This window comes from Ahaetulla prasina, chromosome 3, assembly GCF_028640845.1.
Source record: "Ahaetulla prasina isolate Xishuangbanna chromosome 3, ASM2864084v1, whole genome shotgun sequence".
Taxonomy (NCBI): domain Eukaryota; kingdom Metazoa; phylum Chordata; class Lepidosauria; order Squamata; family Colubridae; genus Ahaetulla; species Ahaetulla prasina.
Window position 1 is genome coordinate 201,672,702 of NC_080541.1, and position 72,089 is coordinate 201,744,790.

Consider the following 72,089-nt stretch of genomic DNA (forward strand, 5'->3'; position numbering starts at 1 on the left):
TTTGCTAGCAGGGGTGGGATTTAACAACTGGTTCACCTGAGCCGTTGCAAACCGGCTGAATCCCATCACTGGGGTGAACTTTAAATTAGAAATAACTTATTCTGCTGAATTTGAACAGAATGTAAATGCTAATACAGGCAGTCCTTGACTTACAAGCATTTGTTTAGTGATCATGTGAAGTTACAAAGGCACTGAAAAAAGTGATTTATGATCATTTTTCACACTTACAACCATTGCAGCATCCCCGTGACCATGTGATCAAAATTCAGATGCTTGGCAACTGGTTCATATTCATGGCTGTTGCAGTCTCCCGGGGTTACGTGATCATCTTTTGTAAACATCTGAGAGGTAAAGTCAATGAGGAAGCCAGGTTCCCTTAACAACCATGTTACTAAAGTGATCCACTTACCAACTGTGGACCAACTGTGGAAAGAAAAGTCATAAAATGGGGCAAAATTCACTTAACAACTGTCTTGCTTAGCCACAGAAATTTTGGGCTCAGTTGTGGGTTGTATGTTGAGGGTTACCTGTAATTTAGTGGCTGTAGCTCAGTTTGAAGCAATTAGCCCTGTACATTTTTATTTATTTATTTATTTACTTTATATGCTGTTTAACTCCCTGTCCAAATCACTCTGGGCAGCGTACAATGTAATAAAAATAAAAATAGAAAAACAATAAATTTGAAAAATCAAGTACAGACTAAAAACCGAAGTTTCAAACAGAGCAGTTGTCTTCTCTGTCACTGTACCAACCACCTCCATCCTAAAGCATTTCCACTGGGCCCAGTGATGGGATTCAGCCAGTTCGCACCACTTCGGGAAAACCGGTTGTTAACTTTTGAGTAGTTTGGTGAACTGGTTGTTGGAAGAAATCATTAGGGCAGAGAACCGGTTGTTAAATTACTTGAATCCCACCACTGACTGGGCCCCATGCTAACTGGCAAAGTGAGGCTTAAAGGCCCTTTTAGAAGACCAGAAAGGTGGGTGAGGATCTCACCTCTGGCAGCAAGATTTCCACAGGGCAAGGCCACAGCAGAAAAGGCTCTTCTAGAACTTGCCAGCTGAAATTCCTTCGCTGATGGCGTCTGCAGTAGACCCCCTCTGCCAGAACAAGTAAGATAAGCCACTCCAATTAGGGCAAGACAGTTTCTTAGATATCCTGGACCCATGCCATAAAGGGCTTTAAAGGTGATAACCAACAGCTTGAATTAGATTTGAAAGCAGATTGGCAACCAGTGCAGCTCATGTAACAGTGGGGTTACATGAGCTACCCTAGGGGCCTCCAGAATTATATGTGCTGCATTTTGAACCAAATGTAGCTTCTGGATACTTTTCAAGGATAGCCCCAAGTAGCATGCATTGCAGTAATCCAGATCAGAGATTATGGGGCATGAGTGACTGAGTGCACAATCCACTTGTAGACTATTAGAAATCTTAGATCTCAGATTTCCACATATGACTTTTAATTGACTGAGAGTGAGACTATATAAATCTGCCCATGAGAAAACCATTTGAAGGGTGCTTGAAGCGGTAAATCTTGAGACAGGTTTATGCAGTGGTGGGTTGCCCCCAGTTCAGACTGGTTCTATAGAACTGGTAGTAAAACTGGTGGGAGGCTCTGCCCACTGACCCGAACATCATCAAAAGTGAGTTGCACACGTGCAGAAGCTTCTGTGTATGTGCAGAAGAGCACACGCGAGCTGAGCGAGCATGCGCACATGGGCACGATGCGAACCAGTAGTAAAGGTAAGTAGAACCCACCCCTGGGTCTATGTTACAATAAGCACTTAAATCTAGTTCTCCATCGCAGCAAATGTGTGATGAATCTTCAGCATTAGTTTTAAAAAACATCTTTAAGAGCATGCAAAATCTGTTACTTGATTATTTGGAGCATTGGTGACATTTTTATTATAAACTAGAATTCTCCTTCGAGACTTTTAACCTATAGCCTTTGAATGCATAGATGACACATTTCAAATGTTACAGCCTTGAATAACATATGTATACATGCAAATTACAGATGATCTTTATAAGTTTATGCTTTGTTTTATACTAAGCTATATATTTAGTATATGCTAAGCCACCCACTTTGTTATCCCATAAAATGTTTTTGATTTGACCATGGATGACTCTACCCGAGTGTGGTTTGTTGGAACACCATGGCTAAATTAAATACTCTTGATATGTGTGAATCCAGCCCATTTCTGCATAATTCCACTACACTACACTGACCAACAGTAAAGAAATATAAAGGAACTAAAATCCTTGTATTTGACATTAATTGACTTGCTTTCATCTTAGAAATAACATCTGTTTGTGAATGGTTAGAAAAGATTTTTGTATTTATTTTTTTTAAAACACGAATAAAGAAATACAGCTGTTTCCATTGGAAGGCAGTAGTCAACAAAAATTAATATACTGTCCTAGAAGATGGCATGTAGTAAATCTACATCAAAAATAACTTCCTCCAACCTTGATACATAAAACAATGCTGCAGTTGGAGAAGCAGTCTTGTAATTTACATTGTTCATATAAAATGTTATGATTTCATGGAATCAATATTATTTACACAATAATTTAAAGAAAAATTATTCAGCCCATCATTATAATAAATTACATAGCACAACAGGTTTGTATTTGGCAAATATTACAATACTTAGACAATGACTAGGGGCTGGCAGGGTGTTTATTTTTGTATCTGTCATAAAAGGACTAGATCTTAAGCATCAGCCTATAAATGATGGTAGCTTAGCAGTAAATTGGCTTATTTCCAGTAAGAATCTGACTTGAGCCCTTTTTAGCAGGGATTACTTTGGCTATCCTTTACATGCTGACAAAGGGATGACTCTACAAAATGTATTTGTGTTCATCATAAATAAGTGTTTCTCCAAACTATCCTACTTTTTTTTTAAAGCAAGAACTGCAGTTACTACTACTGCATGCCCTCTACCAATGTCTTCCCAACAATTCTGAGGAGTTATATAATTCTTTAAAAAAACATATTGGAATTGTAAGCAAATTTCCATAATACATAATACACTGTATTCCATAATACAGTTGAACTAAAGTAGGGATCTACCCTTAGCTGACCTTAGCTGATCTTGAAAAGCTAAGCAGAGTGGGCTTGATCCATGTTTGAATGGAGCACATCAAGCAGTATTGAGCTGTAAGCCACACTGGAGAGCAAAAAATGTTTTTATTTGTAGATGAATATGTTTATGAAGTCACCAGTTCCAAGAAGATGTTTACCTTTGGCAACACCTTATACCTGAGCATGTGCTGTACTTTACACAGAGAAGGATCTGGGCCTAGCTGATTTAAGGACAGCAGGGCTGGGAAATACTGTTCAAACTCAAGATAGCTGACACTAGTTGGAAGGGAAAGTTGATAGTTATGATAGTTACACCATTAGTTACACCAATACACCATTAGTTTGATGCTTTATAAAACAACACACTACTGAACATCAATAGAGCATGAAATGACTTCTCAACTCACATGGGATGACACGACACCGGGGGGGGGGGAAATCCAGCAGGTTCTGACAGATTCCGGAGAACCAGTAGCGGAAATTTTGAGCAGTTCAGAGAACCGGTAGTGGAAATTTTGAGTGGTTTAAAGAACTGGCAAGTACCACCTCTGGCTGGTCCCAGAGTGAGGTAGGAATGGAGATTTTGCAGTATCCTTCCCCCTGCTGCACCCACCAAGCCACACCCCTCAAGCCACACAATGCCCGCCCAACCACGCCCACAGAACTGGTTGTAAAAAAAATTGGATTTTACCACTGCAGGACACCAATGAGGTTGTGGTCAGGATCTGCTTAATCCCAGTGTAGTATTCAGCATAAGGGAATATGTAATATTTTGGAACTTGAAACATAGAACAATGGTAATTTCCAAAGCCAGTTTGGTGTAGTGCAGGGGTGTCAAACTCACATCATCACGGCAGCATCACGTGATGTATCAGGAATTTTTTCTCCTTCGCTTAACCAGGTATGGGCAGGGGCATGGCCAGCACATGATGCATTCGGCCCATGGCCCAGGAGTTTGACAGCCCTGGTGTAGTGGTTAAGGCACATGCTGGAAACCAGGAGATCGTATTTCTAGTCCCACCTTAGTGACCTTGGACCAATCACTCTCTCTCAGCCCTACAAAGAAGGCAATGGCAAACCACTTCCAAAAACTCTTGCCAAGAAAACTGCAGGAATTTGTCCAGGGAGTTGCCAGGTGTCAAAAGTGTCTTGAAGGCACAAAACAAAATCTTTCAAACAACCCCCTCCTGTTACATTACTAAGATGATGAAAACATTGGAGTGCCTTCCTCAACTTGGAGCCCTCCAGACATGTTGGATGGCAAGTCCCAGAAGACTGATTAGGAATTCTGGGATTTGCTGTCTCAATAAATCTGGAGGGAATCAAGTTAGTAAACTGGAGTAAGTTTTGTATAAAAACAACCTGAACACAGTTTGACACTGGTACTCAAAACAACTTGAGAATTTAGGATTTTTTAAATCTAAGTATGTACATTTGTAATCAACCTTCAATTGGTGGATCTCAGGGTAAACTATACAAGGATATCCTGCAAGTCTGAATTCATCCCCAGTCCAGTTTTACCAGGTAAACACTGAGGAGGGTGGTGGAATTACCTTATGGCTTCTTTAGAATTGTCATGTGAATTAAGCCTACAATTTTCCAAGAATCTGAAATGGCTAAAGAATAATTTGATTACTGGTCTCTTAAGATAAACTGAAGCAAATCGTGGGGCTCTTAAGATCTGAGTGGCTTTAGTTCTTTTTCAACTTCTTTAACTCCCAAATGTCATATCCTGATTTGTTAAATGATGATAATTGAAGAAGGAATCATTCCAGGGTCTATTTCTGTCTGCCCCCTGTGGAAGCTGTCAGCTATAAGAAAACTTTGGGTGAATGTCATAACAATCCAAGTATGTCCTTAGGACTTGATACAGAACCATTTCTGTAAACTGCAAATTCTGGCAAAGAAGTGCAGTCGGTCGATCTAGAGTCCAACTTGTTTGGCAGTGCTGAGATCAGGTGCAGGTTCATTGTTGCCCCTTCACTGTAAATAGGAAGAAACAAAACACCCTTTGCTCATTTGATAGGACATTTCCTGAAGCTTTCTGACCAATCCTTGCCAATCCCTTTAGTGATTTCCATCATCACTAAATTCCATTTGGATCCATTTTTTTCTTGAATAGAACTGAATGGGATTATCTCAGGCAGAAAAAGGGGAGCCTCAGGTCCAACAGAGCATTTTCACAGAGGCATGCTCTCCCTCTTTTTCCTGCTAGCAAGTGGTACAAACCTTGTGCTCTCAAAAACCATTAGATCAAGGATCTCCAACCCCTGGGCTGAGGCCCTTTTGGAACTGGGCCATGCCAGCGGTGGGTAAGTGTGCAGCTCTACTCGCACGAACAGCGGGCTCTGGGGTTCGCAGCCCCATTTGCCTGAGCGATGGGCACTGGCACTTGCAGCCCCACTCCCGTGAACGCACCTACCACTCACACAGATGAGCACACTTGCCCCTCATGTAAAACCATCCCTTCTCTCTCCTCCCCCCGCATGCTGAGCCGTCAACCTGGAAAGGTTGGGGAACGCTGCATTAGACAAAGGCATAAAAGAATGATCTGTCAATGTCTGTTAGTCACAAAATTTTCATGAGCAGAGGCAGTGGTCTTGAGTGATAGATCCTGAAGACAACAAAGAAGCTAAGAGATACCATGCATTGTTGGATGAAAAGAATCTTAGCTAGATGCAGCAAGGCCATACTTTGTTCAGCATGAGGGTGCTTCCCCATAGAAGCTATTAATATACCAGATGGGCAAAATATCAGTAGCATATGCAACAATGGTCCTTGAAGAGAGCAAACATTCATCATTCAACATTATAGACTTCTAGAGCTAGTGGAAGCACATGAGTCTATATTTTACTTGTAGTATTTCCTCAATGCATTTGAGCAGGCAGTACAAATGGTAAGTATGCTTCAGCTTCAACAAGTTCAGAGTCTCCGAATCTTTGTCTTCTTCCTGTAAGGATCAAGACTCTGGAAATGTGTAACCCATAATGTCACAGAATGGGGCTTGGTTTCTTTCTATCTTTCCAGTCAGCTGCCTTTAAAAAAAAAAAAAAGGCAGATTTGTAGAGAAAGGGGGGGGGGAAAGTAGGCAGTGGCAAAACAGGCAAGTCAGTGCAATTTTTGAAACAGCCACCAACAGATCTAAACTTTGACATCTGGTTCTCTTTGCAAAAGGAGATGCGTCCATTGAGGCTAATCTGTAAGTTCTGCAGCATTCAGTCACAGCTGCATGTGAAGATCACTTTTCTTTTCACATGTAATTTCCAAATAAAAAAAAAAAATAGCACATTTTTGCCCTGGGAAAAGCTCCATGAACTGTTCGACCACCAGAGTGATTGAGATGAGAACAAGGGAGGTTGCCTCTCCACAAGGCGGTCTATGAGTCATCGATGTCTCATTCAGTTGCATGCTAGATGACCTCCTGCTTTGTGATGGTGGGCTGAGGGATCGAACTGGGCTGCTTGGCTACAGTTGCGATGGCCCCCGGAAGTAGTTTGTATTGTTCAGCTCCAGAGCCAGCTGGGGGGGAAGGTTGGGGAGTTTCAGGAGTGGCTGTGGGGGAAAAAAGTTTTGTTACAAAATACATTGTTACACTGAACAGACGTGATTACCAAGACAAATTCCTTGTGTGTCCAATCACGCTTGGCCAATAAAAATTCTATAAAATTCTATTAAGGCACAAGTATTTTTCATGTACAGGTAGTCCTCGACTTACAACCACAATTGAGCCCCAAAATTTCTGTTGCTAAGTGAAGTTTGCCTCATTTCCTGCCACAGCTGTTCAAGTGAATCATTGCAGTTGTTAAGTCAAGTAACACGGTTGTTAAGTGAATCGGACATCCTCATTAATTTTGTTTGTCAGAAGGTCAAAAAGGATCACATGACCCTGGGACACTGCAGCTATCATAAATATGACTCGGTTGCCAAGCAACTGAATTTTGATCTGATGGCCATGAGGATGCTGCAATGGTCATAAATATGAAAAATAGCCATAAGTCACTTTTTTCTGTGTATAACATTGAATGGTCACTAAATGAGCTGTTGTAAGTCATGGACTACCTGTATACATTTCCTATATATCTTAATTCAGAGGTACATTCTGCAATGTACCAATCATGGGGAAAAAAAATCTAACATTGTACATAATATGACAATATCTTTATTGAAATGAAAATTGCAGGAAAAAGTGTGCAGGCTTTCGGGTTCTAGAATAGAATAGAATGGAATAGAATGGAATGGAATGGAATAGATGGAAGGGACCTTGGAGGTCTTCTAGTCCAACCCCCTGTTTAGGCAGGAAACCCTACACCACTTCAGACAAATGGCTATCCAATCTCCAATTATTCATCATCCAAGATATTGCAAGAAGCAGAAAATCCAAAAAAATAAGCTGGGTGTTTCAGTCATGAGGTCTACAGTAGATGGAAACTGCAGATTAAATATATCAGGCAGAGGTAGCATTGTTGAAATTTCTATATTCCTAATATATTTGACAAAGAATAACAATAGATCAACTAAGCTTGGGTGTTTTAATTTTACCTCTGGCAAGGAAGAATTATGCCAGCCTCTGATTTAGATGAGGGCAGAATTAAAATATCCTCAGGGTCTTTTGATCAGCAAAGCATTAAAGAATGCTTCAGTCCTCTTAACAATTCTTGCATCTCCCTTAATATATACAGAAGCATAAACAGGTTACAGAGAGCAAATTGGTCAAAGAACTAGTTTGATCTGGTGGTTAAGGCACCAGACTAGAAACCAGGAGACTGTGAGTTCTAGTCCTGCCTTAGGCATGAAGGCTGGCTTGATTTGGGGCCAGTCACTCTTTTCCAGCCCAACTAATTTCTTAGGGACTCTTGTTGAGGGAAAACTAGGACAAGAAAGGATGTTTGCCATCTTGAGTTATTTATAAAAAATAATAAAAGTGGGATTTAAAAATCTGGAAAAAAGGGGCATGACTACCATGGCCTCCTTACATGATAAGGAAATGGGAGAAGGTCTGTGGGTACTTTTCTTATGGAAACAGCAATAGCATATAGCCCTCAAATAAATAATAAAACAATACATCTGATGCTCTTTAGTATTTATGAGGAGCTGCTACTACTGTAGATAGTGCAGTTTTCTTTCAGATGATGTCTTTCAGAAATGTTAGACTTTCTTTCCCACAATTACCATTCACATTGATCTATAAAATTAAACATGATTGGGAGATATCATTCTGCCAGAAGCTGGATTACTGTAGCTGAGAACAAATACAGCATTCTCGGACAGATGGATCTTTTATGTGTGAATACTTACACAACTGTCCATTATGGATCTGAGGAGGCATTGTGTTGGCCACAATGACATTTGTTCCCAAATTCTCCTGGATAAGGTGGGGGTGCAGAGGATGATGATGAGCATGAGGTGTGTCACTTGATGACCCTAAAACGATGAGTAGGTATTGGACAATGTTCAGTGAAGAAAATTATATCCCATTCTAATCTTTGAAATGATCTTGAAGTCACTAACCATTTGAACAGGAAACAGATCAGGTTTTACCTCCTAACTTTCCAGTCTAGACAAATTATTCTGTTGATTAATAGTAGAAGCACAAAGAGGTGAAGCCCAAATCACAGAGATGCATTTTGGAAGAATCAAAATTAATTAATCCAAACTAATCAAATACTATTGTTTCCCATTTTACTCAATTATATCTTTGTGGAAAAAATATTCAATAGTTTATGTTTACAACATGTGTAAACATAAGAATGTGTCCTAAGCAATTTAGAATTTGATGGAAAGCTGGGCTACAGCTTTTGTATATCTGGAAAGGAAAAAGAGATGTGCAAGTCTCTCTGATTGTGACCCACACTTTTTCTACTTCAAGTTATATCCTTCCTTCATCTGCTTTGTAGAGGCTGAAGACCAGAAGTGGTATTCAGAAGGTTCTGACCAGTTCTGGGGAACCGGTAGCAGAAATTTTGAGTAGTTCAGAGAATTAGTAAATACCACCTCATTTGGTCTGGGCTCTACCATGTCCTGGCTCAGCTAAAGACACAGATTTCTTGTTATTAATGAAACTGAGCAAGCCAAAATGTTCATTGTCTGATAGAAAATCTGAAGTCTGTTGAGTAAGTATTTTTCAATGTGTCATATTTTCAAATAGGCCACTGAAATTTTGGAAACATGAAAAAAGTATTCATTAAAAAAAATCCCTTTACTATAATTGAAGTGCAAAATATGACCACTAAATTAAAAAAAAAAGGATTAGCAGAAATCAGGAGGAAGATCAAACTCTCAGAGAAGGTGTCCCAAAGGTGCTTTTTCAAGAGGCAACTGAACTTTCTGGTTTGTTTTTTGAAGACATTTCACTTCTCATCCAAGAAACTTCTTCAGAGCTGAAGAATTCAGAGCTTTTTGGATGAGAAGTGAAATGTCTTAAAAGGAAAATCAGAAAGTCCAGTTGCCTTTTGAAAAAGCACCTTTGGGACAACCATGACCTGGATGACTGAGAATCTCCATAGACATCTCTCAAACAAGATGTATCATTGATTTTATCTTTCTTTCTTCTCTTAATTGAAGTGAGATTCATGGTACTGTATGTTCTGCACTTGTCTTTCATTCTAGGGGCAAAAGTCCTGATGCCTAATTTCAGGAAGGTTTTCTGCGGCAATATTCACCTCCAAGCAGCATCTCTTGCAACAGGTTGTCAATTTTGGCCATGCCAAAAAGTTTAACAAATTGGATTTGCTCAATCATCTGCCACGTGATGCTTTGGAGGGTGGGCAGGAGAAGTAACAGCTCCCCAAAGCGTCCTCGTGAATCATATTGCCGGTCATTGATGTAGTCCTCCAGGCTGACCTGGACTTGATACCGCATTCGTTTGATCTTGATAGGGTCACTTAGGCCTTTAGCATCTGGAATAAAAGGTGAGATGTTATACATTATGCCAATTTTCAAGGGCAGAAATATTGAAAATAGTGAGGAGCCCTGTTTCGAATAATCTGGGGTAGTTCCTTGTGGAATGTTGTTCTTTAAAAGGAAAATTATTAGTTAGTAACTTAAATGGTTTACTGTAGGTTACTTATCTATCTAGCCCAATATTGCTGACCCTGATTGGAAACAGCAATCCAATGTTTCTGGCAGGAATTTCCCTAGAACATTTGAAATTGAAGGAGTTTGAGTCTGGGACTTCTGTATGCATTCTGCCACTGAACTAGAGACTGAAAAGGCTGGGAGGGCATATTCTGCTTTTCAAATGATTTGCATTAGCCCCAATTATATAAAACAAATGCTGGGGAACTCTTGACCCTGTTACGGCCTTTGTCTCCAATGGCCATCAGCTCCAGTTGGGCATGGACAATTGTGAGGACTTAGTGAGTTAGATCCCAAAATGTTCGACTTCACAGGTACAGTATAAGTCTCGTAGAAATTAATACAGGGACACTATAGTTTATGAGACAACTTTCATACGCAACTCCAGTTTATGAAACAGCACCACCAAATACAACACTGAAGAAACCATTTTGGGGCCTTCTGTAACAGCCTGGTCATCTAACTGTGCTGGGGAAGGGATAAATGCTGCATCACTCATGAAACATTTTTCCTTTGCATGTGGACATTTCTATTTCATTTATTGGGGGCTGACAGAATAAAACCAATGCGACATAGATTAGATTTGGATTAAGATATGAAACAGGATTACTGTGTCAGTGGATTTTTATTTTTTTTTAGAATGGTGATCTTTATTTTCTCACACACAAAGCATTCTGTCATGAAAGCGCCAATTCAGTGTTCTTTATATTTCCTCCCACATTTTTCCAGACCTAATTGGTGGGAATTAAAATGAAATAGTATGACAGTGTTTAGTGTGATTGATATAAAGTGTTGCTGAGGCTTATTACTTGCTCTTGATCATAAACAAGGGAGTCAGCAATGAAATGCCTATTCATGGTCCTTTCAAACAGTCTTCTTGATCAGGGGTCTCCAACCTTGGCAATTTTAAGCCTTGGCGGACTTCAATACACAGAATTCCCCATTCTGGGAACTGAAGTCCGCCAAGGCTTAAAATTGCGAAGGTTGGAGACCCCTGTTCTTGATCATCTTTGAATTTCTATTTTGGTAGAAGTTGAGAGATTTTAATGCCACATGGTCCTCTTTTACTGACCACTTATTCAGTAGCCATTCAAAGCTACGATGATGCTAAAAAAGGAGACTTGTCACTAATCTTTGAATCTGTGGCCATTGTAGCATCCACATCATTACAATTTACAATGGTTACAACATCCTGTGGTCAACTTTCACAAATGGCTTCCAACGAGTAAAGTGGGGAAGCCGACAGGAAGTCACAAGTCATGGTCCTATGATATCATGGTTAATGACTTCCAATGATTTGCTTAATGAATGCAGCCAGAACTGACAAACTGATGGGCCCTGTCATATGACATTTCATTTACAACTGCGATGCTTAGTGACAAAGTTGCTGGTCCTAAACACTGGTTGGTAAATGAGGACTATCTGTACTGTAATGTTTGCTTCTCACTCTTACTGTTGCTGTTACTCATCATAGTGCAGCAGTGCTATGGCCATAATGAAAGGAAATACTGTATTTTTCAGAGTATAAGATGCACCTTTCCCCTCCAAAAAAGGGGGTGAAAATCTGGGTGCATTTTATACTTCAAATGTAGCCCCGCCCAGCTTCTCAAACAGAGATTTCAGAGGCTGAAAAAAGCATCAGAAATGAAGCTTCAGAAAAGAAGCCCCCAAACAGAGCTTCAGAGGCTTTTTTTTCTGAAGCTCTGTTTCGGAGGCTTTCAGAGGCAGAAAACGTTTTTTCTGAAACAGAATTTCAGAAGTTTCAGAGGCAAAAAAAAAAAAGCAAAAAAAAAAAAAAGCAAGGCACGGAGCTCACAACCAAGGAACCTGTTGCTAAAATTCACCTCTGGGAAATGCTGATTGGGGTTATTCTGGGAGGCCCATCCACCTGCCAATCAGCTTTTTTCTTATTTTCCTCCCCAAAAACTAAGGTGCATCTTATACTCTGAAAAATACGGTAACTTAAAGAAAAGCCATCTGTGAAGCCAGAAACTGAGGCTAGGACAATTAACATGCTTTATTCAAAGACCAAGCCATAAGATTTGTGTTGCTCATCTCCCAAGTTGCTGTTTGGGAAAATACTTCCTAAATTATCCCTGCTTGAGAATATTCATTGTAACAGTTTGACCAAAACTGTGTGTAAAAAGTTATAGGAACTCAAGTTCAACAAACCTGAAGGGTATCAGGGTAGACTGATCTAGAACAGCAGTTCTCAAACATTTTGGTCCCAACACCTTTATATTCTTAAAAATGATTAAGGATCTACTCCCCCAAGAGCTTTGGTTTATGTGGGCTATTCTCACCATTATTTATTGTATTAAAGATTAAAACTGTACATTTTTAAAATATCATTTAAAACATTTATTCCGTAGGTTATTTAAAACATTTAACAACTTTGGGCATCTCACCACAATAGTAAAGTCATTAACTTTTATTTGATTTTTCTAGAACCACTGAAAGGGTCTCGGGACTACATTTTGAGAACCTTTGGGAAGCTTTAACTATGGAAGAAGGGTATTGTTGACTGAAATAGCACAACCGTATTAAGGACTTGGTCTGGAGCAATAAATTCCTCAGTAATGCTGTGGGACTACAGTGTTAAAGGAAGTATCCTTATATTTCTTTTCTACTTGCTCGAAAACAGCATCTACCTGGATCAAAGAAGATAATGGCTTTCAGACAAGCATATTCATTATCATCAATCTGCAGCTCTTGAAACGTTAACACCAGCTCATCTAGAATTCGCACAGCTACACGGCTGATTTCCAGCAATTCTGGGCAGTTTCGGGGGATTATGTGGTCATTTCCTGCAGGAAAACGGGGTTATTTAAATTCTCATTCAATCAAATTGCTTCATTCTTTGCATACAGAACATTCTATAATTTGCTATCCATCAGTATAACAGCAGTTTATCTTGTTTTTTCTTTCCACCTAAAAATCTGTTTCAGTTCAATGTTTAAGCTGGTGGAAATGTTTTCTTTTCCTTATCTAGCTATTTTAAGTTTAAAATTGCCAATCACAGGGGATTAGTTCCACTCTACCAAAACCACAATAATTAATTAGATAGTTGTAGCACATCATTTTTTAATATTACTAATAAAGTCCTTGTAGAACTGTTCTTCTGACATGCACGTATCATTGTAAACTACAGGCAGTCCTTGACTTACAACCATTCATTTAGTGATCATTCAAAGTTACAACAGCAATGAAAAAAAAGTGACATGGCCGTTTTTCACACTTATGGCTGTTGCAGCATCCCCATAATCACAGGATCAAAATTTGGGCACTTGGCAACTGGTATGTATTTATGACAGTTGTCCTGGGGTCATATGATCACTATTTGTAACCTTCCCAGCTGGTTTCCGTGTAGCGAAGTCAGTGGGGAAAACCAGATTCGTTTAATAACTGCATGATTCACTTAACCACTGTAGTGATTGTCTTAACAATGTGGCAAAAAAGATTGTAAAATGGAGCAAAACTCAACAGCTGCCTTGCTGAGCAATGGAAATTTTGGGCTTGCTTGTGGTCATAAGTCGAGGACTACCTGTAGAGCTTAAGGATGCTTGTGTTATATTATTTGTTACACATCAACTTTTCTTGTCAATAAATGGCTTTCCCATACAAAATTGTTTCTCGGGTTCTTAATTCCACTACAAAACAATTTTTAAATGCTGGGCCTCTGAGTAAGATAGCCCCTAGTAGCACATTAGCAAGCTAGAGAAATGGTTCAATCAATCTACTTGTTCATTAGAAGAAATACAAAGAAAACTCAAAAACATCAAAAGTTAAAGACAACAACATCTGGATCTCCTCTTCCATTGAAGAAGACCAGTTTCAAACAATTAGATGTCAAGCTGGAAAGAGAGGCTAGACATTTGTTTTTAAACAGCACTTTTAAACACTTCTATAAACAAGCTGATATCTTGCTTCAGAAACTGTAAAGTCAGAGATGACAACAGGACAAAAGAAAAGAAAGTAATACTTCTCTCAGTGTACACGTTAGTCTTAAAATCATTGCCGGTCTCTAAACTCATTAAGACAGATAAGTGAAAACAAATAGATGATGAAAAGTACAATCCCGTAAACTCAGCAACGCCAAGAGATTGGACTTCAAGTCCCAGCTGGCTGAGGAATTCTGGGAGTTGAAGTCCACAAATCTTGGAAATTGCTGAGGTTGGAAACACTACTATGCATGCTTACTAGTTATATAATTCCCCTTTAGCAAATGGGACGTTGACAGGTAAACATACAAGATTTCACTACGAGAAGCCCAACAAATGCCAGCGCCTGTGTTGGTTTTTTAAAACCCTCCACATTGAAAAATCTACTGAACTTTTAAGGGGAGAAGCTCTTTACCTAGGAGAAGGATGTCTTTGAACACCATAGAGCGTTTGGCTGCCCCCAGTAAGAGATGTTCCCCAGCGTGGGCCCGTAGCAAAGCCACCTGCAGGAACAAAGGAACAAAAATCTACAGTTACTGGCTAATAGAGAAAGACATACAGAGCATGGCACAAAGCTAAGGGGTGCCCACCAAGGAGGAGCAGAGAAAAGCATCTTCCCATTGAGAGCCATATTATTGGAGAGAACACAGTATGAGCTGAGCCCTTGTAATCACAACCCCCAAAGCAGCTGTGTTTTATTTCGACTGGCACATTTTGGGGAAGAATAGGATTTTCTTTTTATTTACTCAGAGCACGCATCCTTTCCAGGCTTAGCTGGCTGGAGTGACTACACTTTAAACAAAATTAAGAAGATTTTCTTGAGATAATAACACATTCTGAAAAATAAAACTGAAAAATATACGAGGTAGCAAAAAGTTCAAACTGATACGATAAAAATCAGAAGCAGGAATACAAACAACAATACAATAACAACAAAGCATTAATGCTCTAAAAATTCAAAATGGTTCTTTAAATGTCTGGAGTCAAAGGTAACATCAAAGTACAATTGGGGCAGGATGGCTTTTCAGAGCTGGGGCACCACAGCCAGAAAGACCCTTTCTCTAATAGCTACTGGCTTTGCTTCATAGGATACAGTAGAAGTATCTGGTGGAAATTTAAGGTCCTGGCCAGTGAATATGTGTAGATATGCTTCTTTGAATACTTTATTCTTAAGGTGTTTAGAGCTTTATGGATTAATACCAGAACTTGAGTAGAAGTAGACCAACAATCAGTTCAGATGGCAAAGTAACCAGGCAATGTAGTCAGATATTCTAAAATGTAGAATCTTGGAAATAATTTAAGTCAACTTCCAGTCCATTGTAAATATCTACTGCATGCCAGCCTTTGTTTAAACACCTCCAATGAAGAAGAGCCCACTAACTCTTGATGCAGTTTGTTTCACTGTTGAACAGCTCTAACAGGAATTTATCCATGATATCTCAGGCAGCTCCAGTAGTATCTCTCACTATCTTTTTTGGGTCTATCTGAAGTTTCTTTATTAGTTTTAAAGGCAGACTCACTTATAATATATTGCAGTAGTCCATATTGGAAATTACCAAAAAGTAAATTACCAAAGAGTACATTGCAAAGCTACCCTGTTGTAAGTAACTAAGTACAGTAAATAAAAATGATTTGGTCAGCTATGATAATCAGTTTGGTATAATGGTTAAGGCATCACTCTAGAAACTCTGAGACTTGGGTTCTAGTCCTGTCTTAAGCAAAAGCCCGTTGGATAACTTTGGATCAGTCAGTCTCTCTCAGCCCTAGAAAGGAAACAATGGTAATTGTCTTCTAAAAATCTTTTGCCCAGAAAAACTACAGAGATTTATCCACGTGGTTGCCAGAAGTCAGCATTGACTCCAAGGATGATGATGATGATGATGATGATGATGATCATCATCATCATCATCATCATCATCATCATCGTCGTCCATCTTGGATTATAGCTGGAATATAAGACTAAATTGTTAAATGCTGTTCTGAATTAGAATAGAATAGAATAGAACAGAACAGAACAGAACAGAATAGGATAGAATAGAATAGAATTTTTTATTGGCCAAGCGTGATTGGACACACAAGGAATTTGTCTTGGTGCATACACTCTCAGTGTACATAAAAGAAAAGAATTACAGGAGTCACTTGGCCAGATCTAAGGCTGCTGAGTACAATATTTTCCAGAACAGTTAATTCTCCTATGACTATTGGCTAGGATATTAGGTGGATGCACTGTTCCAAGTTAAGGATGCATTCTGCTTAGTTAATAAACAAGTAAAAGCACATAATAACTATTCAAACTTTGCTTGAAAAGCTCCAGTGATGGGGCTTCATAATTTCAAGAGGTAGATGGGTCCACTGCTTAATAGATTTCACTGTCAGGAAATTCCTCTTTATTTAGATTTTTGGTCTCTCTTCATAAAGCTTACACCTGCTGGTTCTTGCCCTACCTTCAGGCACTATGAATAATAAATCCACAGCCTCTTCCTCGCGACAACTCTTCAAGTATTGGGTGATTAGTATCATGTTTAGCCTTGTTTAGGCTAAACTCAACTCTTTTAACCTTTATCGGATTTAGCCTTCAAACTCCCCACCATCTTTACTGCTCTTTCTACTCTTTCCAGCTTTTCAGCATTTTTCCACTGTGGTGACCAACACTGGAGTCAGAGTATTTCAGGTGGGGTCTGACCAGTGCAATATTGAACACTTACTCACATACAGATCTATTATGTATAGAGTTAGCATTCTTGCCCTGGTACAATTAATTTTTCTAATGCTTTTGATTTTTTTTTCTACAGTGAAGGACTGGCAGGTTTTTCTTTTTTAAAAAAAAAAATATCCTGCTTGTTAATGATTGCATTGTGTCACTTTATACCGTTCAATGATCCTCAAGAATGTTCTGAATCTTCCGTTTCACATCTTTTTTAAAAAAAAGTCTTTAGAAACAAAGGTTAACACCAAGACGCAGTATGACATGGATGCTTTTTAATGTCCGACTGGGACTTCAGCTTTTCAGCAAACAGTCTCTAAACATTAACTGGAGGATTTAGGAAAGATTGTCTTTATGGGGATGGGCCAACATGTAAGCACTGAACAAACATGGAGAAATATCATGTAACGAAAGAGCTGGAGAGAGTGCTATTTTCCAGAGGCATTGGTTTTAGGTTTGAGACAACATGGAGTAGGGTGGATTTGTCTGATAATAATATCCTAATGCTAAAAGAATCTTAGAAAAATGATGAACTGGGTAAGTGATTCTTACTCCATAATTTCCATAATTTTGTTACTCCATAACAAAAATAGTAGCAAAAAAACCATAATTAGGGTATAAATGTTCTATTATACATGAATTGGTCAAATATGTGTCTACATGGGAGGAATTTTTAGAATATTTGATATGATGAAGGGAACAATAGGTACTCTGGAATTCAGGTGTGTGACAATCACCCAACCATAAGCACAGAATCATGGAGTGAAGAGCCAGGAAAAAATGCACTGCACCCAAAAACTCCAGTTCAGTATAAAAAGCAGAAGGGTTAGAAGAAAATGAATCTCACTATTCACTCACGAAACACTAGCAAAATGCTTATTCTATTATTTTTTATTTTGTTTGGGAGGACAGCATTTTTTAAGACGAATATTTTTGCAATCGACTGAAGGTGGGATTTTAATGATTTTAAAAGAAGAAAACATGCCTGAGGATATAAACAAATATTTATTTCTACCCCTTTGGAATTACAAGAAGATTCCCTGGAAAATACTGTTAACATTTCTGGCCAAAGGGCAATGATTTGGGGGTAGGGAGGGGTGGGGGGAATGTAGGGACTGCATTTGGAAAAGGAAAAGAAAGGAAACGAAAGGATAAGATTATTCTGGTATTCAAAGCTTGCAGAAAGCTTATTTCTTATATAGTGATATCATCAAGTGGGCAGAACTGTTTTTGTTTTTTATAATTTTTTATATTGCAATAAGAGGTCAAAATATTGCACTACCAAAAATGATTCATTATAAAACATATGAAGAATGGTTGCAGGAACTGGATACATTTAGTTTAATGAAAAGAAGGACTAGGGGAGACATGATAGCAATGTTCCAATATCTCAGGGATTGCCACAAAAAAGGGGGAGTTAAATTATTCTCCAAAGCATCTGAGGGTAGAACAAGAAGCAATGGTTGAAATTAATCAAGGAGAGAAGCAACCTAGAATAAGGAGAAATTTCCTGACAGTTAGAACAATTAATCAGTGGAACAACTTGCCTCCAGATGTTATAAATGCTCCAACACTAGAAGTTTTAAAGAAGAGATTAGAGAACCATTTGTCTGAAGTGGTGTAGGGTTTCCTGCCTAAGCAGGGGATTGGACTAGAAGACCTCTAATGTCTCTTCCAACTCTGTTATTCTATTCTATTCTATTCTAAATCCAAGATGCTCTTAGGGCTGCAAATTAGGCACTAGGGATAACAAATAGTTTGTGGAACACAAATTGTCTACCTCTATGGTAAAGGAAGGGGAGCAGCTTGTTTTTGCTTTGCTCAGCTAGATTCACTGAGTCAATGTCCATTCATTGCACCAAGGCCTAAAGATACCGATGCCCTGTTATGAAAGCCCAAATCATGTCCAATAATAGATCCATTCTGAAAGTCAATAAACTCCTAGCTTAATCCGATAGATCTCTGACTCAAAGTATCACTAGAATCAAGGAAGCCTACACAATTAAGAATACAGAGGACAATAGCCATAAGAATGTAATTGTTTATTTAAATGTCATTAAATCCAAAGCTTTTACATATTGGGGAGGAATATATTATGATGTCACACAATTAGCCAGATGTTTAGACTGGTTTTGGCATTTTTATCTACCTATCAAGTCTTTCCCAAGGACTCCCCTGGGCAAATATTGTTTGATGGTATTAAAGATATCATTGTAGGATCTAAGTTATTCCTAGTAAAGTTGCCTTTTGCAACTGACTGATGATGATTTTGTCAATGCCAAATGTGGTGCTCCAGATGTTTTCAGATATTACTGTGGTTGCTTGCAAAGTCAGCCAGATGTTCAGCCAGGATTTGCCATTTTTATTCACCTGTTGAGCCTTTCCTAAGGATTATTATTATTCCTGTCAACCAATACTGTATATCAACAAACAAAAGTGGGTAGAAACTGCCTGATCATCAGATGGGTATCTCAAAAGGATTACAGAATAACAATTTGGAAAATGGAATAGGGAACCAAAGTTTAATTAGAATAAGAGTGCGAAAAAGGGGCTCACCTGATCATCCAGGGGAAGCTCACAGAAGGCTGGGATATATTTGGCCCATTCCACAAGCACTAATAACTGCTGCTTCATAGACTCACACACATCTGCAATATTTGCAATCTTTTTCCCTCTGATATCTCCGCTAATCCCTGACATTGGTGATGATATCTGCAAAACAAGGAGAGGAGTTCCATCTAATATTATTACTACAAAGATGAAAGGAAGCCATGCTTAATGTGAACACTCAAAATCATTTTGAAGGTGGTACAAATCTATTTCCCTCTAAACAATTAAATGAACATAAATATCAGTCCTGAGTAAGTGATTTAGATTGGTGAGAATTCAGTTTTTAACAGTAAAAAGGTAAAGGTTCCCCTTGCCCATATGTGCTAGTCGTTCCTGACTCTAAGGGGTGGTAATCATCTCTGTTTCAAAGCCAAAGAGCCAGCGCTGTCCGAAGACGTCTCCGTGGTCATATGGCCGGCATGACTCAATGCCAAAGGCACATGGAACGCTGTTACCTTCCCACCAAAGGTGGTCCCTATTTTTCTACTTGCATTTTTTACGTGCTTTCGAACTGCTAGGTTGGCAGAAGCTGGGACAAGTAACGGGAGCTCATCCTGTTACACGTTTTTAACAGTATCAGTTTTTAACAGTATGCACTCTTATTACCAAAACCTCTTTTAACATTTAATGCACTAAGTTCATAGCTGTAGCTTTTTTTGGTTACAACTATGTATAACCTAAGCATCTTCTTTTAAGGTTACAGTTCTAGTGCATTTTTTTCACTATGCAAAGGAACAATATTTTGCACCCAGAGAATTACGGATAACATTTATCATTGTTACGTAAAATGTGGCTGCAATGGCATTATGCATCCATTAACAATAGAGCTAGGGTTTTGCTCATAGCCACATTCACAAGCATTCCTCCAAAACTTGATCCTGTGGCATAAACTGCTCAGCCCTGGCTGCTGAGTTCTGAGTAATAAAGCCATTTAGAACAAGTTAAGGACAGCTATTACTGGAGGCTGCCGATTGAATTTGCTCTCCCACCCAATGTAATATGCTGGCAGGAAAGAAAACTGCCAATTGTTCTCCCTAATCAGATATTATGCAGTCAGATAACTCCATAGAACAAGGTTGTCTGGTGTCTCCTGCAGCTTAAAACAAAATGGCCATGGAAGGTAATACCCAGTTATCCAGTGACTGGAGAAAAGGAGACATACGATCTATAAAACAGCTAATAGGAGCTTGGCAGTTCCTTGCCCTGACTTTATCGTCACAATATCATCAATAAAACATCATAGATTGTGTTTTTAATAAATTTGTGTGGGAAAAGAGGAAAAACATTACTTTGAAACTAGAAGGGTTAAAGAAGAAATTAAGGTGCTTTTACAGTGGGCTGAGAATTTTAAAACCATACTGCCACCAACACTTGCAGGGAAAGCCACTGTACATAAACAAGGAGCAAACTCCACACTCGCTAGCATTGATAAGGTTACATAGTGCGATAATGAAACGTCTGCAAGCGAATAACCAAGCTCAGAGAGCACCATAGACTCCACAGTTCAACTCTGAGCTACATATATTCCTTCTGTTGAAACTTCTGTACGTTTGTTCCAAAATCAATCCTTCTATATATGTGTACTTGGAGAATCATCATTCAATATTTATAGACATGCTTTCCAGGTTAAGATGTGCAAATATCAGTGGGATATGGGAGCCTTCTAATCAGGGGTGAAATCCAGCAGGTTCTGGAGAACTGGTAGCGGAAATTTTGAGTATACCACCTCTGACTGGCCCCAGAGAGGGGTGGGAATGGAGATTTTGCAATATCCTTTCCCCAGGAGTGGAGAAGGAATGGGGATTTTGCAATATCCTTTCCCCAGGAGTGGAAAGGGAATGGGGATTTTGCAGTATCCTTTGCCTGCCACACCCACCAAGCCATACCACGCCCACCAAGCCACGCCCCCAGAACCGGTAGTTTAAAAAATTGGATTTCACCACTTCTAATCATGTTTATACTAATTCTTCCCGAAACAGAAACAAGTACCTGTTGTGAAAGGACTTCTGCTTGCAGTAAAACATTAATGGAGGGTAAGCTACTGTCTTCATAGCTAGATCGCCGAGTACTGATTCGATCACGTTCATTTTGTACAGCTGAAATAAAAACTCCAACATTAAAGAAATCTGAGCCATTTACATTATCAATAAGAACATGAATGACATTCTGTGCTTGCTTTTTATAGTATATTTTACATTTGAAAGATAAAACTTTGCATCCAAGCAAGTTCACTCCCATGGGAAAAAATAGAAAATGTATAAGAATGGGAAAAGAAGCTATTTTTTCTCTCCTTTGTGCATCTCATATTTTGACTGGAAGTTTGGAAGTTCTATCAGAGCAGGCATAGGGAAATGAGGATGGAAGGCAAACAACAAGCTTAATGGAAGTTTTATTCAAAATTGGATCTTACCTAATAAAAAAACAATGCCCATATATTGCTGCTGTTGCTGATGATAGTGATGCTGATCTGAACTATCACAACAATTTGAGCTGGGCTATTAAATGAAACAAGATAATGTCTAATTACCGTATATACTCGAGTATAAGCCGAGTTTTTCAGCACGTTTTTTGTGCTGAAAAACGTCCCCTCGGCTTATACTCGGGTCTATACGGCTTATACTCGAGTTTTTGTTTTTTTTTAAGCCCCTCGGCTTATACTCGAGTATATACGGCTTATACTAGAGTTTTTTTTTCTTTTCTTTTTTTCACATTTTACCGGACGGCGCGGGGAAGCCCTGCCGGTGCAGTGAGAGGGCGGGGCGGGGGAGCCGCCAGCCTTCTCAGCTGAGGGAGGGAGGGTTTCCCCAACCGGTAGGTGCCTCATTTCCCACCCTCGGCTTATACTCGAGTCCCCAGTTTACCCCAGTTTTTGGGGTAAAATTGGGGACCTCGGCTTATACTCGGATCGGCTTATATTCGAGTATATACGGTAAGTATATGTATAGAATATTCTCTACGCTATTGTGCCCTTTTAAGAAGGAAATTCAATTGTAATAAACTGGGATGGATTTTTTTCTTTTTACATTTTAACCTACTGACCTGTCACCCAAAGGAGAGAAAAAATCCTTCTCAGCTTCATTAATGTACCAATGTCATGATTTGGAAGTTTAATCTTTAGCAGTGATGAATTTAATTTTCTATAATAGAATATAATAGAATAACAGAGTTGGAAGGGACCTTGGAGGTCTTCAAGTCCAACTCCCTACTCAGGCAGGAAACCCTTTTATGTGTTTCCCAAGTTGTTACTGCACTGTGAAGCTAGGAAGAGTTTTTGTTCATATTTTATTTAAAAATGAACGATGTTTACATTCTACACAAAATATTTTTAAAAAACCTCTATTATTGCTCCTCTGAGTCTTCTTTTTGTTTGCAGTTTTGTTAACATTAACAGATGTTTAAACATATTAGGCTTCAATTATAGTGGGGAAGTATGTCAATGAAGGCTCAATCATCCAGGCCAAGGGTGTCTAAAGGTTGAATCATGACAGGTAGACCAAGCTTTGTTAATCTGAGGGGTTTTGTTGCTTATCCAAGCAATTTCATCAGACAGAGCAAAATTATAAATTAATTAGCAAAATTTGCAAAAAACATAGCGGGGAAGGTGCTTTGATATAGTAGTCGGACATTTGAGGTGTTCCTTTTCATACCCAGGGAAAATGTATTCTAATATTTTCTGATCAGGCTTGTGATTGACTGTGATTACTTGGCTAAGGCCCAGGAAGAAATTACCTTTAACAAGTCCAAGAAGTACCTAAGTTTATCAGCTCTAGTAATCAGATACTTTCACTCTCTCTCTGACTAATCACAAGAATATGTCTCTTAAGCGATATCTGATTATTACTGTTACAAGCAGTGCCTCTCAGATTTATTTTCCAATCAGCTCAATAATAGAGTTATAATGAGGCTATACTGAAATGAAAACTCTGCAGTCAGCAGCTATTAATAGGAGGACTCAAGGTTATGCTGTATGTTATCAGGAACTCAAGAGCTCAGTCACAGCATGATGTATCCTCAATGTTTACTCAGTATTTAGCTGGTCATGGACCCAATGTAACTTCTATTGAATATTAACAGGACAACACAAATTGAACAGGCACTCTGGACTGATATGAGGGTTTCACTATCCAAGCAAAATGGATCTATATTTTTAGGAACACTTGTTCTTTGGCTACTATTGTTAAGCATTGGCAGCATCTAAGCATTTGCTAGAGTGACAGGATGTACCAAAGCCAACCGGAGGTCTTATTGCCACTTCAAAGTGGAAAGTTTTATTGTAGCATAAGATGGACAGCTCCCTCATTATGGCTGGTTTCCATAGCCCTAAAGTGCAGTGAGGCACATTTGAAAAAGCACAGTTGCCCACTAAACTCAATTCTCATCCTGGAAAACATGTACCATAATAATTTATTTAAAGGATCACACATGCACTAGCACACAGGCTTTGCGGACAAGAATCCACTTCATCAGATGTGGTTGGGCACATCCATAGTAAGGAATATGGAGAACCAGTATCCTGTTTCACAGCAGTTAACTAGAGCAGGGGTCTCCAACCTTGTCAACTTTAAGACTTGTGGATTTCAACTCCCAGAGTTGAACTCTTGGAGTTGAAGTCCACAAGTCTTAAAGTTGACAAGGTTGGAGATCCCTGAAGTAGAGGCCTAAGGGATGCACTTAGTTAGAAAATGGGAGCCCCACTTCCACTCCTTTTCCTCCTTATAACTGTCAATTCAGAGGGAGACTGCTTTTAATCTTGGAGGGAACACAGAGTGGGCATTCATCCTGAGCCTGCCTTTAAAGCCAACTAAAATGGCAGCCATAAATCCATGGCCTGAGAGCAAATTTCATGTTAACTATGTATGCACTTTGTAGATTTGTGATGCAATAATAATGATCCATTTCATTTTGGAAATCTGAATGATTTCTTCTTATTCCTATTTTTCCCAGATCATAATTCAGATGGCAAACAAGAGCTATTGTGTTCTATCCAGGTAGTTCCTCCCAGTGTTATAATGGTCTCTGAAAGCAAAACTGGGGGGGAAATAATCTCTTATCTGATCTACATTCTCGGAGGCAGGGAAAAGGGGAAATTTGAATTTCCAGATGAAATGCAGAACAACCATTGTCATAATTGCTTTGATATCTTGGATTATATTTCTGCTGGTCATAGTTATAAATCCATCTACTTCACTTAAACAGATTACCTGTCTATGTCACCTGTGATACATCATTTAAGGCTCACTAAGGTATGCCCCCATAGTGTCTAGTTTGCCTTTCCTTTTGACCACATGATACTCATAGGAGACTTCCCTCTTTTTACCTTCTCAACGATCACAACTAATAGACTGCCTTGAGAAAGTTATCCAGTGAACCTATGATCAAGAAATGACTTAAATTTCGATCTTCCCAACTCAAGTCCAACACTTTGATTATTATTTCATATTCATTCTCAGATATTTCATCAAAATTCCTGTCAGATGTGGACAGGGGAAATGGCTACTTTCTATAGAATCTGATAATCTACACAGCAGTCTTCAAAACTATTTTTAGCATAATTACACAATAAAAAAGCAAACTCAGTTGATGATTCCTGAAAGGATCTTACCTTCTTTCTTCATTCCTGCTCGAAAACATTTCTTTAGTCTACAATATCGACACTGGTTCCTTTTGTCCTTGTCTACAACACACTGTCTATTAAACCTGCAAAGATGAGAGATACACGATTTGAAAATAAATCAATCTACAGTGTTAACACATAGTAAATTAAATTTGCTGTAATAATACATTATGAAATGTGGTGCAAATTGTAGACTTATTGTACATTGTATACCAAATATCAAAAAATATCTTTCTTTTTTCTTACGACTCTTCTATAGCTTGCCTTTTCCAGACAAATTTTGCCAGTTTCTTAACCAAGTTAAAAATGTATCTGAGATGCTATTGTAGACCTTCTTGACTAAGTGAAAATGCAGAGCACAGATAAATGACGGTTTAAAAAAAGAATGACATTTAGGAGTGTTGTTTTCATTTCATCAAATCCGGAATCAGAGTTGGGGCCTTGTATTTCAACCTCAAGCTTGATACAGGAAATCTATCCATGATAGGTGGATCTTCATCCTTTTCTATAACAGTCTAACAAGGGACTTCTTAATTGTTCTCAGAACTGCTCTTTATGACATTTATAAAATGTCTCTATATATCGAACCAATATCTACTCTCCTGAAGCCCAATAGATCTACTTCTACCCATCTCAAATAGCAGAAAACAATCTTTTGATCTGTTTTTATAGGATCGCACTTAATTCTCTTGAAGGATGACATCATGCTCTCAATTCCCTTTTCTTCTATTCTCCAAGCTAAATGTATTTACTTTCCCTTCTTACTCTTTGACATAGTCCTTGATTTAAGAAAGAATACCTCATATAACCGAGCCTTGTTACGCTTTAAATCTTATCATTTGATAAGATTTGATCTTATCATTTTAGTAAACTTTCTCTTCATTCTGCCTTCCTTACCTGCAAGAATACATATGGTTCTTCCTGACACTTCTTCTGAAGAACCCTTTGCAGCCATCACAACTGGATGCTCCATAATGCTTCCCTGTAGCACGATCTCCACAAATGGCACATAACACACTGGCTCCAATGTTGTTAGAAGCATTGAGATTTGTAACTTCAGATGGGGAAGTGTCTGTTTAAGAAGATGTGCAGAAATCAGTCATGAACCCACACTAAATCAAGAAAACACAAGTTCATAGAAAACCGGCAGTAGTAAAGCTTTAAAAAGCTCTTATCCATTCAATTTTCCAACACATTATCTTAATACATATTAAATCAAACCTGCATTTTCCACATTTTGTATTCACCATCTGCAAATCAAATATTGTATTCATTCAAACCAGCATTGTCTATATGTTTATAAACATGTGCTTTAGATTGAGGCTGAGTAGGCACTGGCTCAGGGCACCAATCAGTGGTGGGTTTCAAATTTTTTTACTACCAGTTCTGTGGGTGTGGCTTGGTGGGTGTGGCTTGGTGGGCGTGACAGGGGAAGGATATTGCAAAATCCCCATTTCCTCTTGACCAGCTGGGACTCAGGAGGCAGAGAATAGATGGGAGTGGGCCTAGTCAGAAGTGGAATTTATCCGTTCTCCTAACTACTCAAAATTTCCACTATCGGTTCTCCAGAACTGGTCAGAACCTGCTGAAACCCACCTCTGGCACGACTCTTCCTTCTGAATCATTCTACAAATGCAAACCTTCACATAATGGGAGGTTGCCCTATCAGTCAATGTGGCCTAGGGACAGCATATACCCCCACCCACTTTGTAAGTCTAAAGTCGACAAACAGCATCTTCAGCCAATCATTGTTTAACCCCAGGTAGTCAATAGCTGAACACAGAGAACACAAACCAATCAGCTTTCCCTTATTTCACTTCAAATGTAAGAACGAATCCAGCTTCTAAACTCTATATAAGTAATAGCCATCCCTCCTTTCTCAAGAAAGGATGAAGAGCAGGCATGAAGGGAAGAAAAGTTCCTAACAATTCTTGCCCCCAAAATATGGTGTAATAGGGAGTTTTTCCACCTGTATTCACGTTCATTTGGTGGTTCGCAGAAACATTTTTCCCGACCGGCTATATGAGATCATTTAATGTGATTACAAGGAGCCTTCCTTTCACCATGGCACCAGCCAGTAAGCCTGTGAAGTTTGTTAACTATTATCACAATAAAGAAGCTTCAAAGCCCTTCCTTTCTACATGACATCAAATAAGTAAATACTGTGCTATACAGCCAATCTTGAAAGTAATCAAAACTCTATTTTGGAGCTCCTCTCCAGTCCGCTATGTGTATGAAATTTAAGCTAGGAAGCAGAAGTATGAGAGGCATTTCTCTCTCTTTTTTTTTTTTATTCAAAAAGTTTTACAAAATTTTCCCCCCTTCCCCCCCCTCTCCCCCTCCCTTCACAACCCCCCTCCCCCCCCCGACTTCCCGGAACGAATACAAGGTATAGTTAAAAATAAAACAAACATATGCTAAAAAAATTTCATCCCAACTTAATTATACCCCTACAATCATCAATTCCTAACTTCCCCCGAAAACAATCAAAAATAATACATCATAATCATTCAAAAACAGTCTGATAACTCTTAGTCTGATATCTACGTTGAATATAGTCAATCCATTTTTTCCATTCCTTTAAGTATCTTTCTTGCGTATTGTCTTTCAAAAAGGCTGATATCTTCGCCATCTCAGCCAAATTGGCAACCTTCAATATCCATTCTTCTATTGTAGGTACTTCTTTTTTCTTCCAGTATTGTCCTATTAGTAATCTTGCTGCTGTTATTAGATTTAAAATCAATTTAGTCTCAATTACTGTACAATCCGTAATAATTCCCAACAAAAAAAATTGCGGCAGGAACTTTATCTTCTTTTTCAAAACATTTTGTAAGATCCACCAAATTTTTATCCAAAAGGCCTTTATATCCTTACAAGTTCACCAAATGTGAAAATATGTAGCATCATCACAATTATATCTCCAACATTTTGTTTGCATATCTGGATACATACACGATAATTTTGAGAGGCATTTCTCAAAGGGGAGAAAAATCACTCAACAAAAGAGCGACAAAGTTGACGGACAGGACAATACAATTGTAAATAATGTTGACTAATCTTTTTTTATTTATGCATAATCCTTTTGCTCAATGCTCAGGTACACAATTAAAATGAATGCCGAACAAGATTAAAAGTAAATATATACATAAAAAATAGAAAAAGGAAAGAAAGCTTTAATACAATAACGTAGTGTAACATTAACCAATAAAAATGCTAGTTTCACTAAAAGATGATTAATTTAACTTAACCTCTCTGCAACGGTTACTACTATGGGTGGTTATTCCTTGAGTACCCATCAAACTCATTCATATTTCAATACATAGTGAGTCCCAGATGTTTATGAGATGAGATGTAGTCACCCTGTTTAGGGATTTTGATTCGATCCACAGGCATATTTATATATTTATAGCGAATGCCACTTTTAAGAATATTTAATTATTAGTATTATAAAATAGGTCAGAAATTTTTATTTGGTCTTCACAGCTTATTTATAATCCTACTGTACTAATCAAGATACAGTATTTGAGTTTGCATTTTTGCTCTTTCGTGCCTTGGCATTTTACCTTGTAGTTTTGTACAAATCCACTCCTTTTTAGACAGTGGAATAAGCAACTGAACTGCAAATTATGGGCAGTTTCATATGGAAGAAAGAGATCACTCACCTGTGCTTTTTTCCCAAGACATTTGAGGCTTTTAGGAAATAATCAACACTTCTAAACATTAGGTTTAGAAATAAACTGGAAGCCAATTCAATTATTTCAGTGTTAAACAGTATGTAAAATACATGACTAAGAATACTACCGAACACTTTATGATAGCTGTAATTTTCAGACAGAAATCTAAACTAGCAATAAGGTCTGAATCACTGAAGTGAGATCTGTTCTCTTTTTCCAAAAAGAGATGCAATTGTTTTAGGAAAGAAGTACTCCTGGTTATTGCTACCACCACAGTATATTAGAAAAGCAAAGTTAGTGCCAAGTTTTAAACCTTAGTCTGCTCATACAAATACTGTTATCCAGAAGAGGTATGGGTAAGATCCTGGGATGCCAGTTGATTAATATGCGGTTTATCTAGTCTGGACCGAACCTCAGGTAGTTCACCCTCAAGCAGTTCTTTTACTGTGATCAGATAATGCTTAGCATTTCCTCAATCTCCTTGCCATCATTTGAAAAAGAGAGATCGAATTGGATAATATCAACATAGAATCAGCTCTGAAACTTCAAATGATCCACTCAGTAGTTCCATATGAAAACTAAAAAGCACAATATTGAGGAACTGCATACATCAAGGGATTGAGCAACAGTCTTCTGCCTTAACTTTATGAGTTAAACCATCAGAAACTCACATTCCATATTGGCCAAGTAATGTAGGACAGCATGGTTAACAGTGCTGAAAGCAGCTAAGTGGTTAGCAAAATTCACCTTCTGCCAAGTTTCCAGCATGAATCATCTAACAAGGTGACTGGGACTGTTATAGGTCCAAGACCCAACCTTTGTTTAAAATAATGTAAGATATATACATATATGTATACACACACACACACACACACACATATACATAGGTAAAGGTAAAGGTTCCCTTCACCCATATGTGCTAGTCATTCCCAATTCTAGGGGGCGGTGCTCATCTCCGTTTCAAAGCCAAAGAGCCAGCACTGTCCAAAGACATCTCCGTGGTCATGTGGCCAGCATGACTAAACACCAAAGGTGCACGGAACGCTGTTATCTTCCCACCAAAGGTGGTCCCTATTTTTCTACTTGCATTTTTTATGTGCTTTTGAACCTGGTTGGTTGGCAGAAGCTGGGACAAGTAATGGAAGCTCACCCCATTAAGCAGCACTAGGGATTCGAACCGCTGAACTACCGAACTTTCGATCGACAAGCTCAGCGTCTTAGCCACTGAGCCACCACATCCCTTGGATACATAGACATAGACATAGACACAGACACACAGAGAGACATACATATACCAGTATATATTTCCATGAAATGTAACAATAGAAACTAGGTTGATTCCTAAACTAAGAGGGCCAGCTAAGTATATGGAGATGCACCCATCACTGTCTGGGCCACCACAATTATTGTCAGCAACACTCTTCCAAATGCTCTAAAACCAACCAACCATTCAGGAGGAAGGAGAAATAACACTATAGGACATTTCCCTCTAGTATTTCGAAGATGGTCCTGAAAGACACAAAGGTCAATGATATTGAAAGCCTCCAAGAGATCAAGAAGAACCAGGAGGATGGCACTCCTCCAATCCCAGTATCTCAAAAGATCATCCAGAAGTGTGACTGATACAGTTTCTTTATGAATCCTATGTCTGATTGCCAGATATCCAAATAATCTCCTTCCTTGTGTACACTAATGATGGTATAAATGATCAGCGATATCAATCATTATTATAATCAATCATCCATTATTTTCTGAAATGTGTTTGAACTTTTGCTGGCCAAGATGCTAGCTAACCCAAGACTTTCAGAAGTTGTTTTTGAAATTTTTTAAAAAGCATTGACATTAGTGAATAAATGTAATGGAGTAAGAATTATCTTCTTAATGACTTATATGTATTTTTTTAAAAAATGCAAAAGGCAGCTTGAAAACTATTTCTCTAGATGTGTTGGGTTTGTAATTCAGAACTTCCTTTTCCACTGCAAACATATTTTCTTCTCGCTGCCACGTTGGATCCTATCAATGGGGAAATCCAATTTTTTTTACTACCGGGTCTGTGGGCGTGGCTTGGTGGGCGTGGTGTGGCTTGGTGAGCATGGCAGGGGAGGGATACTGCAAAATCTGCATTCCCACCACACTCTGGGGCCAGCCAGAGTGGTATTTGCCAGTTCTCTGAACTACTCAAAATTTCTGCTACTGGTTCTCCAAAACCTGTCAGAACCTGCTGGATTTCACCCCTGGATCCTATCAATTAAAGTTCTGGAAAAGCAAGCAAGGTAGGTTCATGGGTGATGCTGCTAGCAATGATGAGTGTGCACATTTGATTACTGCATACTTTTCACAATATTTCACAATAAATAAACCCCAAAGAGTTAAGTAACTATTCCTTCTCTGAACCAACTGATCCTAATTTTCCAGCAAACATCTCCAAGAGAAAAAGGAAATTCTAATCAAAAATGTGAAACTGCAAAATGAAGAAGGCAGTGGGAAAAAAAAGAGGTGATAAGGATCTGGTAATAGACAGCTTGGCATTTCTTTGGTCAGTTATATAAGCAAGCAGCTATGCTGTACAACAAATTGTACCAAGTAATTAAATGATACTTGTAAAGGGAAAGAGAACAAGATAAAGAGTTCATTGTATCATAAATCAAATAGGTTGTTATTTTGCAGACTCTCGCTGGTGAGATCAATGCTTTCTGATCAGTTCTTGTGAAAGTTGTTGTTGTATTTATGCATTTATCTGCATGCATTGGCCAACTGGCAAATTCTTACTGAGTGGCCTTGGTGATTGGTTACATAGTTGAACTCTTATACTATGATGAATTTTCTCTCCACATTCAGCTGGGGTGTACCTTTCTGTAATTTAAGACTGTTACTCTGTGCCTCACACTCTTCGGTGACAAGTCAGGAATGTTGGTATGATACGTCTTCAAGAACGTGGAAAGGATTGCAAGTAGTCCTTGCTTACAACAGTTCATTTAGCGAAGTTACACTAACAGTTCATTTGAAGTTACAATATCACTGAAAAAAATGACTGTTTTTAACACTTATGACCAGCATCCCCATTATCACATGATCAAAATTCAGACATTTGGCAACTGACTCATGTTTATGGCCATTGCAGTGTCCCAGGGTCATGTGATCATCTTTTGCAACCTTCTGACGAGCAAAGTCAATGGGGAAGCCAGATCATTTAACCATAGCAGTGATTCACTTAACCACTGTGGCAAGAAAGGTCGTAAAGTGAGGCAAAACTTGCTTAACCAATGTCTCGCTTAGCATCAGAAATGTTGGCCTCAATTGTGGTTGTATTATAAGATTTACTTGTTGTTGTGTCTTGCCCGCCCTCAGAGCAGCCGGGGCCTTCTTACCTGCTCCCCAACACTGAGGAATGTATGCCTTCCGGCCCAAGTCCTGGCTCCATGCCCCCACAAACTGCAGAAGAAGGAGCATCTCCCGGCCCCAGCCCTGACTCCATGCCCAGGCAAACGGAGCAGCTAGACCCCTCCCCCTCATCCACAGCAGGTGAGCCTGAGGAGGGTTTACTCCCAAGAACAGCTGATTGGAGTGACCCTCGCATCAGAAGATTGGAGAGGCGGAGGCAACAGAGGGAAGGGAGGGGCAGGCCTTAATGAGTGCTGAGTCATGGAGCCACACCCCATGGCCTATATAAAGGAGCTACTTTCTGGCAGTCTCTGAGTCAGGCAAAAGTCAAACTTATCTTGCTGAAGTCACTTACTGGTCTCCTGCCTGCTCTGAGGACTTTGCTAGGACTTTGGGCAGAGCTGCAGAGGCAAGCCTGATTCGGATTTCCCTGACCCAGCTGTCAGCGGAGGAGTGGGACACGACACTTGTATTATATCCCCTTTGTATTTTCAAGATTAAAGATACCCATTTTCCTAAGCCCATCTTCATAAGAATTTGCTTTATTTGATTATCTCTATCTGCCTTTCACTTTGCCTTTTGAAGTTTCTACGAATCTTTCTTAGAACACAGTATGAATGAACCGAAGGGAGTTTGACCAATGTAGACCACAGAAGAATTATTGCTTCCTTTGACTTGCAAATTACATTTCAATGAATGCATGCATGTATACATTATAATTGGCAAATATGGCAAATCTAGATAGCGTACTAAAAAGCAGAGTTATCACCCTGCCAACAAAAGTGCGTATAGTCAAGGCTATGGTTTTACCAGTTACAATGTATGGCTGTGAAAGTTGGACCATAAGAAAGGCTGAACGCTAAAGAATTGAGGCCTTTGAACTATGGTGCTGGAGAAGACTCCTGCAAGGTGATCAAACTGGTCAGGCCTAGAGGAGATCAACCCGGACTGCTCTTTAGAAGGCCAGATCCTGAAGATGAAACTCAAATACTTTGGCCACCCAATGAGAAGGAAAGACTCACTGGAGAAGAGCCTAATGCTGGGAACGATTGAGGGCAAAAGAAGAAGGGGATGACAGAGAACGAGGTGGCTGGATGGAGTCACCGAAGCAGTAGGCGTGAGCTTAAATGAACTCCAGAGGATGGTAGAGGATAGGAAGGCCTGGAGGAACGTTGTCCATGGGGTCGTGATGGGTCAGACACGACTTCGCAACTAACAACAGCAACAAATATTTTATAATTATATGCATCTCTAATTGTATTTATCTTTTTAGCAGCTTACATGTATTCAGACTGAAATAGGATTGTACAATTACTAGCCTTTAATAGTTTGGTAAAGTTTTACAAAATGAAGAACAGGGCGTGAATGTGCCTCCCTATGCACCCAAGATATATTTATGTAGAGACGACTCTTTCTCACTTCAGTCAATTTCCAGCAGGTGTCAGCAACAGTCACACCCAAATGTCAATGCACACTTTGTGGTGGCCCTAGATACTATAATCAAGCTACTATACAAAAAGTTGTAAAAAATCTGACCATGGATAAAGGGAGAAAAAATAGAACATGACGAATACTCATTCATTACTAACTTTAGTAGTTTGGAGAGTTACATTGTTACATACAACCTTTCAGAAACATAGCTTTCATTTTAGTCACCTCTCTTTATCATTAGCTTTTAAACATTAAACTTACAATGTTGAGACTTAGAGTTAGATACTTCAAAAATGTAAGAATGAAAAATTGGCAGTAATATTCCAAATAAAAGATTGAGACGATTATCATTAAACCTTCAATAGATATTCTCCAAAGAAGACTGGGAATTGTAGCTTACAGAGGGAGCTGGGAATGCCTTTGTACTTCTCCATAGAATATCTTCTATAGTTCCGTGTTTATGTACAGGCATACAACTGTATTTCCATTTAAGATGTCCTAAAACATTGTTGTATGACAGTAAGGAAATCAAGTATAATTTCGATAAAATGTAGAATACATCTCTCTAACAGCAAGAACAAAAGTTATCATAACTAGACCATTTTTTTATTTCATAGCATACTGTTTTCCAAATAGTAGAAAGTTCTGAATTTCAATGAATGCCACTGAAGCTATCAGACTCATTGAGGCAATAAGGTACACGGTGTTATGCCAATTAAAATAAAGAAAAGGATCAAGGGAACGACCACAGCTTTTAAGCAAAAAATGCATAATATAAGAAAACAGACTGAGTTTATAATTAATCATAATAGAAGAAATAATGATCACTTCTTGTAAAATCCAACATGAAGTGTGAAAGTGTCCATACAAAGACAATAGAGAATATTTTCTAAATTATACAGCTATATTACTGAGTGAAATGATAATAGTAATGAAAGCAATAATCATAATCACATTTCACCACAGTTCTAATCCTGGGTGGGATTGTGTACACATTTAGAATTATATCAATTAGAAGTCTAAACATAATTTAGAATCAATTACATTTAGTCTTATTCTCAAATATGAACGTATAGCATAGAGTCATAGTGGCAGACCCCTGATTACGCATCACGCTAACTGCAGATTATTATGGCACGGAGAATATGAAGAGTTTTCATAGGTATAACTCTACCAAGAATAATTGCATTCCCTAATAGGCCCTTGAATTCCAACCTCTTTTTGAACAATAAAAAGTTAGGTGCTACATTTGCATTCCTCCTTTTAAAACCTACTCCTATGGGAACAATCATCCCATTTCATTTATTTTTATTCTATACTTCCCAACCACGCTTCTTTCTGGGGCTTGTTCCTATTTTTTTTCCCCACAGTCAGATTTGTGTGTAGTGTAAGAGAAAACGATAATGGGGCTTTGATTCCTGTACTGCAACCATCCTGTGAAATATCAGCTGATTAAAACCAAGCAGAGTCCTAGACAAAATCTTACGGGGAAAATATTTGTGCTTGGGGCACCAAACCTTCCTCCCCCGCCAGACTTTTACATAGGCGGAGGATGGAACTAAGCATAATGTAATTGTATTTGTTCCACACTATCTGGCTGCTGTCAAAAAAGAAAAATGACTTCTGAATCTTTGCTGTCCCGACCCCAACTTTGATAGAGAAAAACAACATTCTGAAATGAACTTACCACTGCCCATCGCCAAGACTTGCATGTTCTCAAACTCCAGAGTTGTATATGCAGGATCTAAAGCTGCACTGTAATCTGCCATCTCCATGTCTATCAGGGCTTTGGAAAGGCGCATTATCATCTGCAAACACGGGCCAGATTGCAGTGATTCCACAGCCAGAGGTTATTGGCCCCCTCAACCTCTCCAACTGATTTTGCCGGCGTCCCCTATCTGTTGGCCTTTATTTCAGATATTTCTCTGAAAGAATCTGCTGCACTTCAAGGCCTATACTACCCAAATGGGTGGAGGCAGGAGGCAAGGGGGGTTAATCGTTAATCATCTCACCCACTAGTGAACACTGCTGTGCTCAGCCTCTTACTTCGTTCTTCTTTGCTTTTCTCCCTCTCTATTCCCTGTTGACGATTGTTTATGACAGGCTTCGTCACCAGCTTGTTGCTGATTTCTGCTCCAGGACAGGTGAAAAAGCATAGCGAAGGGCCTGCTATCTACACTCAGCTTTCCCCAGTGCAGTGTGGTACCTACGGTGTCATTATTAAGATTACTTTATGGGTAGCAGAAGCTGCAAGGATCACTTCTGAAAGGCAAACGCCATTTCCATCTTCCATTTGGAGCTGTTGTCCTGTCCTTTCATCTACCCTTTCTCTTCCTCTCTTCTCTTCTCCCACGCCCTGTCATTTCTCTGTTGGATGAAGGTCATTGGAATGGTAATTTACACACTGTCATACACAGGAACAATGTGGGACTTTCATTTTACTTCCCTATAAAACCATGTTTTACGGGCTCTGACTTCATTATCAACAACTCCCTCCACAGCATTTACCTACAATAGATCTTTCAGTGCCAGGCACGTAAATGCAAAATGCAACACTGACTGTGTCCATGGATCTCAAAACCCCACCTTCCTGGTGATCCTCTCAGTTCAAAAGGATTTGGGCCAGGTGAAATCTAATGCTTAGTTAGGAGGTAAGAACAGCTGAAAGAGATCTGGACTAGCTTGGTGCCATGGAATCAATTGTTTTTCCTTGATCATTTTCCAAAACAAGCTGACCAACTCCATTGAATCTAGACAGTATAACACAGGAAACTGTATGGTCTTTCTCTGCCTCCCCCTTTTTTTTCTGATTAGGACTTATACAAAGGTTGGCATCTTATAACCCCAAGTTTTCATGGAGACCTTCTAATCGTTTTGCAACCCCATGTCAATCTTGTCACCATTTTCAGATGGCAAACATAAATTAGGTAATGTGAGTCCTAAAACAGATTTCCCACAGTTAAAAGACCCACATCTCTCAATAAAGCAGTAAAAAAACACATCTCCCTCTACCACTTGTGATACAGATTGCCCCACTTGAATTATTGACTTATTCCCTGAAAAACTTAAAGCCTTCTGTTGAAAAAAAGTTTCATATCCCCTAAGCTGGTAGCCGCTTTTTCAGAAACAGTTTGAATCACTGGTATGGTGTGGGTGACAAAATAAAATGCTCCACTTCTAGCACAACTTTCCTGAACCCACTACTATTTTTAAACTGTAAAAATGACAGCAAGAGATCCTATCACGAATTTTTTTAGTTCGCCAAGCACAATATGACAATCTAGACTACTAAAAGTTAAATGATATTACCAGGAACCAAGTGCTTTTTGAGGTTATAATCAATTCTTGCCACTTGCTTTTGTCTATAAAATCATCTACACCCAAGCTTACAAAAGAATATTGATTATGGTTCTATTGCTTAATGCAGAGTATTTCCCTATTTTCATTTGATACAATAAGTCATGTTTTTCTGCTATGCTCCTATGATATCGCTTTCACTTTCCCCTGAACCCATAAAAGAAGCAATCTTAAATTGTCTTTAGTTATACTGCTGTTGAGTTGTGCTTTCCTGCTTAAGCCTGCAGCAGCCAACAAAAATCACAGGGTATGTAAAATTTGCTAGAGTTCCCAGCGTATTATATTGCAGATGAAATTAGATAACTCATAAATGCATGGGATCAAAATAGGACTTTCTATTATTTTCTCCCTAAGGAGCTGAACATAGCAATGACATGCTTATGCTCTATCCGTTCTACAGAATATTGCCAGATTCTCCAGCTGGCAGTATTGTAAATGTCATAACTCGGTGTCCCTTAAATAATGGGATTATAGGGCCACAATCCTAAATAAAAAACTGACAGCAGGTAATAAAAGCCTGAAAGGGGGAGAATACCCAATCACTCAAGTTAACCTTATTCATATACAGTATATCTGCATCCTTTTAGAACTGGCTTTGACTAGTTTATGGCCAGGAAATTGATTGCCCAAGGAAATATATTTGTAGGATCCAGTTAAGCTTCTTCCAATTAATTTAATTGGACTTTCTGGGTCTTAAAAGCTTTGCTTTGTTCTTAACAACCTATTTTCTCTTAAACATGCTGGCCAATTTTCACCTATTGGCTACTAATTGCCTTTTTCTCTCTGCTGCGTAGTGCCCATTTTGGTTATGAAATCATACTTGGCTTTTTTTTTTAATTCCAAGAATTCATCTGAATCACATAAACATCAAGATCATACTTCTTCACAAAGTACTAACTATTGTAATTATTGTCAGTCTTTTAGCATTATGCAGCTAACACAGTTAAATAAGGATCTATATTTGATTCATGTCTACAACTGTAATTATTTGTCTGGCAAAGTACATTTTATTTACATACAACTTTCCTGGAATGTAGGAAATCTCCAATATTTTAGTGTCTGTATACTAAACATAATGGGTACCTTATATATATTTTATTAGATGTAAAGAAATGTATATTTAATAATACTGAGGGAGGGCATGGTAGAATGTTAAAAATGAACTTAAATGGCCATGTGTAGTGGTAGTTAAAATGCCAACCAGAGAGAACTTAGTATACATTTCTGCCGAATTTCAACATTAGGCAAGTTTGTTCTCTCAAGCTCACCTTATCTTATGTCTGCTGCAAAACAAAATGCGATAAGCCCATGCATGGAAGCTCCCTAAATGAGAAGTGGGATACAAATGTGATGAGTTCTCTGCTAATCAGTTTTTGTTGTTGTTGCATTTGAGTCAGTCTTGGCTCCTGGCAACTGCCTGGGTGAGACCATTAAGATTTTTCAGAAGTAGTTTGCCATTGCCTCTTCCTAGGGTTGAGAGCAAGGGACTGGCCCAACGTTTCCCAGCTGACTTCATGCCTAAAGCAAGACTAGAACTCACAGTTGCCTGTGTTCTAGTCCTGAAAAGAATCATGTAGCTCTGTGGTATGAAGTCAAACCCTGCATTTGGTACAATTTGAGTAGTCCTACAGCTACAGATTTTAGAGCCTGTGGTTTACTGTGGCTGAGGAGGGGTTTTATGACATACTATAAATTATATTGTGTATAACCAGATTAATAACAGTAAATCAATGTTATCATATTGAATATCAGCTGAATTGCACCAAAGAACCCATAATAATTAATGGTTATGGCCTGTTCTTTTCATAATGAAAACACCTTATCTTTTGCAACCCTTACGATTTAAACTGCAGATAGTAAATTAAAATTTCTGCAGGCAGTTTGAACTGTTTTTCAGGAACAGCCCATGATTTAATGTCTAATATAAATCTCAGTGGGTACTCTCTGGCCATTCAATGGCCAACTCAGATGCAAAAAGTACTACATGACAGACAGAGGCAGCCTACTCTAGATAACATTAAAGAAGAATATAATAAAAGTAAGAAGAAATGTGGAAGGAAGAGACAGTGTAATACCAGAAGTGTGACAAGTAGCCAGGAAATCAAGAGTCATCTGCTTTTGCAAATGCAGAAGAAAGCAAAGAAATATGTATTCATCTTTCAAACCAGCATTGGAGACAGGAGGCATCTCACACTGCACTACTTAATTCACATCTGTGTTCCCAATGCTTTTCTAATGCAGTTGTTGTGAGGAAAAACGGGAGAAGTGACACCTATATATGTCACCTTGAACTCCTGATCAAAACCTGCGATATAAGTCTAAAAAACGTAAATACAATACTGAGAAAACCACCTCTACTTCTAACACCCAGCACTTACAGATGAGGCGGAAGGTCACCCCCTGGCCATCAAAATAGGTAGAAGATCCCTATGAACATTCATTTTGCACCACTCCTGCTTTTGCTCTGGAGCTGACTGTCTTCATATTAGCCCATATTAAGACCTGGTCAAATGTTGAAGCATCCACGGAATCCTACTGTTTCCCTGCTTCTATCAAAAGTAAGAAAACACTAATGTGGCATCAACTCCACCTTTTTTGAGCATGTCTGTGATATCACTTAGAAAAAGGTTGTGTTGTGGCACAACTTTCCTTAGACCAGTATTTCTCAATCTCAACAACTTTAATTTTATGGACTGCATGGGGTTGAAATCCACACATCTTAAAATTGCTAAGATTGAGAGACACTGCCTTGGACTGACCCTATCACCCCTCCACAGATGCTGCTGGGCCAGTATGTTTCTGTTTCTCTACCTAATATTTGACATAAAGCAAAGATGTGCTTTTTCATTTTCTTTGCAACACTGGGACATGTGGATGGTTTTCTCTTGGCTCTGCTCTCACGTCATAATGTCTCCCAGACACTTCGCAAGGATGCCCTGGTAAGAATCCTCTGTAGCAGACTTTCCGACGGAAAGAACATAAATAAACCAGATCTCAATACTTTTAGTCAGTGGTTAGTCTATTTCATAATCCCTGTATAACAATCCACCAGATTTCATTTCCTCTGCTTTTATAAGCAACACACATCTATCTTCTGCATCCCAGCTTGTAGCCTCAGGAACTCTTTCCATATCCACAACATACAAACATAGAGATGTTATGGCACAGTAGATAAGACATTAGATGACCACCCAAGGGAGCCAGGTTCAAGTCTACTCTCAAGCCATGAAAACTCACTTTGGGCTAATTTGTTGTTAGTTGCAAAGTCGTGTCTGACCCATCATGACCCCATGGACAACATTCCTCCAGGCCTTCCTGTCCTCTACCATCCTCTGGAGTCCATTTAAACTCATGCCTACTGCTTCAGGGACTCCATCCAGCCACCTCGTTCTCTGTCGTCCCATTCTTCTTTTGCCCTCAATCTTTCCCAGCATTAGGCTCTTCTCCAGTGAGTCCTTCTTTCTCATTAGGTGGCCAAAGTATTTCAGTTTCATCTTCAGGATCTGGCCTTCTAAAGAGCAGTCAGGGTTGATCTCCTCTAGAACTGACTTGTTTGTTCGCCTTGCAGTCCAAGGGACTCGCAGGAGTCTTCTCCAGCACCAGAGTTCAAAGGCCTCAATTCTTTGGCGCTCAGCCTTTCTTATGGTCCAACCTTCACAGCCATACATTGCAACTGGGAAAACCATAGCTTTGACTATACACACTTTTGTTGGCAGGGTGATGTCTCTGCTTTTTAGTACGCTGTCTAGATTTGCCATAGCTTTCCTCCCCAGGAGCAAGCGTCTTTTAATTTCTTGGCTGCAGTCCCCATCTGCGGTGATCTTGGAGCCCAGGAAAATAAAATCTGTCACTACCTCCATTTCTTCACCATCTATCTGCCAGGAATTGAGAGGGCCGGATGCCATGATTTTAGTTTTCTTAATGTTGAGTTTCAAGCCAACTTTTGCACTCTCCTCCTTCACCTGCAACAGGAGGCTCTTTAATTCCTCTTCACTTTCTGCCATTAGAGTGGTATCATCTGCATATCTGAGGTTGTTGATATTTCTTCCGGCAATCTTAATTCCAATTTTTGATTCATTTAGCCCCGCCTTTCTCATGATGTGTTCTGCATATAAGTTAAATAGGCAGGGTGATAGTATACAGCCTTGCCGGACTCCTTTCCCAATTTTGAACCAATCAGTGGTTCTGTGTCCAGTTCTCACTGTGGCTTCTTGATCCGCATACAGGTTTCTCAAGAGACAAATATGATGGTCTGGTACTCCCATCTCTTTAAGAACTTGCCACAATTTGTTGTGATCCACACAATCAAAGGCTTTAGCATAATCAATGAAGCAGAAGTAGATGTTTTTCTGGAACTAATTTCTGGGCTAATTACACTCTCTTAATTTAAATTTAATCACCTCTCCACCGCCAATCCCTGGGCTAGGCCAGTGTTTAAGATTAGGACCATACAATATGAGGTTCATGTCTACCTTAATCATGGAACTCACTATATAACTTTGGGCCAGTCATTCTCTCTCAGCCCAACTCTAACTCATGTGGGTTGTTCTTGTGGGAATAAAGTGCAGGGAGATCACCATGGAAGCCACCTTGATCACCTACTGGAATAGCATGATAAAAATGTAGATAATAATAATAGTAATGCATTGCACACCAGTCAATTGCAAAAGGCAGTTTTATTAAGAACAGCTTACATCCTGCAATGATAACTGTGATACCATCAAACATCCTTATCTGCCTTTCCCAGGTCTTTGGAAAGGACTTGATAGGTAGACAAAAATGCCAAATCCAATGCGATCATCTGGGCGAGTGTGCAACAAACCATGCATTGCACACTATAACCCAGATTAGATCTATGATGAAAAACTTGTAATTACTGAATTTTAGTTCTCACCAAGCCATAAAACCAGCATGGCCAATGGTGAGATACTAGAAGTTACAATTCAGCAATATTTGGATAGACAAAAGTTCTCTACTCTTGTTATAGATCTTTGGCCTGAACCAAAAAGATTCCCAATCAACAATATCCCTTTTTCTCCCAGGAGCTACATTCCTCCAAAAGTCCATAAAGAAGATATGTCCATGAAGTCAATAGCTTTTACATCCTATTGCTCTTCTGAAACTCATATTGGGTGACATATTAATAACTGTCAATTTGGCTGTTCCAGATAATCCACTGTTGAATTGAGAGGAAGACCACTAGCTTCCATATCTCAGACTTGAGCTTCTCTGAGGAAATGGAATAGGCTTCTGGAATGTGACCATTAAACATGTCAGGGTTACTGCTTGAAAGAACATATCCTAATCTTTCCTCTTCAACTAGAAGTTACTGAGCCAATAATTCATATAAGAGGGTCAGAAAGGTAGAGAAAGAGCCTCAACAACAGCCCCACTGAGAAATCTTTCATGCCAATCCAAACTTGGATAGGATGATCCTTACGATTAGATAAATGTGTACAGACATCAAGTTAAACATGCACAGGATTTACTATAGTGTCTAGTATAATATCATAAACCCAGCTTGTTTTGCTCAGTTTAGCAAAACATGCCTTAAGTCAAACAAGCTCCTAACTAGGTAAGACTCTCCCCCCCCAAAAGTTTCCTCTCATACAAGGTCTGAAAGGATTAAGATTACTAGAAATAGCAATCAAAAGGTATATGTACAAGGCTAGTAAGGTGGGGAGTTTCTTAAGGGGAACCGAAGGATTAAATGCTTGGAAACTGACAATGAATCATAAAGCCTTTCACCTCTACTGAAAATGACTCAGATGTACTGTTGGTGACAGAAATTAAAATCTTAAAGATTAGTTGTCTTCAGGTAATCTTTTGGCAATGATCCAGTTCCCTACTTCGGTATTATGGAAGAGAAGATTGTTCAGTTATTGCAATGGATGATTCTGTTTTAAATGAAGGGAGTATGTCCCTGAAAAATTGGAAAACTGTGTACAGTCACCGAAGAACATGCAGCCATGGAGCTGGTTAGCAACCTGAAGGCCCTCCCTTCGTCTTTTTTAATTAATTAACTTTTAATGTTGAATTTTAACCAACTTTGCCTCTTTTTAAATTTTATATACAGTTTTTATAGTTTTAATATTTTTATTTGTACATTGCCCCATGTTATTCTGTGAGAAAGATATGCAGCTGCTAAATTATATATATATATACATAAAATTGGAAGTGTCTTGGCGACGGTTCGACAAAGTCTCATTCGTCATCTTCAGGCTTCAGCTTGGGAGCAATGCTCCCAGAAGCACGAAGCTGAAGCCTGAAGATGACGAATGAGACTTTGTCAAAACGTCGCCAAGACACTTCCAATTTTACGCGGGAGAAAACCCGAATAACCAAAGACCTACATACAAACACCCGCGAAAACCTCAGAAAACATATATATATATATATGTATATCATATATATATATATATATATATATATATGAACATGGAGCTTGTCTATCTTTATATTTGCTATTTTTTTAAAAAAAATTATCCCTGTTACATCCTCTGATACAGAATACAAGATAAAAACATCTTTAAAAGACGAAACGCCACATCTCAAGAGCGCTCAGAGAAGAAAAAAAATATTAAGGTCTCTTGTAAATGCCAGCGCTATATGGCGGGGAGAATAATACATGTTTTTTTCTCTCCACAACTCTATGGAACTTGCATGCGTTCTGGGAAGCTGAAATGATTAACCATTGGCTCACCTCCTACTTCAGAAGAAAAGCTAGAAAGACAGATTGTCCATGTTTACTATAGAACTACAGGACAGATATCTTTCTTCTGACAGGAACTCCTGCCCCATTCCACCACCTGGCCCTTGGGATTTTCTTACTTCCTTTGCTAGCCCTGGCACCAAAGTCATGATTTTGCCAATTCTCCACAAACTCTCTGCTGTGGAGCCTCAAAGCAACCTAGAGAGAAGTAGATGTAGAAGCAGCCTAGGGCAGAAGATGGTCTTACAATCACACCATGCTCCAAGGAACCCTTTGGGTTGCACATAGAGGGCTGGGACAAGTAAAAGCCATTCTTCAAAAGCTGCACGCTTAGGCATAATGAAGTAGTAGCCATCCATGCAGATTTTCTAACTGAAGCAGCTGCCTTATCCTGTCTTAATTGTAAGGCATGTCCAGAGAATCCCCCACTGCATCTGAAGGCAACAAACTAATTTGGAGATTCAGGTATTAAGGTATATCCAACTCTTATCTTCTAACATCTCCCATGCTGCTGGCAGCCACTTTCTATGCCTAAAAGTATGGCTTACCGTGAGGCCTCCCTTGCTTTAAAATCATTTGGATTTCTTCTTTTCATGGAGATGAGTGCACGTCCTGTCGTAATTCTCAATGGACAGAACACCGTAGCAGCCTATTCCTGTTCCATTTCCCAGGCCACGCGATAGGGCACAGTCCTATGTTACAAGACTGAGAACTAAAGTCCCAGGGGAATCTACGCCAGCACAATCATCTCTCAAACCATCCCTTCTGCTTTTTTTCCCCCCCGTTGAAATTTCAAATTCCAGTTTGTGGACAAAGTCCTACCTATCTGAGAATATAGATCTCCGACCACTGACCAAACTCCATTCCAAGTGACAACCTAGTTATGCTTTTCCCCAGCCTCTGACACTCTGACATTCAGTGTTTGGAACTGCTGGGGTAGATTGCAAATCAACTTGTCTCGGCCTGAACTGCTGTGCACTTTTGAAAGAATGGATCCTGTGTGACTTCAAAGTCAAGCGTTGGGGAAGAGGATTCTTTCTGATTGCCAGTAACAAAGCAGGTAGGAAGATCCCCGACGCCTGCTTTCACAGCTCTATTTCAAAGGAAAAAGATGAAAACATCTATTGTGCTTGAAGTAGTCATTTTGGGCCATACCTTAAGATTAAAAAAGACAAGACAATGTGGAGGGGGCAGGGTACTGAAAGCCAAAGAGATAGGAAGAACGAACTCTTCCAATCGGAGGCACTTGATGTAGTTAACAGATAACTTCAGTACAGCTTTCTCACTCTTCATCCCTTCCTATTCTCTTCAGATTAGGGCAAACTTACTTCTGTGCTAATCATTTCTTGGCCAGGTTATCTCAGATGAAAAAATTAACAGAAAATAGTTTACTGCATGACTTGCTCACCACAGCAAGAAATGACACCAAAAGCTGTCAAGCAAAATTTTCAACCAGCTTGCTCTTTTAAGATCTTGTGCTGAATCTAGCCATCGACGTGGAAACCGTGTGTATGTGTTTTAAAGGATGATTTTTTCCCTCCCCCTGTAAAGTCAATATTTTGTTCCTGCCCCTTTTCCATGACCTGAGGATATGTTTGCTTTTTGGCTATTTCCAAAAGGAGATACCACTTCCCTCTCTAGCCTGTATTTTGTCAGACTTTAGTAAACAGGGATTGTCTTTCCACACCATCAAATCCCATTTGCCTTTTGCCTAAATTCATGTCTTAACAATTACAGAGCCCTTTCCCCCTTCCCCCGTGTGTTAATAAGCACCCCTGTGGAATTCTGCTGAATCAGAAGGGTGCAGGACATTTATGGGTTACTAGCCAACTTGGTGGGGGGAGAGAAGCAGGAGTAGATGTCAGAGGGACAATCCACACTGCCACTCAAAAAGGGGTCAGGCGTGCATGTATGAATCTGGAGCTCCAGACACACACACAGCTTGCAAACAGCTACTTTCTGGCTCTTTGAATGACAACCAGGAGTTGTTGCTGTGAGGCTAGCAAGGCTGTTTAATATTTGCGGTTGACTTCCAAAGGACAGTGTTGCTAGGCTAAAGCAATTGTGTGGAAATCCTGCAAAGGATCACCAGAACCACATTTCCACAGGAAGTTTCATGTACTTGGGATTAACTTTTTTTTAAAAAATACTAAATCTCAAAGCTGGGAATGTCTTACATCTACGGTCAGATTTTTTTTTTAACTTAAGTTGCCCTAGTAGACTTTTTAGGCCTCTCAAAAGATTCAAGGAAAATGACCTTTAGTGAAAAAGGACTCAGGAAAGATACTTACAGGAGGAAAAAGCTCATGGGATTCCCAGGGCTTTAATAAAACTGCAAAGTAAATAGGAAGCCAATAAGCAAAATCTTTCCTTTCTCTTTAAATTACTAACAAATCAAAACTGTTTCACTCAGCTCCATAAATGTCATTTGTACTATGCAGCTGTTTAAGACAAAGCTGCAAAGCTCCCACAACTGCGCAGACTTCACATGCCTTTTTGACAATAGTACAATTTGCCAACCAGCATCTCTTTATGGCAGCTTTTCCTAATCTGGGTGTCTTCCAACTGTCTGGATCATCTCTTATTATTGAGTATCAGGAGGAGTAAGATAATTCTGATCCCCCCCCCAAAGACATACATCTGGAGGGTATCCAGATTGGAGGGAAATTAGGCTTCTTTAATGTAAACGGAAACATGATTTTTGTGCTAAAGGAACATTAAAAGGTGGCTAGAGCTTTTGGGACGTTCTCAGTCAGTCAATACTTGACTTGAATATAAATTAGCAGAACATCAAAAGTTTTAATAATTCAAACAGCCATTTGCAATGGATAGAAAGATGTGTGTAAAATAAAACAGGTTAATTTATTCGTTATCATATATTGTGAATTACTAACAGCACAACTGATGATTACTCTGGGGAATGGAATAATGATTAATATATAAGGACTTCTGTTTTTTAGAGTGTCATGGCTTCTAGAGGTTTTTTTTTTTTAATTTAACCTGCTTTCTTTACAGATGACTAAGCCATAGCATTCTCCATTTGTAAGTTTCCTATGTTTTCCCCATCATATCTTGGCTTTATTTATCAAGGAAAATCCATAAAGACAAGAAAAAAAGATTTGATACTGCTTCACCTTAGCTTATTAATATTTGGAGGCACTAAAATACAATGGCTAAGCCATTTTGGCCAAAATTACAATTTAATGATTGTTACTGTCTTGAAATTTCATTCCAACCTTGGAAATGTGACATTCTTCAGGATTTGAAATGGATATGTTTCTGCATGATAAGATAGCAATGAAAATAAAAATTCATTCCATAGTTATTAACAAATTTTATTTAATTAGATCTGTGGAAAGCTAAACTTGAAGGTTGTTTTTTTTTTGCAAAAGTCAATTATAAAATTGGGTCAATTAGGAAGGGCAGCTGTTGATAGTCAAAGCTTTTTCTGGATTCATTGAGAAATAGCTAAAGATTGAATCTGATTTTGGGTAGAGAGGAAGACAAGCAAAACAATTTCACCAGGAGCAAACTAGGATGAAATACCCTCCCATACTATCACCTCTTACAATACTAGAAAACACAGTATCAGCAGTAGAGACCTTCAGATTTCTAGGTTCTACCATATCGCAAGATCTAAAATGGACAGCTAACATCAAAAACATCATCAAAAAAGCACAACAAAGAATGTTCTTTCTGTGCTAACTCAGAAAGCTCAAACTGCCGAAGCAGCTGCTGATCCAGTTCTACAAAGGAATTATTGAGTCTGTCATCTGCACCTCTATAACTTTCTGGTTTGGTTCTGCAACTCAACAAGACAGACACAGACTTCAGAGGATAATTAGAACTGCAGAAAAAATAATTACTGCCAACCTGCCTTCCATTGAGGACCTGTTTACTGCATGAATCAAGAAGAGGGCCATGAAAATATTTACAGATCCCTCACATCCTGGACATAAACTGTTTCAACTCCTACCCTCAAAATGACGCTATAGAGCACTGCACACCAGAACAACTAGACACAAGAACAGTTTTTCCCCGAACACCATCACTCTGCTAAACAAATAATTCCCTCAACACTGTCAAACTATTTACTAAGTCTGCATTACTATTAATCTTCTCATCATTCCCATCACCCATCTCCTCCCACTTATGACTGTATGACTGTAACCTTGTTGCTGGTATCCTTAAGATTTATATTGATTGTTTCCCTATGACTATCATTAAGTGTTGTACCTTATGATTCTTGACAAATGTATCTTTTCTTTTATGTACACTGAGAGCATATGCACCAAGACAAATTCCTTGTGTGTCCAATCACACTTGGCCAATAAAGAATTCTATTCTATCTATACCTTGACAAATGAGTAGCCATTGGTTTCTGATTCAAAATTAATCCTTTGTGCTATTTGCTATTTACCATTTTTTTTATCAGAAAGATCTGCTTGCAGACTTTAAAGAAAAACTTTGCTTTTATATATCAGGTCTCTAATATTTCCATTCATTCAAGAAAATAAATGTTTTAGCACTAGCTCTAAATTTCTGACTTCTCCATAAAGGGGGAATAATATGTAGTTAGTTGGTTTTTCTCCAAGCTATTATTCTCCAGATGTGTTGGATTTCAACTTCTATCATTTCCAGGCAGCAAGATACTGTTAATTAGAAAAGAGACAGTCTATTGTATCTGAAATGTAACAAGTTGCTAAGGATTGAAGGCTATCTTGAATTAACACCTCTGAAGCCTTCAGAAACCTCAAAACATTGCCCATTATTTTTACATGTGTCACATGGATATATCACGTGTGCTTTTCAATATATAACTATATTGTAATTTTATATATATATATATATATATATATATATATATATATATATATATATATATATATATATATATATGTCTTTGGTTGTTCGGGTTTTCTCCGTAAAATTGGAAGTGTCTTGACGTTTTGACGAAGTCTCATTTGTCATCTTCAGGCTTCAGCTTCGTGCTTCTGGGAGCAATGTGTGATCGCAGCTGTTTCTTCCTTTTAACTGCTAGTGGGGGTTTGAACTGATTGGGTGGGAGCTTGGCTGTGCTCTGATTGGATGGGGTTTTCTGTGCTCTGATTGGCTGGGGTGTGTCTTGTGTTGGTGGGGGCTTGGTTGTGCCCAGTCTAATCTGTGCTGGAGGGGTATTTGAGCTGGTGAGCTGCACTGCTGCTGTTTGGCTTCGTGTTCGTGGTCGTGCTACATCTTCGTAGTGGGTGTCAGTCTGCTGCATGTATGGATTGGAGGGGTTTGAAATGGCTAATGTTGCAGCTGCGGTCTGGCTTCTGGTCCTTGGTCGTGCTTCCTGATCAGGGTGGGGTTGGGTGTGCTTTCTGGGTGGATGTGGTGGTGACATCCTGTGTGGACCTCGTGAGTGTGGGTCTGGTGTCATTCCTCGTGTTAGGGACACGTTTGTCAATAAGGGCAGGTTTCAAATGGCTGGTAGGCGGAGGTATCATCTCGCTTGTTCATGCTGTGTGGCTTTTATCTCGATGGCTTCTCTGATTATTCTGTTGTTAAAGTGTTCAGTTTTGGCGATAGTTCTGGTCTTTTTAAAGTCAATATCGTGTCCTGTGACTTTAAAGTGTTGGACCAGGGAAGAAGTTGGTTCCTCTTTTTTGAATGAGTTCTTGTGTTCTTCAATGCGTGCACTTATTCTTCTGTTGGTTTGTCCAATGTATGTGGTGGGGCAGGCGGTGCATGGGATTTCATATACTCCTTGATTTTCTAACTCAATTTTGTCTTTGGGGTTTCTTAGGATGGTGGATATTTTTTGAATAGAGAAACCCAATGGCTCCCTAGGACACACCATCTACCAGAAGAAAACACACACAAACCGCTATCTGCATGCACTCTCACACCACCACCCAGCACAGATCAACTCCGTAGCCAAGACACTCATCTCTAGAACAAAATGCTTAGCTGACAAACAACACCTAAAAACCGAACTACACACTCTCACAAACGTACTAACATCCAATGGATTCCAGAGAAATAAAATTACCAAACTAATCCAAAAAGAACCCCCCACTAAAACCCAAGACAGAGAGCAAGAAAATGGCACAGCCCTCCTCCCATATATAAAAGGCACCACAGACAGAATCAGCAAGATCCTCCACAAACATAACATCAAGACAGCATTCTGCACAAACCAAAAATATCCACCATCCTAAGAAACCCCAAAGACAAAATTGAGTTAGAAAATCAAGGAGTATATGAAATCCCATGCACCGCCTGCCCCACCACATACATTGGACAAACCAACAGAAGAATAAGTGCACGATTGAAGAACACAAGAACTCATTCAAAAAGAGGAACTAACTTCTTCCTGGTCCAACACTTTAAAGTCACAGGACACGATATTGACTTTAAAAGACCAGAACTATCGCCAAAACTGAACACTTTAACAACAGAATAATCAGAGAAGCCATCGAGATAGAAAACGCCCACACAGCATGAACAAACGAGATGATACCTCCGCCTACCAGCCATTTGGAAACCTGCCCTTATTGACAAACGTGTCCCTAACACGAGGAATGACACCAGACCCACACTCACGAGGTCCACACAGGATGTCACCACCACACATCCACCCAGAAGCACACCCAAACCCACACTGATCAGGAAGCACGACCAAGGACCAGAAGCCAGACCGCAGCTGCAACATTAGCCATTTCAAACCCTCCAATCCATACATGCAGCAGACTGACACCCACTATGAAGATGTAGCACGACCACGAACACGAAGCCAAACAGCAGCAGTGCAGCTCACCAGCTCAAATCCCCTGCAGCACAGATTAGACTGAGCACAACCAAGCCCCCACCAACACAGGACACACCCCAGCCAATCAGAGCACAGAAAAACCCCCATCCAATCAGAGCACAGCCAAGCTCCCACCCAATCAGTTCAAACCCCCACTAGCAGTTAAAAGGAAGAAATAGCTGCGATCACACATTGCTCCCAGAAGCACGAAGCTGAAGCCTGAAGATGACGAATGAGACTTCGTCGAAACGTCGCCAAGACACTTCCAATTTTACACGGGAGAAAACCCGAACAACCAAAGACCTATATACAAACACCCGTGAAAACCTCAGAAAACAAATATATATATATATATATATATATATATAGGTCTTTGGTTGTGTGTGTTTTCTTCTGGTAGATGGTGTGTCCTAGGGAGCCATTGGGTTTCTTGTAGACTAAGACATCTAGGAAGGGAAGTTGGTTGTTAACTTCTGTTTCCATGGTGAACTGTATTTTGGGGTGTAGGCTATTGAGGTATGTGAGGAAGTTTTCAAGTTTTTCTTTCCCGTGTGGCCAGATTATGAAGGTGTCGTCTACGTATCTGAGCCAGAGTTTGGGTTTGTGATCAGATTTTTCTAGTGCTTGGGTTTCAAAGTGTTCCATGTAGAGGTTGGCAATGACAGGTGAGAGGGTGATCCCATGGGTGCGCCTTCTATTTGTTTGTATTTTTGTCCGTTATAGATGAAGTATGTGTTGGATAGGCAGTGGTTGGTCAGATCTAGTATGTGCTTGGGGGGGTTATATTTGTTTTGGATAGCTGTCAAGGCTTCTTTGATTGGCACTTGGGTGAAGAGGGATATGACATCAAAGCTCACGAGTAGGTCGCTGGGCTGTAAGTTTTGTTTCTTTATGATCTCTATGAACTGGAATGAGTTTTTTACGTGTGAAGCGATGGATTCTGCATAGGGCTGTAGTTGTTTGGCGAGAAATTTGGCTAGGTTTTGTAGAGGTGAGCCTATGGAGCCTATGGAGCTGACTATGGGTCTGAGTGGGGTTCCTTCTTTGTGTATCTTCGTCGAAACGTCGCCAAGACACTTCCAATTTTACACGGGAGAAAACCCGAACAACCAAAGACCTATATACAAACACCCGTGAAAACCTCAGAAAACATATATATATATATATATATATATATATATATATATATATATATATATATATATATATATATATATATATATATATATATATATATATATATATATATGCTTTAATTAAATGAAAATGAAATAAAATGAACTTTCCATTTTGTCTTGAATTTGCCCAAATGTATGATAAAAAGATGAATTTATCCAGAATGATTTCTGAATGTTCTATACCAGGGGTGTCAAACTGGCACCCACTCCCACCCCAGCTCCACGAAGGCAAATACATCGTGATATGTCACGTGACGGCAACGTGATGTCGTGAGTTTGACACCCATGTTCTATACAATGATGGCCTTTAATTCTGTTATCCTCTTAATTTGGCTTTTTTATTATTCTTTTTATTTTATTATTGCATTATTGTCTTCTATTGTTGTGTTTTGCATCTCATGCTTTTCTTTTTCTTTTTTAATGCTTCCACTGAATTGTAAGCCATCTAGAATTGCTTCTGAGAGTTTGGTGGCCATAGAAATCAAATCAAAATCAATTTGAACCAAGGACTTCTTAATTCTTAAATCAGCCTCTTAGGACCTCTTCATCAGTCTCAGATGAAGAGATGCTTGTACTATCCAAAAGTGCTGTGCAGTAATTCAGTTTTCCCCTTTGTAGTGAATTTTCCTTGGAAATGAAAGATATGAAAGGGTGAACAATACCTGGATTGCTATAACTCACATCTGTGAATTATCTAAAAAAATGTTAAAAAGAAATGTTTTGGATTTCACATTTACAGCACTTTCCTGGCACTAATTAAAGCAACCATGTCTTGTTTTTAGTTTCCATGCAATTATTAAAGCAGTAGCATCTTTTCGAAGTTTCGCCTGGAAGCTGGAAAAAGAGATGAAGCTGTTTTAATGAATAACAGGAAGACTGTGTACTTGGGTTAGGTCAGAAGATCTTCCAAAATATTTTTGAGCTGCACAAAGAACTACTATAAAAGTCTTTGATTGAGGGACGGGATTGCCAATAAAAGCATTGTCTTGAAACTTCTTTTAACCACCAAATTACAAAAACCAGATAATATATTATCTAATAGAGAGCTTCCCAAAATGAGAAATATACACAGACAGAATCCAGGAAAGGAGTGAAGACTTTTTTAGTTGTACATTCTTATAATGAATCCACTTTCCCAAAATTTCACTGAATTGGTTTCATTGCTTATTATGTTCATTTTAATATTTGGATTTTCTTGAAATTTCATTCCAACCTTGGAAATGTGACATTCTTCAGGATTTGAAATGGATATGTTTCTGCATGATAAGATAGCAATGAAAATAAAAATGCATTCCATAGTTATTAACAAATTTTATTTAATTAGATCTGTGGAAAGCTAAACTTGAAGGGTTTTTTTTTTTTTTTGCAAAAGTCAATTATAAAATTGGGTCAATTAGGAAGGGCAGCTGTTGATAGTCAAAGCTTTTTCTGGATTCATTGAGAAATAGCTAAAAATTGAATCTGATTTTGGGTAGAGAGGAAGACAAGCAAAACAATTTCACCAGGAGCAAACTAGGATGAAATACCCTCCCATACTATCACCTCTTACAATACTAGAAAACACAGTATCAGCAGTAGAGACCTTCAGATTTCTAGGTTCTACCTTATCGCAAGATCTAAAATGGACAGCTAACATCAAAAACATCATCAAAAAAGCACAACAAAGAATGTTCTTTCTGCGCTAACTCAGAAAGCTCAAACTGCCGAAGCAGCTGCTGATCCAGTTCTACAAAGGAATTATTGAGTCTGTCATCTGCACCTCTATAACTTTCTGGTTTGGTTCTGCAACCCAACAAGACAGACACAGACTTCAGAGGATAATTAGAACTGCAGAAAAAATAATTACTGCCAACCTGCCTTCCATTGAGGACCTGTTTACTGCATGAATCAAGAAGAGGGCCATGAAAATATTTTGTGAGAAATGCTTCCAACTTCATATAAGGATAACGTATTTTTGCTATTAACTTTAATGAGTGGATTAATGAGTGGGCCGCGGTGTGGCTCAGGCTGTAAGAAGCCTGTTATTAAACACAGCTGCCTGCAATTACTGCAGGTTCTAGTCCCACCAGGCCCAAGGTTGACTCAGCCTTCCATCCTTTATAAGGTAAGTAAAATGAGGACCCAGATTGTTGGGGGGGCAATAAGTTGACTTTGTATATAAATATACAAATAGAATGAGACTATTGCCTTACACAATGTAAGCCGCCCTGAGTCTTCGGAGAAGGGCAGGATATAAATGTAAATTAAAAAAAAAAAATTAAAACTGGAACATCTTTTTTCAGGCTACATTAATGGGTAGTATGCAGGTGCTTTCTTACAGGAAATCCTAAATTTTTTTTCCAAAGTTTTAAAAAAGATTTAAAAACAACATTAAGGCCTGTACTTTAAAACCAAATGAGAAAAATTCTTCAGCCAAATTACTTTTTTAAAAAAAATGCTTAGGCTCATTAAGGTGCAAGAATATAAGGCCCAGTAAAATAGCTTTTAGTGAAGATAGGAATTTAGAAAACGGAGCACAGATTTCATAGGTATAACAAATTCTCTCTGCAACCCCCTTTTTGTCATATGACTGGTCACTGGGATTTCACATAGTTGTTTGTTCCAGCACTGATTTCCTGACTGCTATCTATTGATCTAGCCTTGGGTGTCTAGACCAGTTATTTCAAGAAGGTTCCTGTTTATTCCAAGATATGTGATATTGGGAGCAAATAAAATGGATTCCTTCCCTGCAGAAATTATAATGACCAACTGCTCTGTAAGGAAGAACAAGAAAGCCATTAATGCTGTGGATGGAACTCCTTTTTCTCACATGATTATACTGGGAACCATGTACCTGCTGCCAGAGGCTTCTTTCCTTGTGTTGTATCTTCTACAATCTATCTCTGAAGAGGTGGAATGTTTGGTTTTCATTATTAATTAAGCCACTTAGATAGCTTTTGTGGTGAAAGCATTAGTTATTGGTACATAAATACAAAAATTAAAAGCCAAACAGAAACCAATAATAATACCCACAAACATTCCAAGGGAATTATTGGTTTTTTTTTCTCCACTGAGAAATATATAAAAAAGAATGAAAAAACATCTTCGACACAGTTTTGCAAATTCTACAGCCCAAATTAAAGTCTTCCTAAAAGATAACATGGATTGGGTCAGGAATATTCAGAGATGGAAAGGAAAATGAATGCTGTTCCAAAGGAGGAAATAGCAACTGAACAGATATGCTTCCAAAGTCCCACCTGATGGCATTATTTTGTCATTGGGACTTATGGCTGCCCAACGCTGCCAAATATTCTAGGATAAAGAATATCAGTTGGAGAAAGAGAATCCTGTAACTATCCAGAGTCTGAATATGAAGGGTTTTATAGATGATAATCAACAATTTCTTGAATTGTTCCTGAAAATCAGTTCAACTTGTGTCACATGGGCAAATTGAGATGTGCTCATAACTATTTGGGCCACTCAATTCTGGACCATCTTATTTATTTATTTTATTATTCAAATTTTTATACCGCCCTATCTCCCGAAGGACTCAGGGCGGTCTGACTTTTCCAAGTGGTCTTCATGACCAACTCCATGTAACTATGTTATAGTAATCCAAACAAAAGGTATCTGAGGTATATACAGCCAGGAAAAATCATACCTGATCCAGGAAAGGACATAAATGGTTCATGAGATTTATTTATGGGAAAACTTTCTTGGCTACAACTGTCAAAAGATGGGCCTTCACGTTATGTAGAAGTTCCACTTTGGCAAGAACAGCCACATGAAGAACAAAGGTCATAAAGGACCAAGAGAATCACTGATATTGCATTTTACATTAGGACTTTTTCTTAAAGTAGCTACAAAAACATTTCAAACTGAACCCAATTTTTGGCCTTTTTAACCATCGTGGCTTTCAGTAGAGCTTGAAATTTTTGGATTAAAAAAAATACTTTCCAGAGGGGAGATCTTTATTTTTTTAACTATTGATCTTTTAACAATAATTAATAATTAATTTAACAAAGGTTCAAGCTAAAAGCCCCTCCCCCCCAAATTTTGAAACATATAACAGGCTGTTTGGTCAATAAGATTAGATAAGAAGGACTGAGTGCTTAAATTCAGATTTTACTTTTTATCCATGCCAGATCCCAAAACAAAGTGCGGGTAAATGAGTGAAAGAATTTTCAGGGTGGAGGAAAAAGGAGTTTGGAGTTTTCTAAAATGAATAGATATGATTGGATTATGCTAGAAAATTGCTAGAAAAAGAGCACTGAAAGGGACCAAGGAGCCTCAGGAGAGAAATATCACACATATAGTTCTGTAATATACAATGTCAGATACAGAGAACCTATATTTTTTGTTAGGTTCGGGCAATGAAGAGGCAGGAGACCAGTGAGTGACAACAGCTCTTTAGTTTATTGTGACCCCAGCAAACACAACCGGCAAAAACCCCTCTTTAAATACTCTTTTGGTTGAGGCTTCAACCAATCAGCAACGTGCAATTTTCCCACCCAAAATTCCCTCTCAAAGTTCAAAATACATTACACTCCTTCCCTCCCAGAACGCTTTGTACCTCTATTTACATAATATTTACATGCTATTTCTCTACGTAGTCACACAGGTAGACAGGGCGTCTCCTAACTCTTTCTGACCTGCGCAGTTCATTCTCTGGGAGAGAGTCGAGCTGGTCGGAGGGACTGTTTGTTCCTCCCAGCTCCTCCTCTAGGCCATCCGGCCCTGGATTTAGCTGTGTCGTTCCTGTTGCCTTCAGGAGGAACCGGTTGGTGTCGCTGGACTTCATCGGAATCAGATAAGTCCTCCGCTCGCCTCGGGTTTGAGTCAGCTGCAGATTCAAACAATTGGTAGTCAGGGCCTGGTTGTTTGGTTTCTAGTTTGTTTGGTATACGTTTTCTTAACTGGTCTATGTGGCGTTTCCATACCCGGCCATCCTCCATGTCTACTACGTATGATTTGGGTCTGGTTATGCCCAGAATTTCCCCCTTTAACCATGTTGGGCCCTCGCTATAGTTGTGTGCCCATACTGGGTCACCCACTGTCATTTCCCTGGTTTTTCCTTGAATACCCTTGTACCCGTCTGGGGTATAAGTTGGGTTTAGTCGGTCTAGCGGGCACCTGAGTTTCCTGCCCATTAAGAGTTCCGCTGGCTGCGGCCAGTTGTTACACAAGGGGTCCTATGTTGGACGGCCAGGAAAGTGTCTATTTTCGTTTGCCAGTCGCCTGGACTTATCCTAGATAGCGCTTCCTTGGTGCTCCGAACGAAACGTTCTGCAAGTCCGTTCGTCGCCGGGTGGAAAGGCGCCGAGAGGACATGTCTGATGCCCTCTCCCGCTAAATACCCCTCAAACTGGTTTGCCGTGAATTGCGGGCCGTTGTCAGAGACTAGGGTGTCGGGCAGGCCGTGTGTTATGAATAGATGCCTTAGGACTGTGATTACTGCTTCGGCCGTTGTGCTTTTCATGAGGATGATTTCTAACCATTTTGAGTAGGCATCTACTACAATTAAAAAGGTCTGCCCATGGAACGGCCCCACAAAATCTATGTGAATCCTGGACCATGGCCCCTGGGGTTTCTCCCACTCTCTGACTGGGGCTGTAGGGGGTAGCGACCTCGACTCTTGGCAGGATTGGCATTTCCTACCCTGTCGCTGATGTCCTTATCCATTAAGGGCCACCATACATAACTCCTCGCTAAACTCTTCATCCTCACAATCCCTGGGTGGCCCACATGCAACAGTTCCAACACATTTTCGTAATTTTCTGGGATAACTACCCTATCCCCCATAACAGACACCCCTTGAACAGACAGTTCTGATTGTTTTTTCAAAGTCTTTGAACGCCTGGCGCAGCGGCCAACCCTTTGCACCCAACCGATTACAGTCCGATTGTAATGTCTCTATAAGATGCCCTAGCCACCTGCTTGGATGTGACTGGGCCAGAGTCCAAAGAGTCAATTAGTAAGACGGGTGTCCCCGGGGTGGGGTCCTCAATTGTCTCTGGTAAAGGGCATCTGCTCAGAGCGTCCGCATGCCCTAAGTCTTTTCCTGGGCGGTGGAGCAATTTGTAGGAGTATGCCGCTAGGAAAATAGTCCATCAGGTCAGCCTGGGAGAAAGTGCCACGGGTGTTGGGCGGTCACCCGCTAAAAGCCCTAGAAGGGGTCTGTGGTCCGTGACTATCTCGAAATCTCGCCCGAACAAGTATTCGTGAAATTTCTTAACCCAGGAGACTATGGCCAACGCTTCCCTATCTAACTGGCTGTAGTTCCTTTCCGCAGAGGACATAGTCCGGGAATAATACGCTATAGGGGCTTCTGTTCCATTCGGTAACCTATGGCTGAGCACCGCCCCCACCCCATATGGTGAAGCATCACAAACTAGCACTAGTGGCAACGTGCCATTGTACTGGATGAGAAGGCTATCGCTGGACAAAAGGTTTTTTACCCCCTCAAATGCCCTAGCCTCTTCTCTGCCCCAGGACCACACAGCTTTCTTTGCTAGCAACTTATGTAGCGGCTCGGCTACTGTTGCTTTATTCTTCAAGAATACCGCATAAAAATTAACAAGCCCCAAGAATGCCTGTAATTCTGTTTTATTTTTGGGGGCTGGGGCCTTTCTAATGGCCCGTACCTTGCTCTCCGTGGGGTGGATCCCTTTCCTGTCTATTCGGTATCCTAGGAATTCTACAGATTTCACCCCAATGTGGCATTTGTTGAGCTTAACTTTAAGCCCCGCAGACCTAAAAATGCCCAACACCTTCCTTAGTTTTACCCCGAGTTCCTCTAAGTTTTCAGCTGATACCAATACATCGTCGAAGTATGGTACCACTCCTGGCAGGCCCTGTAATAATCGCTCCATTAGGTTCTGGAAGAGCCCTGGGGCCATGCTAACTCCGAACTGGAGTCGCGTACATTTGAAAGCCCTGCGGTGCGTGACAATTGTCTGCGCCTCAGCTGTGCTGCTATCTACAGGTAGCTGCTGGTAGGCTTGGGCCAAATTGAGTTTGGCGAAGACCTGCCCTTGCCCTAATGAATGTAGCAAATGTTGCACCACTGGAATGGGGTATGCACTTTTCTGCAATGCTTTGTTAAGCGTTGCTTTGTAGTCAGCGCAAATTCGGACCGAACCGTCCGGTTTGACTGGGGTTACTATGGGTGTCTCCCATTTTGCATGGTCGACGGGGACTAATATTCCCTGGCTTACTAGCTTGTCCAATTCTCGGTCAATTTTAGGCTTTAGGGCGAATGGAACCCTCCTAGCCTTTAACCGGATGGGGGCGACTTGGGGGTCAAGGTTGAAAGAAATAGGGGTCCCCACGTACTTGCCCAGGCAATCCTTGAATACGTCCTCGAACTCCTTCAGTAGTTCGTCTCTGAGGATGACGTCGCTCCTGTGGACCCCGGTCACTCCCATGCCCAAAGCTCGGAACCAGTCCAGCCCTAGCAAACTCGGTAGAGTTCCGTTTACTATGGTGATCGGCAGGGTCTTTGTGAATTGTCCATATTTGACTTGGACGGATGTGGCTCCTCGAACAGGGATCCGATTCCCCTGGTAGTCCTGCACTCTCAGCTTCTGGGTTTGTAGCTGACGTTTAGCGATCGCTGGCAAGTCTCTCACGATGGTGTCCCAGGACATAATTGTGATTGACGACCCAGTGTCTACTTCCATGGGGCACTGCACCCCTTCAATGTAGACTTGGGTAAATATTTTCTTCTCTAGTCGTGTCGATGCGTGGCCCACTCTCACAGTGGTCTGGTTTAACTTCGCGCCCTTTTTAAATGGACCAATCCCGGGCCGCTTCGCTGCTCCCGCGCTCTGATTGGTCGGTTTGAATTTTTGGCGGGAAGGTTGGGGGGCTCGGCAGGCCCGAGCTATGTGTCCTTTTTTTTCACACCGCCGACAAACCGCGTCCTTGAATCTGCAGTTTTGCCGTTGGTGTTGCCCCCCACAACTCACACATTCGTCCCGGTCACCTCTCTCCAGCCTCCCAGTGTGGAACACCTCTTCCTCTTCCTCACCTTCCGATTCGGCCTGGACTTCCTCACTGTGGACCGGTGTAGTCTTTGTCCCGGCACCCTGCGCGTTTGGCTTTTGCAAGGTCTCCGCTGCCTTGGTGGGCATCTCATGAGCTCTGGCTTCGTCCAGGGCTATCGCTAGAGTCAGGTTGCTTTTAGACAGCAGCCGCCTTTGTAGTCTGATGTCCCTGACCCCACAAATGAGTTGTTCGAGTAAGGAATCCTCCAAATCTCTGTACTCGCAGTGGTTTGCGGCTTTCCTCAATGCGGCCATGTACACACTTATTGATTCGCCTTTTCGCTGTACCCGTTGCCTCAATTCGAACCGTTGGACGAACTTTGAGGGTACCGGTGCATAGTGCGCTCGAAGTGTTGTTTGTAGTGTCTGCCACGGTATCGATTGTACCGGCGTTGGCTCTGAGAGTGACTCCGCCGTATCAAAGACCTCTGGACCGCAGTGGCTCAGGAAGTATGCTCGCTTCCGATTGTCCGAGACTCCCTGTAGTTCGTTTGCTTCGAGGAAACACTCGAAGCGAGCCATGTACGACCCCCATTTCTCCTTGGCTGGGTCGAATGGCGCTGGCGGCGTGTAGCTGGACATCGCTATTTTCCGCCTTCGAGAACTGGCTGGGTTTTTTGAATTCCTGGTTCCTTCAGCTCTTTCTTTCAATCTCACTGCCTCAACATCCCATCCTCGTCGCCAATGTTAGGTTCGGGCAATGAAGAGGCAGGAGACCAGTGAGTGACAACAGCTCTTTAGTTTATTGTGACCCCAGCAAACACAACCGGCAAAAACCCCTCTTTAAATACTCTTTTGGTTGAGGCTTCAACCAATCAGCAACGTGCAATTTTCCTGCCCAAAATTCCCTCTCAAAGTTCAAAATACATTACACTTTTCTTGATGTTTGTAACTGCAGTTTCCAAATTTCTAAACTGCTGAGCATGGGAGTTGGGACTATAGCAAGTTTATATCAACAGTATTTACGGTAGATGGACACAAGATTGTCAACTGTTGGAAAATAGCTTATTTCCCATTCAAATCTGACAGGAATGGAGATGGGCACATTACTTACTGCTATAGGAAAGTACAGTTTAGGATTTACTGAAATTGCTGGTCCTGTTCCAAAGTAAGCTGGGGTTTGTGTGTTTAAACATTAATACAAATAAATAAGAGATAGAATGTATTTATATATTGTCCCTCTAATAATGCAACCATATTTTATTAATTTTAAAATTTTATTTATTTTAAGTATATAGTTTAGAGTTTAGAATCAACTGTTTAGATTTATTAATTTTAAATTTTTATTTATTTTAAGTATATAGTTTAGGGTTTAGAATCAACTGTTTAGATTAAGATCTTTTCACTTTCACTCAGATAAGGAACAGCTATCGAAACAACTTGCAAGAAACCCAGGTCATTCAAAATAGCTAGATCTAACTTTAATGAAATACCACCTAAACAAAATAATATTGCTTTTTCCTGCTGTTTGATTTTCCTAGCAAGCGTCTTAAACTAATACCCTGTTCTGCCATAAAATAATTAAATTATGCTATAGCCATAAAATGCACCATTTAAGTTAACTGAGTATTTCAACAAACTGTACCATGGGTGGTGGCTACGAACCTTTATAAATCAATCATCAACTGATAAACAATACAATCATTAACTTTCAGAACTGGTGTCCCCAAAGCTGGTTTCATGGAAATATGCTGAGAGTGGATAATATTGGGTAATTTAATTAAGGTGGAGAATTAGCTGGTAAGGTATGAACCTGTATTTAAAGAGAACTACAGTATTAGTGAAGACAAGAAGTATTTTGAAAAAAAAGGGAAGTGGGGAAAAAAGATCCAAAAATTCATTTAAATCTTCCCTGATAATTCTTTTTCCTGTCTGCACAAAACAAAGTGGCTACAGATACTACATATTTTCATATGTGAAAATTTCAGTAAACTGCATTTACTAAAGTAAAATAATACCTTTGGTATCTCCAATAAGGGGACTTTATGTTAGGGTCAGCAGATATTAGATCAGAGCAAGGGTTTCTTCACATAATCATTGGAATTGTAATAATTATGTAAGCAGTCTTTCATATGTTATTTGAAATAGCATAGTCCATCCAGAACTATATTCTGTATGGGTCCTTGCTGCTCTTTGAGCTTGGTTGTTTTCTTACAGACATTTCATTAACCAAATTAAGTAACATCAGCAGCACTGATGACGTTACCTACTTTGGTTAATGAAACATCTGTAGGAAAACAACCAAGCTCAGATGGCACCAAGGACCCCTCATTTCAACCCTGAGTTGCAAATATTCTTCTTTATTGGTACTATATCCTGTGATTATTCAGAATGTCCAAATGGACTTAAGGTGGTTAAGGTGCTAGCCTAGAAACCAGGGGACTGTGAGTTCTAGTTCTAGTTCTGCCTTAAACATGAAAGCCAATGGATAACTCTGAGTCTTTCTCAGTCCAGTCCACCTCACGGGGTTGTTGTGGAGAAAAGGGAAGAAAAGGAAGAAGTATTATGCATATTTGCTGTCTTGATTTACTTACAGAATAAAAAAGGTGGGATAAAAACAAATCAAATAAATATTTTTTTAAAAAATAAAAACAGCTAACAATAAATCTAATCTTTACACTTTCTTATCAACAGAAATTGATTCCTGGATGTATTATTGTGCAGTATCATTTGCTTCATAAGGCGTCTCAGAACAGAGCTATGCCCTATTCATTATGGTACATTTCTTCTATTGGAAATTGTGCAATATAACAAAACATCTCAATAGCAAGTGTCACTAAGTGATTTGGATTTGGATATCAGTGTGGGAGGGGAGAGAGTAATAGGCTTCAATATCATATTCCAAAATTATAGATATCTATTGTATAACAAGTGGTACTTGACTTATGACCACAACTGAACCCAAAATTTATGTTGTTAAGTGAGAATTTGTTAAGTGAGTTTTGCCACATTTTACGACATTTCTTGCCACAGTTGTTAAGTGAAACACTGCAGCTGATAAGTTAGTAACCTGGTTGTTAAGTGAACCTGGCTTCCCCATTGAGTTTGCTTGTCAGAAGGTTGCAAAAAGTGATCAAATGACCCCGGAATGCTGCAACGGTCATAAGTATGAACTAGTTGCTAAGCATCTGAATTTTGATCACATGATCATGGGGATGCTGCAAAAGTCTTAACTGTGAAAAACGGTCCTAAGTCACTTTTTTCAGTGCCGTTGTAACTTTGAACAGTCACTAAATAAACTGTTGTAAGTTGAGGACTACCTGTATTTGTCCTACAATGCTAATAGACAGATCCAAAACAGCTGTGATAGGAATACACTCTTAAGAGGACATATATGATTGTAATCACGTAAGAGTTTGGTTCTTGTCAACAGCTTTTTTTAATTAAAAAAAAAAAGCCTTGTAGAATGTTCCTTTTTGAGCATTTAGACCTTTTATTAAAATTATATCTTAGATCAGTGTTTTTTAACCTTGCACACTTTAAGATGGGTGGACTTCAACTCCCAGAATTCCTGGAAATGGCTGACTGGAGAATTCTGGGAGTTGAAGTCCACCCATGTAGAGAAACACTGTCTTAGATTATTACCTTTAAGACTCTGAGCTATTTTGGGAATGAATGAGGTAGAGAGGTTCTGCAGGATAGGGTTAAAAATGAAGAGTTGCTTCTCCACATTTCCAGGAAACTCCATTGTTTGGAAGAATCTGAAGGTCAAGCAAGAGATTATTGTGATATATTGGTTTCTCAGAGAATGTTTGCTCAGAAATTAGCAGACAATAAACTAGCACTGCAAAACTTCCTGCTAATCAAGTTGAAAAAAACCCATAATGCTTATCCTCACAAAAATTGTGCTATGTTTTACTCCTCTTCAAAGAAATGAAAGCTATGAATGTATTTCAAACCAGCTGTCTTTTCTTTAGTGTAGGGGAATTTGGGGACAACCCTCAGCCCTTTGGGTGAAACTGCCCTCATCCCGTCTTAGAAAGCGCTTCTTGCTTTTCTCTCAAACACCCAAGTGCATTTTTGAAACTATGTGTAAGTGTTGCTTAGTAATGAAATGTAGATGTTAACAAATAAAGGGTTTTATTTTCACAGTTCAGATCTAGGAAGATTTTACTAGTACCCCACTCAACTTCAGTGAAGTCACATTTCCTTGATTTACTTGGAAACTTCAAGAAAGTTTGAAAACAGCATTTTTCCTTCCCAAAACAAACTGAACGAACAAAATTAATCCTATTGCCCAGTACCTGGTGTTTCCTGAAGCAAATCATAGCCATTCATGTTCCAGATGGACCTGCAGGTTCCCCAGAAGAAGAAAAGAGAACTAGAGGGACCTCATGGACAGAAAGAGGCTTCGGCACAGCCAGCACCTCAAGGAGTCTGAGCAAGGAGCCATATTTGGTCTGACTAAGCAACACAAAGTCAGCTGAAGGAGGGGGATGGTGGTGGAGGGATAAACTAATCCCTTAATGCCAGTCACAATGCGATTTGATTGGAAGTAGGAGTTCATTCAGTAAAATTGCAGGCTGTGTAAGGAGTTCTGCTGAATCAGATTTCACCAAAACCTGATTGGGTTTCATAAGGCAGGACTCAGGCTGCATTTTGAAAGCTCAGATTGTATGACCTGTCCGATGCTTGCCCAAACCAATCGTTCTTTGCGCATCCATTTTTTGCAGATGCTTCAAATATGGGAGTGAATTGGAGGAGAAGCAAAGCGAATAAACAAACAAAATAGAACCTTTTGTATTTCATTGCCCTCTACCTGCTTTTTTCCATGGCTGTGCAAGATGGAGGCATTAAGACAGGAAGGAGAGAACTATGGATTTTGTAAGATCAAAAGGAAACTACTGGATGGCTGCTACATGCACTCTGAGCACTTAATTGATGAGATGCTGTTTTGACCTTAGCTTTTGAGTTAACTTTTGAATTCAACTTGGCAGGAAGCTAGTAAAAGTTAGCTTTGCCACTAGGTGGCTATCCAGGATAGTGAATAATAAAGCACAACCAGAAACTTCAGAGGACATTATAAAGCCTGTCTTGAGCAATTGGAGATCCATGTCACTTCTGCTCTTTCTATTCATTTCTGGAGCTAAAACATCTTTGCATTCCAATTTGGAGTTCTTTGCTAGCCACTTTTTCAAGCTAACCCAAAAAGGAGGACAAAACAGCAGGTCTCACTTTCGCACCTCTTTGTTTGTGTAGGTGAAGAAGATAACTTGCCACTTCCATTGTATCCAAAGGGACAAGCTAGAATGGGCAAGAAATGTTGGAATTTAACTCCCTGTGCACTTGGCTTCTGTATCTGTAAAAGTGTTGACCAAAAAATGTACAGCTAGAGTGGCTAGCAGAATAACTGCAGTTGTTTTTTTTTTAAATTTACATTTATATCCCGCCCTTCTCCGAAGACTCAGGACGGCTTATAGTGCATAAGGCAATAGTCTCATTCTATTTGTATATTTACAAAGTCAACTTATTGCCCCCCCAACAATCTGGGTCCTCATTTTACCTACCTTATAAAGGATGGAAGGCTGAGTCAACCTTGGGCGGGGCTTGAACCTGCAGTAATTGCAGGCTGCTGTGTAACAGGCTCCTTACAGCCTGAGCTATTACGGCCCTGAGTTTTATCTCCTTTCTTTGCTGAAAGTGTATATCTCAACTTCAGCTGCTTTCAGATGTGAGTACCTCTAATCCAGGGGTGGGCTGCTGGGGGTTTGCAAGGGTTTGAAGAAGCTCTAGCTAAAATTCTGTTCAATTCGGAGAACCCCAAATCCCACTCCTGGCTGGCCCTGCCCACCCCACCCCTCCTCTCCCAGGCCCCACCTGGCCCATTTTGGATGCAAGATGCGTCAGAGGCTTGGGGAGGGTGAAAAATGAGCCTACCAGAAGTTCAGGCTCCAGAGGGCCTCCGGAGTCTGGTGAGGCTGTTTTTGCCCTCCCGGAGCTTTGAGAAAAGCCTCCAGAGCCTGGGGCGGGCAGGCTCCCTGCTGTGGTGCAGGAGGCTGACTAGGCCACGCGCACCCAGCAACCAGGCAGAGAACCCCTTGCTAAAATTTTTGAATCCCACTCCTGCTCCAATCCCAGAATTCTCAAGGGTCATCCTTTGCATGTTTCTATGTAATATGTCTCTGGTTACATAAACAGGTTTCCCCAGGACTTTTGTCACTTACAGGTAATCCTCAATTTACGATTGGGAACAGAATTTCCATTGCAAAGCAAAGTCTTTATTAAGTGAGTTGGGCCTGATGTTATGACCATTTTGCCATGTTTGTTAAGTGAACCCCTTCAGTTGATAAATAAATTGCACAAACATTAAGTGAATCCAGCTTCCCTCATTGACTTTCTTTGATGGAAGTCGACTGGGAAGGTTGCAAAGGGTGATTATGTGACTTTAAGATCCTGCAAGTATCATAAATACATGCTGGTCGCCCAGTATCCAAATTTTGGTCACATGATTGTGAGGATGCTGTGACAGTTGTAAGTGCAAGGAGTGGTCATAGGTCACTTTTTTGTGTGCTGTTGTAACTTTGAACAGTCACTAAATGAATAGTTGTAGATCTAGAACAGGGGTGTCAAACTCACAGCATCATAGCGGTGTCATGTAATGTATCATGACTTTTTTCCCGTTCGCTGAACTGGGCGCGGCCAGCGCGAGACACGTCCAGTCTGCGGGCGGTGAGTTTGACACCTCTGGTCTAGAACTACCAATATTCTCTCAGTTCAGTTTCCTTTTCTTTTCTGATTCCAGCTTCTACCGTTCACTTCTCTGATTTTTCTCCATAATGAAGAGGGACATTTGCAGGCTCTTTGTTATATAACATTTCTCCCTTGAGGCCTCCTTTCTATGTACAAAGATGTCTGCTAGCCAACAGAAAACAGATAGGCAGCCTAGAATAAGTCTTTTTTCCTGCCAAAGGTTCAGTGCAATGAAGATTATATCGGCTTGTAATGCAATAATTTATGATAAAGTTAATCCTGATCTTCTTAAATTCAGAGAATGTTTATCTGCAGAGTCATGTGTGACTGCTAGCATCTGAAAGCACAAAAGCTATAGGCATGTTGTGATCTTTCTAATCTAGGGTTAGCTGATCTAGACATGAAACGAATTCTGTAGCATTTAAAATCCAGTTTTCTTGACAAAGAATTTTCTGGTTTTAAACATAACAAATCTCTTTCTAAGAACATGACAAGATAAACTTTGTTCCAAGGTCTATATTTGACTAAAAGACAATTTCCTGATCCAGAAAGTTCCATGCAAGAAAGAGCATTTTTAAATCAGGGAACAAATCTTAAAACACATTTTTCTAAAAGCAGAAGCAACTCAATGTTTCCTTGAGCTTAAAAAGAGGGCCAGTCAATATAGAAGGACATTACGTATAAAAAGAAACTCTCTTTTATTGCTGGGATCGATGGAGAAGGTAGTTCTTACCAGACTTTAAGGATATCTCTGACGTCAAACTGGGTGGTAAAACCACATATATTAAATATGCATTCCCATTACAAATGCCTCTTTTTACTCTCTGAATACGTTTTGATGTTAAAAGAGAAATGAGTCAGAGGGCTTAAAGACTTCAAAAATATGCTAGAGCTAATACAATTTCTATCCTTTTCCTACTTAAGTGGAAGGTGGTTCAGTAGTTAAGACGCTGAGCTTGTCGATCAGAAAGGTCGGCAATTCGGCAGTTCAAATCCCTAATACAGGTCTCCTGCGTGAGGAGGGGGTTGGACTAGATGACCTCCAAGGTCCTTCCAATTCTGTTACTGTTATTGAAGGAAAAATGAATATTTTAAACTGTTAAAATATTTTTGAAACTATGAATATTTAAGCTTTTTAAGAAAAAAATATCGAAAAAATGCAAAAAGAGTCAAAAAAGAGAAGATAAAGCAGAAGGTTTATAAACAGAATTTACAAGCATCATAAATTTAGGTTAAAATTTCCAATATTTCAATGTTTATTTTAAATGATATGGTATATGTTAACAATTACTAATCATTCTTAAAATCTTAGTAAAATATCAATATCAATGGCATATACATAGCAAATCTTACAAGTTGCAATAAATCTATATATGAATTTGTGCCAGTTCTAAAATGTTAATTGTATTATTTGTATGAATAAAATCTTTGATTGTATTATTTGTATCAATAAAAATAATTTTTAAAGTGCCATAAGACATGGTTTTATACAAGAATCCTCCCCTCCTAATAGGCCCACTTCATATAAAAATGGGCACTTAAAATTAAATTTACATACAACATCAATTATGGCCAGTTTAAGAAAAGAAAATATCATCCAATATATTATTACAACAGTTTTAATTCTATTGTCAATGGTTCTGCAATTGATACCCAATGACCTCTGAAAGAGCTACAGGTTGGCCATTTTTCCAGAAGACCCTAAGAATAGGGACTCTTGTAGAATGGAGTGGAGTAGAATGGAGTGGAATAGAATAGAATAGAATAGAATAGGAGTTGGAAGGGACCTTGGTGGTCTTCTAGTCCAACCCCCTGCTAAGCAGGAGACCCTATACCCATGATGGTGAACCTATGGCACATGTGCCACCTGACACCTGACCTAGACACTGATAGCCATATCAGTGTCTAAGAGTCTCTGGAGGCTGGGGACAGCAAAAAAGTCACTTCCTGTCCAACCGGAAGTTGGTAAATGGGCCGTTTCTGGCCTCTGGAGGGCCTCGGGGGGGTGGGGGTGGGAAAGGCAGTTTTTGCCCTCCTAAGACTCATAGAGAGTCTCTGGAGCCAGGTGACACAAAAAAATGGGCCTATCGGGTCATTGCGTGCCAGGAGCAGGGGGGGAGTCATGTGCGCATGCACGGGGGTGGGGCGCATAGAATTATGGGTGTGGGCACGTGCACACGTGACATTCCCCCTGACCGCCCTCCTCCTGGCACACAATGGCAAAAAGGTTAGCCATCACTGCCCTATACCATTTCATTTCTTTGCCTTGAGGGTGCGACAGCACGTCCTAAGAGAATGTCTTCCATCTAGCCCCCTCCTATTACACCATCTAATACAGCGGTTCTCAACCTGTGGGTCGCGACCCCGTTGGGGGTCGAATGACAATTTGCCAGGGGTTGCCTAAGACCATCGGAAATATGGGAAGTATACTTCGAGTCGAAGAATCGCGCTCCAATGGTTGACTCCACAAGCCAGCTGCAGGCTCTTCAAATCGCTAGCCGAATTCAGCTTCAGGCACGATGAATTAAAAAAGAGAGAAATCTTTGCTCTGATGTCTCCCTCTCAAGCCAGCTGCAATCACTCCCAATCGCTAGCCTAATCTGGCTTCAGGTGCGATAAACTTAATAGGGGAGGAGTCTCCGCTTTAATGCTTCCATCCTCAAGGCAATCGCTAGCAGTTCAGATCGCTAGCCAATACGGCTTCAGGCGCGATAAATTCAAAAAACAGTTTGCGGCTTTTTTCCCCCTTCTGCGGTTGGGGTCGCCGCAGAACTATAAAGGTTGAGAACCACTGATCTAATAGATGGCATTCTTTACAGGAGATCTCTGCCCAGCCACATAAGGCAGACAGAATGGAAGCATCCTTTACCTTGAGATCAACTATGTTAATGTATTGAATGTACTGTATTGAATGTAACTTTACATAAAATCACTTTTTTAAAAGTCCATCCCCAGAATGAGTTATTTGTCAGTTGCACATCCTGGTTTAGGGATCGGGCTGATATAAGCCAGCCAGGTAGACATAACTTTTAACTGAGAGCAGTTTTCCCTCCATGTTTTCAGAGTTTCCCTTGACTCATTGCAACCGCATAGTGTATTGCATTATTGTTCTGTTTCACAACCTGAAATATGGTTTTGGAAAAGGAAGTTTAACACAGTGAATGTACTTCCCTTTTTTGGGATGATATATTGTAATGCTGACAGGAGATAAGACAGTTCCTTCACTGGTAGAAATATTTTATTGAAGTACCTGAAGGAGTGTCACCTAAAATTAAACACTTTGTAGCAGATGTCTTATGTACAGTATGTAATAGAAGCATCGCTGCACACAACCCAGTGGTGGGTTTCTACAGGTTTACCCCGGTTCGAGCGAACCGGTAGCGGTGGCAGCAGGAAGCTCCACCCACTTGCCTGGATGTCATCGTGGAGACACTGTGCATGCGCAAAAGATTCTGTGCATGCACAGAAGCGCCACATGCAAGCGAAGCGACCACGTGCGCGCGCACACTCACAGTTCTGAAGTAGTAGTGAAGGTGAAACCCACTACTGACACATCCATAGATTTCTGTAGTTGTGAAATCATTACCCAGAATTAGAATGTCTACTGGGACTTCCCTTTGTACTTACCAAGTTTCTTTCCCACCAATTGTTAAAACTAAATAAATAAAAAGCAGACTGGCCTGTGGAATTATTATTTTCAAGAAGGTCCCCTGGCTTTAGTTAGGCTCCACTGATGCTGGATTTATAAATATATTCAAAACACGTGAAAAAAGCTGGATACTAATAAGTGAATATCAATATCCTGGGATTATTTATTTATTTATTTATTTATTTATTAAATTTTTATACCGCCCTTCTCCCGAAGGACTCAGGGCGGTGTACAGCCAAAATAAAACAAGAATGTATACAATTTAAAACAACAATTAAAAAGAGCAAATTTTAAAGGCTGATTATTAAAATTTAAATTAAGAAGTTAAAAAATATTAAAAAACCCAATTAAAATACATCCCTAATTATGCCAGTCCCGCTTTAATGAATAAATATGTTTTGAGCTCACGACGGAAGGTCCGAAGATCAGGCACTTGACGCAGGCCGGGGGGAAGTTCGTTCCAGAGCGTCACTGCCCCCACAGAGAAGGCCCTACTCCTGGGGGCCGCCAGCCGACATTGTTTGGCGGACGGCACCCTGAGGAGACCCTCTCTGTGCGAGCGTACGGGTCGGTGGGAGGCAAAGGGTAACAGCAGGCGGTCTCGTAAGTACCCGGGTCCTAAGCCATGGAGCGCTTTAAAGATAGTTACCAAAATCTTGAAGCGCACCCGAAAGACCACAGGAAGCCAGTGCAAGCTACGGAGCAGCGATGTCATGTGGGAGCCACGAGCGGCTCCCGTTACTACTCGCGCAGCCGCATTCTGGACTAACTGCAGCCTCCGGGTGCACCTCAAGGGCAGCCCCATGTAGAGAGCATTGCAATAATCCAGCCTAATCCAGATTAGAGGGGGCAGAAGGAAGCATCTCGCCGCTTTACCTTCTAGTAAAAACAGAACATAGAATAAAAGAGTGACATCATATTAGTAATTTGATAATTGGGGAAACTTAAAAAGAACTTAAAAAAAATTAAAGTCTGGGCTGGTCTAATGTCCTTTTCTCAAAGTGCCCAAATATGCCATTGAAAAGTTTTCAAGGAAGGCCTTTGTAATAGCAATAGCAATAACACTTAGACTTATGGTAACTACTGCTTCATAGTACTTTTACAGCCGTCTCTAAGCAGTTTACAGAGTCAGCATATTGCCCCCAACAATCTGGGTCCTTGTTCATGTACCCAAATAACAGGTGCCAAGAGATATACATGAAACTGAAGCTAGAATACATAGATTCTTCATCATTAAACTGCTTATTTTCCATCAATTTCACTAAAACATGTTCCAAGCTGTCTTGAAGACCTCTACAGTAACTTGTGGAAGAGAATCTCATATATGCACTGTGTACAATACAGGTAGTCCTCAATGTATGACCACAACTGACCCCAAAATTTCTGTTGCTAAGTGAGACATTTCTTAAGTGAGTTTTGCCCCATTTTATGACCTTTCTTGCCACAGTTGTTAAGTGACTTATCATAGTTGTTAATTTAGTAGCAATAGCAATAGTATTATTGCTATTAGTAGTATTATATACCTCTTCACAGTGCTTTACAGCTCTCTCTAAGTGCCCCCAACTATCTGGCTCCTCATTTTATCCGACCTTGGAAGGATAGGGACTATGGGGATGTACCAACTGTTGTAAGTGTGAAAAATGCTTCATAAGTCACTTTTTTTCAGTGCCATTGTAACTTTGAATGGTCACTAAATGAACTGTTGTAAGTTGGGGACTACCTATAGTTGCTCTCCAGGAACAGAAAATTCTATTTCTTGAACTTTCCCCCCATTATGTTTCATGGGATAATTTAGCTAGAATACTATTAAAAAGAGGGAAAAAATGCCATAACTTTCCCTGTTTGTCAGCGACCAGCAGTTCAAATCACAGGTATACAGCTATTCCTCCCCTTATAACCATTCATTTAGTGACTGCTCCAAGTTACAACAGCAAAGTGACTTGAACCATTCCTCGCACTTTCAACTGCCACAGCATTTCCATGGTCACATGTTCAAAATTTGGGTGCTTAGCAACAGATGCAAAAATGGAAAGATATACTAATTCCCACAACTGAAAGAATGGTTAGAGAAACTGATGTTAATGTTTTGATCATCTAACCTCATTTCTATCTGGATATCATTTCTGGATTTTGTGCATGAGATACAAAATAAATAAATAAAACT

The 72,089-nt window shown here is 39.8% G+C and overlaps 1 protein-coding gene across 4 annotated transcripts; it reads right to left on the reverse strand.

Annotated features, from left to right (window-relative positions):
- Window positions 1-6,499: 6,499 nt before the first annotated feature.
- HNF4A (hepatocyte nuclear factor 4 alpha) lies at window positions 6,500-35,327 on the reverse strand. 4 transcript variants are annotated; one of them, XM_058176206.1, is made up of 11 exons: window positions 35,207-35,321; window positions 32,076-32,078; window positions 25,931-26,105; window positions 25,022-25,116; window positions 21,409-21,515; window positions 19,366-19,521; window positions 14,521-14,608; window positions 12,816-12,971; window positions 9,750-9,986; window positions 8,386-8,511; window positions 6,500-6,642 (listed from the first exon to the last, which is right to left on the reverse strand). In XM_058176206.1, exons 1-11 carry the CDS (start codon window positions 35,319-35,321, stop codon window positions 6,500-6,502), a joined length of 1,401 nt encoding a protein of 466 aa, XP_058032189.1. The 4 variants fall into 4 exon arrangements, with proteins under 4 accessions (XP_058032189.1, XP_058032188.1, XP_058032186.1 ...); XM_058176205.1 differs by lacking the exon at window positions 32,076-32,078 and having other exon boundaries at window positions 35,207-35,327; XM_058176203.1 differs by lacking the exon at window positions 32,076-32,078 and having other exon boundaries at window positions 6,500-6,662; window positions 8,361-8,511.
- Window positions 35,328-72,089: the final 36,762 nt, after the last annotated feature.

Bases quoted from the DNA above. Each gene is read 5' to 3' on its own strand.
- HNF4A (XM_058176203.1), bottom strand. From the start codon at position 35,321: ATGCGCCTTTCCAAAGCCCTGATAGACATGGAGATGGCAGATTACAGT. The intron at 21,516-25,021 runs GTAAGATCCTTT...TTTTTATTTCAG, and splicing joins AGCAGGAATGAAGAAAGAAG to CTGTACAAAATGAACGTGAT. The intron at 9,987-12,815 runs GTAGATGCTGTT...CTTTTATTCCAG, and splicing joins CATTATCTTCTTTGATCCAG to ATGCTAAAGGCCTAAGTGAC.